The sequence below is a fragment of the Crinia signifera genome, chromosome 6 (genome assembly GCF_055691185.1).
Source record: "Crinia signifera chromosome 6, ASM5569118v1, whole genome shotgun sequence".
Taxonomy (NCBI): Eukaryota; Metazoa; Chordata; class Amphibia; order Anura; family Myobatrachidae; genus Crinia; species Crinia signifera.
In genome coordinates this window covers 207469311-207541399 of record NC_139222.1, presented here as the reverse complement: position 1 = coordinate 207541399, position 72089 = coordinate 207469311, and the positions used below count along the sequence as shown (strand labels likewise).

At 45.2% G+C, this 72089-nt stretch overlaps 2 protein-coding genes across 2 annotated transcripts; both read right to left on the bottom strand.

The window, feature by feature from the left end:
* Positions 1-529: 529 nt before the first annotated feature.
* Positions 530-9410, bottom strand: MAFG (MAF bZIP transcription factor G). Its single transcript, XM_083148699.1, has 3 exons — positions 9039-9410; positions 6079-6142; positions 530-4905 (listed from the first exon to the last, which is right to left on the bottom strand). The coding sequence occupies exons 1-3, from the start codon at positions 9080-9082 to the stop codon at positions 4453-4455; spliced, it is 561 nt and encodes a 186-aa protein (XP_083004825.1). The 5' UTR covers positions 9083-9410; the 3' UTR covers positions 530-4452.
* Positions 9411-15483: 6073 nt separating this feature from the next.
* PYCR1 (pyrroline-5-carboxylate reductase 1) lies at positions 15484-48724 on the bottom strand. The gene is made up of 8 exons (XM_083148698.1): positions 48569-48724; positions 35888-35998; positions 34902-34972; positions 30144-30323; positions 28740-28961; positions 23869-23961; positions 23627-23790; positions 15484-16612 (listed from the first exon to the last, which is right to left on the bottom strand). Exons 2-8 carry the CDS (start codon positions 35952-35954, stop codon positions 16447-16449), a joined length of 963 nt encoding a protein of 320 aa, XP_083004824.1. The 5' UTR covers positions 35955-35998; positions 48569-48724; the 3' UTR covers positions 15484-16446.
* Positions 48725-72089: the final 23365 nt, after the last annotated feature.

Here is a 72089-nt window from a genome sequence, read left to right as displayed (position 1 = left end):
AGAAAACACCAAGCTTTGCGCAACAGGGATGGGGCAGAAATGATGCGGATAGGGGGTGTGGCACGTCTCAATTTCAGGGAGTGTGGCACTTGAAATTGCATCATAGTGACGACACACCTGCTGCACAATGCCAATATTACAGGCATTGTACAGTGGGGGCAGGACAGTAGAGGCGAAGACGGGATTCAGCATGAATCATGTGATCTGGTCCCTGCAGACTGCCAACTTGTATTCTTGTATCTCCTGACCAGGGGGCCAGGAGAGGCACACGATTTTCCAGTATACAAGTATGTATAAGTGGTACATTAAAATCCACCATCCCGCTCAGTGTGTGCTCTTGCACCAGTTTAGGTACCTGTCAGATCCATTGCGCTGGTGCTTGGACCTAGCTGGCTGTCTCCTCTCCGGACTTGAGGGTAGTGGCATCCCCCTCCTAACAGTAAGTAGGAGCCGCTGCTAGTCTTATTCTCTTATATCAACATGGAAAATTACCGGCATACCATTGTCCATACACATTATACACAATAACAACTTTTTAGAAGAGGTTTATTGGCAATATAGAATATAAAATAGACCTTATATCAAACATAACATAATAAACATAATATACATGTGGGTAAACCCCAATTTCTCATTCCGGTAGAGCGATCTCGCACTCCAGGCAGGTACCACAATGTAAGATACTGCTATTGTAACCTGGGCTGAAGAAAAATGGAAAGGGGCATCCCAAATAAACTGGAATAAATTAACATTGTATACACATCTTATGTTATCTACAAATGCTACAATAATTTAGCAATAAATATAAGTATATGTTAAGTGTCGTTTGAGGTAATAATAAAAGTTAAATGATGGAATGAAGACAGTAGCTGTAACGTGACCTTTGAAGCCCCTAATACCATGAAGAAGCTGCATTCTGTGTGATGAAAATATGGGACCCCAAAGTGTATGCACTGACAACCAAAATGACAACAAACAATGCATTATGGGGCTAACACATGTTTGATTGGGCACTTGCTTTTCGTGAGTGTTTATAACTCAGACTGCGGCTGCCCTTATATTCTGGAAGAACGGACCCTGTAAACGCATATTTACCTATGGAAATGGGCTCAGCTAGCTCATTGTATATGCCTGTTAGTAACAACTTAAGTAGGGGTGCTGTGGCAACAATAGCTGTTTAATCATGCTACATGGAGGAGCATGTTCATAAATGTATTGCAGTAGGTAGTGCGGCCTTAAAACTAGGGCACTCACATACCGTATTTATGTGCATTATAAATGAGAAAATGGATAAAATGATCATCTTTGCCTGAATGCATCATACATGAAAAAGCAAGATTTAACCCTATGCAAACACCTTTCCAGAAATAGGCTTTTTAGACAGCTCACACGCTGAAAGTGTAATTATGGATGGCTTCGCAAGACACATTGCATAATGAGCTTTAACATTAAAGGTAAAATTTGGCACTGGGGATTGACCTTTATATTGTACTCCCACTTCTAATACAACCCCCCCCCCCCCCCCCTTCAGATTAATTGTATTTATTTTTCTCCCGCTAGCAATCTTCCTGCCCACTCCTCTTTGTTCAGTATGCCTCCACTTCAATGAACACTAGATAAGCAGGCACAATTAATGCAAGGGGCCATATATTTATGGCTATTGCATATGCTGTTTCCACAAGCTTTATGTTATACAGAATAAAAAAAAATAGTTTGCTAATCAAGTATTTTGGGATATAAAGGCGATAATTTGTCAAATACTGAGCACTGCACATTATCATACACTGACAAAAAAGCCACAAAAATAAATCCTAATTATATACAACTGGTAACAGCAAGTAGAAAGGAATATTCAGTAGCTCACTACCCATAGAACATGTGCTCCATCCAGTGGCAAACAGTCAGACATAGCGGCAGATGCACTAAGCTTCAAAAGTGATAAAATGGAGAGTGATAAACAACCAACCAATCAGCTCCTGCCTGACACAGTCTATGACCTGGCAGGTAGTAACTGATTGGCTGACTGTTTATTACTCTCCATTTTATCACTTTTGAAGCTTAGTGCATCTGGCCCAGAAGCTTTTATTCATCTGGATTTACATTATTGCTAGTGTTGACACAATGTTCTGCAGTGTAGGTCCAGTACCGTTAGGAAAATTGGGCATACGAGGCAAACAATGTAAATACAGACATGGAGACAGGGTACAAGGGCCCTGCTTATTTGCACATAAAAAATAATCACATTGGTTGCATCACATTTGGGGTATTTGAACTGTGTTGTGAAGGAAGCCAACATTTTGGGTGAAATTATATAGGATGAGAGATTCAGAAAGTGAGAGATTTGGTTAGAAATCTCAATTTTTTTTTATTTCTTTTTAAGCGGCAATCATTTACACGGCAAAATTAAACTGATTCTCTTTCTGAATCTCTCATCCTATTAAATTTCACCCATAGACTTCTATATATGAAAAAGTGCCCAACACAAAAACCGAGCCACAAATAATGTGCTGCTTTCTCTTTTCTTAAAGCTGAAGGAATAAACCAATGACTACTACTATACTGTAAAATAATGTGTTGCTGCCACCTACTGTCTGCACAGTTGGTAAGCTAATAATCTTTAGAACGCATCAATGAGCCACTCTGTGCCTTATGCCTCAATGGTATCACTAGTTGCAAAGGTTTTGTTTTTAGTATTGATTCAGACCATAGCATGGCTATTCCACTGTGTGTAACGGGTGTGGTATATGGTCCCGACAGTCGGATCCCGACAGTCATTAGCCCGACGTCGGGATCCCGACTGGCCGGACTCAGACAGCGGGGCAAGCGCAACAAAGCCCCGTGCAGGCTCGCTGTGCTCGCCAAGCTGCAGGCACGGTGGCTCACTAAGCTCGCCAACTATTCTATTCTCCCTCTATAGAGGTCGTGGAACCCCACGAGGGAGAATAGCCGGTGGCCATCGGGACCCCGAGTGTCGGGATTTTGACTGTCAGGATCCCGACGTCGGGGTAATGACTGTCGAAATCCCGACTGTTGGGAAACTGTCTGGCACCCGTGTGTAACTAACTGTCAATCTTACTTCGAAGTGATTCGTTTTCAACACTTTGGATTAACATAGTAGATGTCTCTGCTCAAACAAGTGTAGAACATAATGTTGCCTATTTTTCAACAAATACAGTAGCTACTTTTTGACTGGTTAGCCAAGCAACAAGACGAATGATAGGCTTTATTGTTCTGTCCAATCAAATTATGATCAGATAAAAATAACTATTATAGGAGCAGATTTATTATGTTTTATCATCACTGCTAATCACATTGTATTTAAAACCCTAGGAAATGCTCCAGGACACACCCAATGCCTTCCCTAAACAATAATTTTTTCCTTAGGTTATGACATCACTGCACTTATGCTGTGTATACACTGAAGCGACGGGCATTCCTTCTAACATATTTATTCACATTCAGTAACACTAATAATACTGTAATGGGTCACTGAGCAATAATAAGTTATACCGCTTTCAATATGGATTAGGTACCAAAGCCAACTGAAGAGGAGTCACTGCACTCAAGGGGAACTACCTGCGAGGATTCATGCATTAGATTTGTGAGACAGAAAACCAAATAAATGACTAACTGGAGTGAATATATCCTTTGAGATTAGATTATTATCTCTAATAATGCACTTTAAAAGTCTTACAGGATGAACACAGTTGACTATCTAATGCTTGGCACAGAAACACCACCAAGTTCAAAGGATCCATAACAGTCTTTGTCAAAACTGAGCACAATAGCTCACACACAATGACATTACAGAATAACAGCGTCTCAGAAAATGCACAACCTCACACCATAAAATAACACAAATGAAAAACAGCAGCATGGTCCAAAACGACAAACAGCTGACAAAGAATAAACCTGCACACAAATACTCTAGAAGACATCAGTCACAATTCCACAAATCAGTAACACTACCAGACGTCACACTATACAGACAGACCCACAACACTGCATACTTCAAGTTTCAACTGCACATACCAAACAGTGACATATCGCACAACCTTACTTCACGCTATACATAAATGAGGATGAACAGCTCGATGGTAAAGGAGACACTAGACACCAATAAAAAGTATGGAAACTAAAGCTGATGTTTACAAATGTGTAGACATTGGTGGCTTTGCAGCCCCTGTTCTCACCTTCCTGGTGGTCCATAGCTTGACTAAGTGCTGTATGGTGTAAGACCACTCACCATCCGTAATTTCCCCTTACTGAAAAGATATATATGGTGTCATAACATGTACCCTTCCACAGCACCCAAACTTCTTCTATAGATTATACGCCTTTACCCCCCATGCTGGAAGTCAGAAATCCTGTTTATAGTCAAGGAAATATTTGGGTACTTGTGCTTTGGGAAAGTTTGGGAAGGTGAGCAGTGCAATTAAGATTGTCACAGCCCTAAGACCGCGTTTCTGTTTTCGTTTTGACAATGGTAATGACACTAGTAGCAGCGACTTTTCCAGGGATGAGGGGCCTTATACCTGTTGAAAATGGTCCTCTTGGAGGATTCATGGAGCTCCGCGCTACAGTCCTAGCAAAGTTCTGCAGAGCTTCATACTTTGACCTTAGAGAGTCCAGTTCCACACGTATGCTGGCATTCTCAGAAGCAAGTTTCTCCACTTCATGCTGCAGTTCTGTCTTCTGCTTCTCCAGTTCCTCCTTTTGAGTTACGCGTTTCACTCGACAACTTGCTGCATAGCCACGGTTTTTAAGTGTGCGTCGGCGCTGCTTCAGCTGTATAATTTCTTCTTTAGACAAACCCCGAAGGTGTTGATTTAATTCCCGTACAGACATAGTGACAAGTTCTTCATCCGTAAGACTTGTGCCATTCTCTCCTGGCTCCCGCTTCACCTATAAACAAACAAACACAGGTGGAGTAACTAAGGGGCTGATTTATCAACAATTTATTAATGGTGCTCAAGCCAATCAGATCCTGTCATGTGTTTAAAAAAATTACAGTTGGGAGCTGATTGCCTTAAGCCAATGGTTCCCAAACTTTTTGAATCACGGCACCCTAATTTATCATAATATTTTTCAAGGCACCCCTAGGCCAAAAGTTTGTTACTGAGAGTTTCAGAAAAAAATATTACATTAAATAAGTTGTGATTAAATTGTATCCTTAGGTCCAGTTATATGGTGAGGAACATGATTCATTTCTGTTTACCCACATATTTTATAATTGGAAGCCATGAGCACTGATTTTGCCTATTTCATTGGCCATAAATAATTTTAATAGGTTCTGGACCACCAACCCGAAGGCACCCCTGCAAGTGCTCCGAGGCACCCCAGGGAGCCTAGGCGCACAGTTTGGGAACCACTGCCTTAAGCACTGTTTTTCAGGCTTAATTCAGCATGGATTGCTAATTAGAGAAAACGCACCATAAGAATTCATATTAAGGGGCACATTTAACAATAAAGCTGTCACTCAGACAGAAACAAAAACCACCTTCTGCAAAACTGCAAATAGCGATGTATTCACAAATTTATTCGCAAAATATTTCCATCTGCACCAGTCTAGGGCTTCCACTAATCTGCTCAGGAATCAGAGTGTAAGTGGTCATTGTTAATGTCAGCGACCCACCAGAAAATTGCCTGGAACACCTGCATTTTCACAAACACACCCAGAAAACCCCATGTTTCTGCCCCTAAATGCCAGTTTCCTGTCAATGAAAGTGCGGCTACTTCTATGTGTACGGATATTTTTTGATAATTCACCCCGCACATTTGCAGATTCTCTGATTAGTGATCCATGTCGATTTAGGCCATCATACTAAACACGTTTTAAAACTTGACACCATAAGAATTCATACAAAGGGTCAGATTTCACAATAAGTGATATTCTTCTTAATCACTAGTTACGTATCTGAAATGGTGCGTCAGCCAATAAGTTCATACCTTGTATTGACAGGATTCGATTGGTTGGAGAACCTTTTAACATGTATCGAGTGATAAGAATATCACTTATTGTTAAATCTGCCCCTAAGACAACTGGGTGAATAAAAAAATGATGTTCAGGATTCTTACTTTCAGAGCTTTGCTGTTTCCCTTGCTGAGAGTCGTCATGCCCTGGGAACTGTGTGTCAGCAAACTACAGAGAGAAAGAGTAATTACTTACAAAACCAGAAAAAAAGACATTCTCTATTGCCAAAGTATCCTGTATTGCTCCGTCACCTATTGCTATCCATATATTCAGAGGCGGTGACTGCTACCTCACTCTTAAATAACAAGATTACCCTTTGAGAGGAGGCAAACCAATAACAATTGATAGGGAACCTAACTTTAAAAATAAGCTGGGAGGGGAAGAGCAGAGCAGACAAGTCATGCTGAGTCAGCACAGTGTGTATCAGACAGCAGCACACAGCATCCTGTGCGAGCTTATATTTATACATACAGTATATATATATATATATATATGCTGCAGAACTCCCACTACCTGTGGATCCCCTCTGTGTGGATTAATGACAGCTGTCTCCAGCAATGAAAGCTACAATAGGCAGGTGTACCTTAAAGAGTAACGGTAGGTAGTGGGTTTATAGGAATAAATGGTACTTATGTAATATCTGGGCTCCCGTTTTTCTTATGAGACCCCGTCCCCTCGCGGGGCTCGCTGCGCTCGCCATGCTTCGGGCACGGTGGCTCGCTGCGCTCGCCACACTATATAAAATCAACTCCATGCAAAGTTGGATAGTAGGGGTATGAAAAAAATGGGGTGCATTTAACATGGGAGCCCAGATAATACATAAGTACCGAATAAATAATTTGTAGGTACTTGTGTAGTTTGACGGCGCCAGCTCGCCATGCTATCTAAAATCAACTCCATGCCAACATGGATAGTGGGGGTATGAACTATCCATGTTGGCATGGAGTTGTTAGTTTATTTTAGATAGTTTGTGGCGAGCGTAGAACCCGGAAGTAGCACGGCGCCATGCTGTATTTAAGCCCTCAGTTAAACTGGGTGCACACTAAGCAATTATTCAGATGATATATCTGCCGCAGATTGAAACAATATATCAGGGTTGCCTACCCTCCCGGAATGGCCGGGAGGGTCCCGGATATCGGGTCCCCCTTCCCGGCCCACCGGAAAGAAGGGCAACCCTCGTGCAAAGCCGCCCGGCTACCGCAACCCCCCCTCGGCAGGGGGGTCTTCGGGTCAAATGACACGAATCGCTCCGTTTTAGCCCCGCCCACCGTCATGCAATGCCTTTAAAATGGCATTGCAGGGCGGTGGGCGTGGCTAAAATGTCACGACCGCTCTGGCCATGCCCACAAACAAGTAGCCACACGTGTGGCTCCGCCCCGTCCCACCCCTTTTCACTCTCCACAGCCCTGCCTTCCCTGAGCTGGCTGCCCTCTCCCGGAAAGGGCAGCCAGAAAATAGGTAAGTATGCAATATATCATACATATCGCTTAGTGTGTACATGCGGTTGCAGGCTCCTGGGGGTTATTCTCTTGGTCGCCCTGTTGGACATGCTGCAATGCTGCCCAATGGGACGACCCAGGGAACGGCAGCACACATTTTAAAAGCAACAGGCAAAGATAAATTGTGCTAGATGCACTAAGCTTCAAAAGTGATAAAATGGAGAGTGATAAACAACCAACCAATCAGCTCCTGCCTGACATTTTTCAAACACAGTTTGTGACATGGCAGGTAGGAGCTGATTGGATGGTTGTTTCTTACTCTCCATTTTATCACTTTTGAAGCTTAATGCATCTGGCCCATTATGCCATAGTCCACTGCATTGGGCAGTCTATGGACAGCGCAATTGATCATGCTGTTGCTGGGTACACAAATCACTTAGCATGTAACCTTATAATAACTCATAGGTGACCATGCACAGTGCCATGTATGGTAAATCACATCGCACAGAACATAAAGTAGGTGTTGCCCATGCTTTGTGAACTAGATTGTATCACATCTAGTTCAAAATGCACAGGGAATATTTACTAAGATGTGTATTCTACTTCACATGTGATGTTGCTATGGGCAACCAATCAGAATCTACTATTTATTTAGCACCCTCTATAAAATAGTAGAAAGGATCTGATTGGTTGCCCATAGCAACATCACATGTGAAGTAGAATACACATCTTAGTAAATTTCCCCCATCACATGCGTTTAGAACTAGATGCGATGCAATCTAGTTTAAAATACGCGGTGTGCATTGCACCGTGTATGGCCACCAATAGCTTCTATATGTTCTCATTACCACTGGAGAAATACTTTGACATTACTTTTTCTTGATTCACAAATGTAAACAATCCATCAGAAATGAAAGTGACATAGGTGCTGTTCTATGTTATTTGTACCCTACACGTGCATAGCAGCTACTGTACTGTACGTCTCTGATCCTGTCTGCTCCATTCAGTCAGGAGGTCTGGGTCAGGAAATAACAGTATTATTAGCTAACTAATAGTAACACTAGAACCCATTGCTTACAGCAGGGCTCAGTACTGCATTAGATGGAGCAAGATACATTTGAAATCATTTTTATATAGTATCTCCTAAGATTACACAAATTGCCAAAGAGTGCCTACCCATTCACCCCCACCCCCAAACAGCTGTGCCAACTCACCCCCTTCTCCACCTCAATGCCCCCCCCACCCCATCATCCTATTGTCATACTCCCCCATCAACATGTCCTCGTTATCAAATCTTCTACCTCACATCATTAAACTGCCCCATCCCTTCTTATCCTAATTAGTCCCCCCAAACTCAGTTATCACTAACCCTTTCATCTTGCATCATTGCTAACACATTTCCTCTATCATTAGCACTGCATCAATCATGATTAAACCTTCCACTCTGCATGAGCATTAACCTCTCAGTTCTACCTCATTAACCTCTCCATTCAGCATCATTTGTTGTCATTTCATCCTACATTTTTATTAAACCCTCAGACCTGCTTTGTTATTATCCTCTTCTTTCAGCATCTTTATTAGCCATCTTCAGCAAACTGACAAGCTTCCATTAACCCCTCACTCACCGCTGTGCTGCTCCTCTGCATTTACTCAGAGGGGAACTGACCATTCCTCAGTTCCCCCCCAAGTATCTCCATGCCACCAACAATCCTGGGCACACCTGATCAGTTCCCCTCTCGCTTCAAAGCTTGCTGTGGCTGTATACACCCAGCCATCTTCCCTGAGTGCAGCATGACACAGCAGACATCAATGGTCCTCTGAACACTTCCATCCCACCGCCAAGCTCAAGCCACTGGGTTAGTTCCCCATCTGAGAAAGTTTAAATTTGGAGCTCCAGAATGCCAGGCTGCACACACAGCATTCTGTAGGTTCAATTAGGGTAGTGGCTAGATCCCCTTCCCTGTAAGGACCATCCCAGTCATTATGACTTCACCAGGTCATGTGACTGATGCAGTTCAGAGTGGTGGGGGGGATGCTTTTCCTCTTCATCATCTAAGAGCAGACTGGTGATAAGAGGTGTGTATTATTTGGGGAATATGAGTATGATGAGCAGAGCAGTGTGCACATAGCAGTGTTTCCACTTACAGGATTGTTTCCCGTCTACAGGGAAATTTGATTCTTGAAATGTCTTCAAATTTGAAAAGGAATTTAAAGGGAAAGTCAGGAAACAAAACAGATAAAGATCAGGCTGTCTGACAGCATACCTCCTATCTGTCCTGTTAACCAGTAGCTCTCACAGCGGGAAATGGTCACTAGGTCTATAAGAATTAGGTCAACAAGCATTAGGCCGGCACCACTAGGTCGACATGCATTAATGTCGACATGACTGAATGTCAACAGTCAAAAGGTCGACATGGGTTTTTGCACTCTCTTTTTTTTTTTTTTTAGTCGACATAGCATGGACACCATACCCTCCAACATTCCCAACTAAAAAAAAGGTACAGGGGTGTGGCCATTGATAGAGGGGCATGGCCATGGGTAAGGGGGCGTGGCCTTCACCATTTTACTTTCAACTACATTGCCAATTTCTTTAAGCGTTCCATTTTAATATAAATATTGTGCTGGCTGTTCCTACCTCATACACTGTGCGGGGTCTGGCCATAAGATCGCCCAATGTCCCCGCTGTCGTGTTCACCATGCTGCGGTACATCCATGCTGCACTGACGTCACGCCGCCCCGGAGGTGGTGGCTTGTGCTGTAGCGGCCGGGACTTGTTGTCTCTGCACAGCCGTGACATCCCCTGTCTCTCCCTGAGCAGAGGGAGCTGAGCCTGACACAGCCCTCCGCCGTGCACCCTGGGAGATGTAGTCCCAGCTGGCTGCTCCTCCATGCTCCCTGGGAAGCAGTTGGCAGTATAATGAACTACATCTCCCAGAGTGCCCCAGTCAGCCAGAGCTGATGATTACAAAAACGGTACATTCGGTACAGTGTATTTTAGCCGGTACAGACCGTTAAAAAAAAACGGTACAGTTGGAGGGTATTATGAGAGCATCCTTAAGGGGTTGACCGATTAAACCCATCTTCGAACCTAGATTGTCCCTTAAGATGATAAGTTAGTGTGCAAAGTTTGAATTACTTAAAGCGTTTAAAAGTTATTGTGGAACATCCACACACACACAAAAACATCATTCAATTATACTTATGTAGACTAGTTATACCCCATTCACACTGGCAAGCCGGGTTGTACCCGGGATATTGTACCCGGATTGCCAGTGCTTTCAGATTAATCACCTGACCTGGCATAAAGGTGACGTAATCGAGAGGTTGGGCCGGCACTGGGAGATGAAAGCTTCTCCCAGTGGTGCCTTTACAGTACAGTGAACGGGACCTGGTTACCCATTCACACTGCCCCTGGACCTACGATGGTCCCAGGTTGATATACCAGGATGCTGGACCGGGGCCATCTTTCAGGACCCTTTCACACTGACCAATTTCCCAGGATGTTGCGCGTTCATGTGCAAAAACTTGGGAAATATGTCAGCGTGAAAGGGGTATTCGCCTGCTCGAAGCAAATGCTTCAAAAGCTAGTAGATGTAGTTTCATTTGCTGCCAACAAATGGCAGTGTTTCGGAGCCACACAGAAACTATATATATATATATATATATATATATATATATATATATATATATATATATATATATGTGATATACAATGGGGCAGGTGGATCTACAGCTTCAGGCTCTCTATTTAATATAGGCCCATAGAATATCTGTGGTTTATACGGGTCAATACACGATAACACAGTACCTACCTGTCTGGTTGCGCAGGTACCTGCTGCTCGATGGACGAATAACACTGTATCCAGTGTGCGTTCACCTCCCACAGTCACCAAGTAGCGCGGCCTGGCAGCTGGCAGGGGAATACAGGCAGCACAGACATCATATAATGCTGTTGCTATCTGGAGAGACTATCAGGGACAGAACCTAAAGCAGTAGAGGAGCACGCGAGAGGAACTAAGCATGTAAAGGTAAGTTCTCTACACGAAGGAGAGGGGTGACAGCATTATACAAAACATAGGGGGAAATAATCTAAAAAGGGGACAATAAACAAAATGGAGTGGGAGAGGACAATACAAAACCTCAGGGGAAGAACAGAACAATACCTAGGGATATGTCAGGGATAGTAGTGGGCAGCAAATGACAGTGCCAATGAGTCAGGGTTTGCGGAGCACACATGATGCAGGATATACAGATAGGAACTGTACACACAATGCAGGGAATACTGATTTGGAGTTGGCAGACAGCACAATGCAGGACTGAGGAAGCCACTGATGGGTTCTACATAGGCGGAGAAACGCGTATTTGAACTGTACCCTGCCCCGACTCCAGTAACTACCGCTGACCATACAAAAGTAAGAGCAGCTTGCTGGACTCTGATCCAACAAACAGCTATCCGGAGAGTCACTCTGGTAAAGGAAGGGGAGCTGCATACCTGGTTATTACCATCATCATCTCAGGAATATAACATTGCCATTAGAGCATCCACTAAGAGCGGGACTGGTAATTATAGGTGTTCTGCCTCACTACTTTGCATACTTATGCCCAAAGACTCAGAGCCATCTCTAGCCTCATAGCCATTTGTGCCAGTGACCTCAGTGTTGTATGTCTGTGTGTTAGTATAAAGTGCACTTTAAATTATGTTTTATGAAGTTTTTTAACAAACTATTACAATGTGTTTATAAACCCCATCTGATTATTTATGTGACCGAGTACAGCTGCGCCTCTGATTAGCAACTGTGAACTTTTGCCACAGAAACTAAAAAATCCCCATACTGATTTGGAGTTGGCAGACAGCACAATGATGGACTTAAGGTGCCCACACAGTGCAATTATCGCAAGTGATTTAACAGTTGGGATCCTGAAAGACAGTACATCACTGTTTAAATGCCTATCAGGCTGTCAAAAGTTTAAATCACACAGTCATTCACCAGCAGAACCTGCAGTTACTGAACGGTCAGTCGGCGGATCGCCAATACACACAGCACGATGCGCCGATATATCTTTAGACCCAGCTGACGCAATATATCTGTGAACGACGCCATTCAGATATGTCGCTGGTACACACTGGCCGATGTTTCATCAATACATCAGGCTTTTTTTAACCGAACACATGATATAGTGTGTATGCTTCTTAAGGCACCCTTGTAAGTGTCACAAGGCGACCCAGGGTGCTGGCACAGTTTTTGAATCACCGTGTTAGGTGGTGAAAGGTCTTATACCAGCTGATTAGGAGGGAACAGTGAGTTACAAGTTGATTAGGGGACATGTGTACCACAAGAGGATTAGGGGAGGGTAGTATCTGATTAGGATTGGTTATGCGACATACAAATTGTATAGAAGGGGACATGTGGGGAACTTGCTGACCATATGGGACTAGTGTGTGAATAAAATTAGGACAAGGCGGCCATATAGGGTACAAATTAAGGGATATAAGATACTATGTGGTTTACAACTGATTAGAAAGCATTTTGGAGTACAAGCTGACAGAGTGAGAACGTGAGGTGCAGTCTGGTTTAGGAGATTTCCTGGCTTTTCATACTGTATTCTGTCCATGATTCTGCACTCTGGGTGATTCTGGTTCCTACCTGCTCTTTGTCAATTTACCCACCGATCCTATGGCAGACTCTCTTCATATAGTTTCCATTAATGTCAGGGGTTAAATGCTCCCTGAGAAGACAGTTCGGTACTTATGTATTATCTGGGCTCCCATGTTAAATGCACCCCATTTTTTCATACCCCTACTATCCAACTACGCATGGAGTTGATTTTATATAGTGTGGCGAGCCATCGTGCCCGAAGCGTGGCGAGCCCCGCGAGGGGACGCGGTCTCATAAGAAAAACGGGAGCCCAGATATTACATAAGTACCGACAGTTCTCTACATGTTGCGTCAATTGACATTATCCCAGCCCAGGAGTGTAATGGGTACCAAAGGGCAGGTTTTTAGAAGTGGAGATGTTACTCACAGCAATTGAACAGATTATACTGTACAAGGTGCTAGATAATACCCCTTTACACCAAAACGCCAGGTTGCACCCGGATTTTTGAACCCAACTTCAACACTGGTGCAAGTGCAACCCTGCGTTTAGTCCCACTTACACCGGCGGCTGTCCCTCCTGTACGCGCATCATCTCCCAGTGACGGGACGGCCGACCGCTGCTCCAGCTTACATCTGCCCCACCCGCAGTGCACTTGGTTTTGTCCAGTTGAGGGAAAAAATAAAATAAAAAGCAGCTTTGCAATAAGGTGTGAATAACATCCTTAACTCAAACCAACAGACCTCAGGTGCTGGAAAGTTTTGTGTACGATTCATACTATAAAACCCAACTGGGTACAACTATAGGTGATTATTAAATACACAATAATCCTACTTCTGAGACCTTCAAATTCTCCATCTGGGAGGCACATACATGTGTTATGAAGGGACGGTACATCTAGCTTTAACTTAAGTTATATACCTGTAAATTGTCTTTGCTATGTGAGGAGTTACAACACACTAATGCTATCTGAAGCAAAGTCTATCTAAAGCAAATTTACCAGCTTAAAAAGTGCTAAAAAGTCGTATATATAAATCTATCATTGAAAATGGGCAATCATTGAAATACTTTCCATGTGTGAGCATGATCACAATACATTGCGCGCACCACCAGTCGTTTATCTAGCTCGCTGATCTCTTCAGCAGGCAGAAAGATGAACGAGCAGGAAGCACTGCTGCAACACTTACATAGGATCATGACTGATTCATTTCTCAGGCCAGTAAACTCCTACTGTGACCACCCTGCTTTCTACCTCGCGGCCACAGGACGTGTCTTGGTCTCACTAGTGGGAAGCGCCCAGAGACCAGCCGCTAGCTTTGTGCTGTGAACAGCTGTTCAACTTTCATTTATCACGGCTCATAGCCAGCTATAGATCATCATCCTTTGCCTCCAAACATCGGCAAGTATTGGCACAAGTCGACCTCCTATAAATTTGTATAAAGGCGGCGAGACCTGTACAGAGGTTACATATATATTGCAGCACTTTCATGGAGTTGCTCTATCAAGTTTATTATATTAAGGAACCATATTGTGGCTACTTTAAATTGTTGTGTTTACTTTAATTCATTTATTGGAGTGTGTAATATATATACGTATATTGAATAATATATATTTATATTATCTTTTGTAAAGCACTTTCTTAAAATAGTTTTAATTGCTTTAAATGGTTTCCAGTTAGCTATTTGGAAGCGGCTGCACTTATAATTTATGTAAAATAGAATAGTAGTCACGGTTTTAAAGAAAAAACTAAAGTAATAGTTTAATAGAGTGAACACAATTCTAATGAAGCAATACATTTTCTTTTAAAGAACCTTTTGCGCCTGATTATCTGTAAGGGAAAGATGAACAACCCATCGTACACGATGTGGCACACATTGTTCCGTGTGTAGGCATAATGAACGATGTGGCAATTATGTGGTATATAATTGGCAGTCATTAAACAGCCTATCTACCCCTCCGATCATTTACTCAAATCATACTGTAGGTGTGCATAATATTGTTTGGCCAGGAGTGTTCTGGATTTCAAGGGCAATTGTATAATTGTACCTTTATTGTAACATATTCTAATTTCATACAGTAACAGGCATTATTCTGGGCATTAGCTGACTAGTCTATTTGCAGGGGGGGGGGGGGGGGGGGAATGGTCTGTCCATTCCATGTTCTTTTCAGCTGTATATAAGTGAAAACAGGATGCGGTCATTTTGTCAACAGCATGAAGTCGACAGTCATTAGGTCAACATGGGAAAAGAGCGACAGGTTGTTAGTTCGAGAGTGTCTAGGTCGACAGTCAAAAGGTTGACATGGGGTTTTTCACATTTAGGTAAAAAAAATCATGTTGACCTTTTGACTGTCGACATAGTCAAACTAATCACCTGTAGAACTAACGACCTATAGCCATGTCAACCATCATGCTGTAGACCAAAATGATCCCAACCAGTGAAAACAGTCTATAGACACCTTAACCTGAGTCCGAGCTTGGCTTAATAAAAAGGCCAGTCACTAAATTTATTAACGGACATTTGTTTCTGTTATAATAATGATGACAAAAAAAAACTGAATAATGAATAAAAAGAAATTATACACTTTTAAGTAAAACCCAACATATTTAAGTTTACCACAAAATTAACAAAGCTATACTGTACATATAAGTTTCTCTTTTTTTTTGTGTGTCGAGCTCAAAAAATAATAATGATAATTGCAGGCACCTGGGGATACACGTAGATACATTTACTAAATATCAATTTTCATATTAGATGTAAATTGATCTAAAAAAATTAAATGAAAATCAACCTTTAGTAAATATACCCCAAAGTCTACAAAAAAAAAAAAAGAGGGGAGGAGATGTTGCCTATAGCAACCAATCAGATCATCCCTTTGAGTGCCAAGGGAATTTGCCAAAATAGTTGTGGAAATTGCCAAGCAGACACTTTTATTAACCCTTTAAGTGCCAACGTTGGTGTGTGATGCTCAAAATATCTGTTAGAAATGCTAGTGTTATTTTAGTATAAATAAATAAATGAATGAATGCAAATACAGCCAAGTCAATTAACTGAAGTTAAGTTAAATTACTTCCCAAAAAAAAAAGGCGCTGGAATTTTTGACAAATTCCCTTGGCACTCAAAGGGATGATCCGATTGGTTGCTATAGGCCACATCATCTATTTTCATTTTTAGAGGCTTTAGTAAAATGTACCCCTTAGTATTTCAGGATGTGGATAAACTGGCAAGATAAAAAAAGAAACCGGTTAGTCATATCTGGGTTACATTTTTTTTTTTTTTTGGATGTAATTAAAATAGTAAAAAATAATGGATACGACAGTAAGAACCAAAGAAGCGCACACTCATACTCTCAGATGCTCTAGTGCCATGATCACACACACATCACCCCCCTTTCCACAGCTTGTTGGTGGTTATGGCTTGTCCGGATCACTGGAGGACCTTAGAATTTCTTTAATCCCATTGTGGACTTGTTGTTGAAGAGACTGACTTTGGCTCCTTGGGCTGCAGTTGAAATCAGTGGGGATTCTTGCTGCACTTTGCTTAGGGTTGTCTTTTTGATGGCGGCCGCTGGGATTTTCTCCTGGTCGGCATAATACTGTAGCTCCCTGTGTGGTAAATAGGACAGGTAACTTAGCAGAGGCAGGATAATAACCAGCTAAGGGAGTTTATGATGGTAGCAAGGAGTTAGTGATTAGTTACAATATCATACAATGTTTTGCATTATGCCTACAGGGTTTTATTCCGCTAGTGATAAGAAGCATGTTTTCCTCATAGTACATCTGTCCCCTGCCTTACACAAAAACTACTGTGTAAAACATTCCATTATCTCAGACTCTGAGGTCTGTAACTAAAGACTCATTTTCAAAACTACATTGCTCTCCCTGCATATACAATACATGCCAACATATGGTCTTTAGCTTGCAGTCCTATCTCACATACAATCATAGCATGTAGCAGAAGAGAGATGTATCTATGTCTTCTGGTCTATCACAGAACAGATTGGCTCTACTCCAACCAGTTATATATTCTGTGACCCGTACACCCTTTTTTCTGCTCACTAAGTATGGTTCTTACACCTCGGCCAGTCTACTAATCCATATCACACCCTCCTTGGTCTATATCACACCCTCCTTGGTCTATATCACACCCTCCTTAGTCTATCCCCAAACAGATCCTCCACCCTGCACACCCCTTTCTCCTTACCAATTCTCTGGCATTACCTTCCTCAGAGTCCCTAAGCTTTGAATAAAACTGGGCTCCATAAGAAGTCACTTTCCACATCTGCTACAGTCACACAGTAACAGGATTTACATTGCCGACTGACATGTTTCCTTACCTTTGGTTAAATTCCTGTGCGAGGACATCTAGGGTAATTTTCTCGGAAATATTACCAGTGCCACGCGCTAGCTCAGGGAGGCAGAGGGAGATCAGGGAGGTAAATGTGTGGCTTAAGGATTGGTGTAGGAAAGAGGGATTCGTGTTCATTGAACACTGGGCGGACTTCTCGGTCAGGCGCCATCTTTTTTGCCGTGATGGATTGCACCTGAACGAGGAGGGGGCTGCGGTGCTGGGGGGGAAGGATGGTTAGAGGGTTGGAGGAGATTTTAAACTAGGCGACGGGGGGGTGGGGGCAGCAAGACATTATGGGACCATCAGGGAGAGAAGCCGGACTGGGATCAGGAATCATATGGGGGAAGGAGATGGGGGGGGGGGGACGGAGACATAGACAAAGTCCTGGGACATAACAAGGGTATAATCGGGGGTAACTCTCAGGGTGCATCAGGAATGTCATGTAATAAAATGTTATGTTGTAACAGTCACGTTACCCCATTACAGTTCTTAGGTACAGATGATCTTAGTATACGGGAAGGAGGGAATGACAGAGGAAGAATTCCCGGAACTATGGAGAGGGCAGGCAGTGTGCATGGTGGGGAGGCCTGTAGAGAGTCTATTGAAGGGGAGAGGGGAAAGAGGAAGCTAGTAAAGAATTCAAATGGGTCCTGGGGTGAAACTAATCACAATATTAGAGCCATATCTAAAAACAAACATAAATTAAAATGCTTACTGGCTAATGCAAGAAGCTTAGTGAGTAAAATCGGGGAGCTAGAAACGGTGATCAGTAGGGACGATTACGACATCATTGGTATTACAGAAACATGGTGTAATGAGTCGCATGACTGGGCATTAAACATGGAGGGATATACACTCTACAGGAAAGACAGGGAAAATAGAAGGGGCGGGGGTGTGTGCCTATATGTAAATAATAACTTAACATCACGTGAGAAAAATATGAGCACAGACCTGGAAGACGACAACTCGGAGACAGTGTGGGCAGAGATAACCGACAATAATAAGAAACCAAAAAACAAATTTATAATAGGGGTAATGCTATAGACTAAATATAAATAAAAAGGAAGAGTCTCTTCTTTTAAACGAAATCAAACAAGCATCAAATCAGGGTCAGGTATTAATTATGGGGGATTTTAATTTACCCGACATTGATTGGGAAAACGAAACAGGTAAATCAGCAAGAAGCAATGGGTTCTTAAGCTTACTTAAAGACCAGTTTATTACACAAACGGTAGAAACTCCAACTCGTGATGAGGCGCTCTTGGACTTAGTATTAACAAATAACACAGACTTAGTTTCAAACACAAAAGTAATTGAACAATTAGGGAACAGTGATCACAATATGGTTTCACTGGAAATCAACTTCAGTAAATTACATCAAAAAGGATCTGCAAAAATACTAAACTTCAGAAAAGCGAACTTTGAATTATTCAGGGAAGCCCTAACAGGAATTGGGTGGGAAACGGTTATGGAGGGAAAAAATGCAGAGGAAATGTGGGATACTCTAAAAAAGGTGCTTGATTCACTAACTATTGAATACATTCCTAAAGTAACTAAAGGTAAATTCAACAAAAAAAAGCCACCATGGTTGGACAAAGAAGTAAGGTCAGCTATCAACAATAAAACCAGAGCCTTTAAATTCTATAAAAATAACTTGAATGAGGAGGCGTTCGCAAAATACAAAGAATCAAACAAAACTTGTAAAGGGGTAATCAAAGCAGCTAAAATATTATATGAAGAGTGCATAGCCACTGAAAGCAAAACCAACCCAAAGAAGTTTATTAAATACATAAATAGTAAACGTTTAATTAAGGAAAACATAGGCCCACTAACTGATACTAGTGGAAAAAGTGTTACGGAGGACAAGGGAAAAGCAAAACTGTTAAATGAGTTCTTCTCATCAGTATTTACTAAGGGAGAGCAGACTGTGGAACAAACATTTACCACAAACGGGAAAAATAAGCCAGATCTCATTGTGGATTTCACGCCGAAAGAAATAATACTGAGGCTAAGCAAACTCAAAACAAATAAGTCACCAGGGCCAGATGGGATTCATCCGAGGATATTAATGGAATTAAGGGATGAACTAGCTACCCCCCTACATTATATCTTTAGCAAGTCACTATCGTCAGGTATAGTACCAAAAGATTGGAGAATAGCAGAGGTAGTGCCAATATTCAAAAAAGGAAAAAAGGAAGATCCACTTAATTACAGACCCGTTAGTTTATCAATTGTGGGTAAACTATTTGAAGGATTTTTAAGGGATGGTATCCAGGAATATTTAGATCATCACCGTCTACTCAGTACTAACCAACATGGGTTCGTGAAAAATCGTTCATGCCAAACTAATCTACTAGGGTTCTATGAAGAGGTTAGCAAAAACCTCGATAATGGAAATGCTGTAGATGTGATTTACCTAGATTTCGCTAAAGCATTTGATACTGTCCCACACAAGAGATTGATTAATAAAATGGAGAACCTAGGATTGGGTGAAAATATCTGCAGATGGGTAGGGAATTGGCTATGTAATAGAGAACAAAGAGTGGTTGTGAATGGTGCCGTATCAGATATGATACCGGTACTAAGTGGAGTGCCCCAGGGTTCGGTTTTGGGGCCCATTTTGTTTAACATTTTTATTAACGATATTGGGATAGGGTTACTCAGCAATGTATCCATCTTTGCGGACGATACAAAACTTAGCAAAGTCATCAAATCACCAGAAGATGTCACCATGCTTCAAAATGATCTTGCAATTCTAGATGAGTGGGCAAAAAAATGGAAGATGAGGTTCAATGTAGATAAATGTAAGGTTATGCACCTTGGGAGACACAACCAGTGTGCAAGTTACAACCTTAGCGGAGAGGAACTGGGTAATTCCATACTTGAAAAGGATCTAGGAGTCCAAATAGACAGCAATCTAGGATGTAGTGCCCATTGTAATGTAGCTACAAAAAAGGCCAACAAAATTCTGGCATGTATTAAGAGGGGAATGGAAACTAGGGACTCAAGGGTAATTATGCCACTATATAAAGCATTGGTGAGACCTCACCTAGAGTACGGAGTACAGTTCTGGGCCCCACACTATAAAAAGGACATCATAAAATTAGAAAAAGTCCAAAGGCGAGCAACAAAGCTTATTAGGGGAATGGAGAATTTAAGCTACGGGGAGAGATTAAGCAATTTGGGACTATTTAAATTAGAAAAGAAACGTTTAAGGGGGGACATGCTCAACATGTACAAGTATATCAAGGGCCAATATAAGGAACTGTCACACACCCTATTTTCTACTAGAAAGGAATCTAGGACGCGAGGGCATGAGTATAGATTAGAAGAAAAAAGATTTCATTCAGCTAGTAGAAAGAATTTCTTTACGGTCAGAACAGTCAAACTCTGGAACTCTCTTCCCAGAGAGGTGGTAACGGCTGGCTCATTAAATGCGTTCAAGGCAAAGTTGGACAAACATTTACTGGAGAAAAACATCCATGGGTACAAATAAGAAATATAATTTGTCTGTAAAATACCAGAACCTACCAAATCAGCAATGGATATCTATACCAGGTTGAACTAGATGGACGCAAGTCTTTTTTCAGCCTTACCTACTATGTAACTATGTAACATACCAATGTCCTGTATTTTCTACTTCCTTACTACAGTGCTTTAGAGATTAGCACTTCCGAAATATTACTTTATTATATAAAATCGATGATGGTATATTATCTGCTGTTTACCTTATACAAGGAATAGGTGAGACTGGTAATACATCCTTGCTGAAAGCTGTATCATACCCTCCAACTGTACCGATTTTGCCGGTACAGTACCGTTTTTTTATCAGTCTGTACCGGCAAAATCATTTTGTACCGAATGTACTGTTTTTTTTTCAAGTGTCCTCTGCTTTGTGCGGTGCCCGGCTCTCCCCTCCCATTCCCAAGTGTTCTGTGCGTTTTTTTCAAGTGTCTTCTGCTCTTTGCGGTGCCCGGCTCTCCCCTCCTGTTCCCAAGTGTCCCTTGCGGCGCCGGCCGGCATTGCATGACGTCACTGCTGCACCCGCGCCGTACAGTCTGTGCGCTCAGGGGACGGAGAGACAACTGTACTTCCCTGCCTCACTGTCGGCGCGAAAGATCATGTGAGGCAGACTGGCAGGTGCGCGGCGGCCGCCAGCCGGGGCACACATGAGGGGGGGGGGGGGGATCTGAGGAGTCTGACCCTGGTGACCCGGAGCTCAGCCCAGCTGCCTAACAGGTTCAAGCTGCAGTGCACCAACGCCTCCTGAGAGAGATCATCCTCTCTGAGTCACTGTTACAAAATCTCATTCCAGTGAGCGTGGTGGGGGTATAGCCTGGACATTGTGACTGTCTGACTAATGGATTAGTTTTATAAGTGGGCTGCTGGCATATTAAATCAGTATATTTAATATATTATTTAAAAAATAAGTATATTAAATATATTGATTTAATATGCCAGCAGCACATCAGCTTCATCAGGTGCTCAGCCAGGGGGCAGGGTCACTGCTATATGCCCCCCAGGGCCACTATGTTATTTCACACTGTCTCGGGCCACAAGAATAATGTGGGGAAAAAACTGCCCATGACACATTCGGAAAGGGGGCGTGACCACGCCCACTTTGCCCGTGACCACGCCCCCTTCCTAAGTGTGTACCGATTTCTACCCCTCAAATGTTGGAGGGTATGCTGTATGTTTTTCACTAGATGCACTGCAGATTTTGTCTAAGCGATTTTGTCTAACTAATCATAGTCTGATCTAGTCAAAATTGCCTTGCCTGCACAGTCTATCTATGCTAGGAGATACTGACTTAGCGGCTGCACATTGGCATATTGAGCAGCGGAAACACTCAGATTTTGGCTAACCTAGGTAATTTTGACTATCATCTGTCTAAATCCTCAAGGTTTGGTACTTGTGAGTTATCCGGGCTGCCGATTTTGTCCTTAAGTTTAGTTAACTTAAGGACACCCGACCGACGCGATGCCTGCGATTTAGCCCCAAATCGGGGGCATCGCGTCGGTCGTGGCCGTTATAAGGGACCGCGACGCGATGCCCGCGATTTCCCATAGACAGTAATGTTAAAAGACGCGATGGACCCGATTTCCCATAGACAGCAATGTTAAAATAAAATAAAGTGTGGCGAGCGCAGCGGACCACCGAGCCCGAAGCGTGGCGAGCGCAGCGAGCCCCGCGAGGGGACGCGGATACCTTCACAGGTATCCGCGTGCCCTTGCGGGCTTCACAGGTGTCCGCGTCTCCTCGCGGGGCTCGCCACGCTTCGGGCTCGGTGCGCTCGCCACACTATTCTATTCTCACTCCACGCCCTAGTGGATAGTAGTGGTATGAAAAGGTCGGAGGACGCATACCGCCGCCGCTCGCCACGCTTCGGGTTGGCGTCAATAGCGGGGTGGCGTTAACGGTGGTGGGGGGCCATGAAACATTTTTTTTTTTTAAACATATCCAATGTGAAATGGCCATATTGGCCAATTTCACATTGTCATTTTATTTTAACATTGTTGTCTATGGGAAATCGGGTCCATTGCGTCTTTTAACATTACTGTCTATGGGAAATCGGGTCGGAAATCGGGTCCATCGTGTCTTTTAACATTACTGTCTATGGGAAATCGCGTCGCGGCTCCTTATAACGGCCACGACCGACGCCCACGATTTCGGGCGCGATGAAAAAATCGGCAGCCCGGATAACTCACAAGTACCCAAGGTTTCTATACACTCTCCCAAAAGAGAATAGTGGGTTACTTGCCATCTGTGTGTATGTAGATCTGTCACTGTGAAATATTAAAAATTCCAGTTGGGAAAAGACATGTGCAAAAATATATTGCGTCTGTATATAGTTTAGTATGCATCTGCAGAAAATGTAACCTATAGCAACCAGATGACTTGCATTAACCTGATCAAACCCATATCTGGTTGCTATAGTAACACCACAGCTGTCCTTGTTCATCTATTAAATAAGATCTCATACTTTAATGTATTGTTCGGCCACATGGTGGCACTATTACACAGTTCCGTATGGATATTATAGCAGTCGGTTATAAAAATAAATGGGAGAGGAAAATACTAAAATTCAGATCCAGGGAATTTTTATTAAAAATAAAAATGCCAAGAAGTTGTGACTGACAAACTGCTCAGAAAACACAGATTATATTAATAATAATAATAATATAATAATACAGATTCTGGTAAGAATACAATCTAAAGGGACTAGCATGGACCACCCCCTTATTTTATGACACTGGCTGAATGCTTACCTGGTCCTGATGCAGGATGCCTCCACAGCATTGATGAGTAGGGATCTGAACCCGCCGCTCTCCAGGAAGTGCAGAGCATGAATGGTCGCGCCTCCTGGGGAGCACACATTATCCTTCAGCTGCCCAGGGTGCTGCTCAGATTCCAGCAGCATTTTTGCTGCCCCCTGTAATAGATTAAAGCAGTGACATCCTTCCTTTCTTTAGGAAAATAGGAACAGTTATAAAAGAAGCCCAATACTGACCAGCATGGCCTGAGCACCAAGGCGAAGTGCAAGCCGCCTGGGAAGACCCATCTTCACTCCTCCATCTGCAAGTGCATCCAAGGCTGTGAATGCCTGAGTAAAGCCAACAAAGACATGAAGGGCATTATATGTATTAGCCTCAAGCTCCCACTTCTGCAATTACAGCATATATAGGCGACAACATTCCCAAGGGTAAAATCAAGACATTATAAATACCACATAATACTTCCTGGACCTGAAACATCCATACACCCCCAAATGGACTATTTACACATCTGACCTGTTCAGAGGAACCAAAATTGGACACATTTGGGAGGGGGAAATACAAATATATACACTCCCGGCGAAACACCAGGGAGTACAATCTCCTGGTTTAATGTTTAGGTAGAAATTTAGGCACTGTTCTAAGCACAGAGAGCTTCCCACGGTAGGGGTGTTGAAAGAAATTTCTTTGGGGGGAGACCCCCTGAGAAATTATGGAGAGAACCCAAGGGTCAGTGGTGGAGGCGACCCCCCACTCTGAGTATAAAAGTCTTCTGCATGACGGGGCGGAGACTCCCCGTTCTCGTTTCACTCTGGGATGGGTGTTTCTTAGTAAAGGCTGCAATACGGGATCTGGATGCCCTCCCCTTACTGGCTGGAAACTTTCCTCTTCCCGTCTGTCATCTATTTGACGCACCCCCCCCGAAAGGAGGAACGAAAGGACAGCCTAAAAGCCCCAAACTTGGAAACTGAGTGCTTAATTGTAGTGGGCAGGAAAGTGCTCTATCCCCCCTTGGCTTGTTTTATAATGGAATCAAGTTCTGCCCCAAACAGAAATTCACCCTTGAAAGCCAAAGCCTCTAGAGCAGGGCTGGGCAACACCGGCCCTCCAGATGTTAATGAACTACACATCCCAGGATGCTTTGCATTAGTTTTGCTATGTGGCCATGCTGAAACTGATGCAAGGCATGCTGGGATGTGTAGTTCATCAACATCTGGAGGGCCGGTGTTGCCCAGCCCTGCTCTAGAGACTTCTTAGATTCACTGTCTGCTTCCCAAGCTTTAAGCCAGAGAGCTCTCCTCGCTGTTGCGGCAGACACTTCTTGGCGCCCTCTTCCCCAGCCTCACAAACATACTCTGCAGCACACTTAAGCTTTTCAGCCAAGGCAAAAGCTTCAGTCATAGAAACATAGAATTTGACGGCAGATAAGAACCACTTGGCCCATCTAGTCTGCCCCTTTTTTTAAACATGTTACCTCAAACCATATTTGATCCTTATTTTTTTGTAAGGATATCAATATGACTATCCCAGGTATGTTTAAATTGTACTACTGTATTTGCGTCTACCACCTCTGTTGGGAGGCTATTCCACTTATCTACTACTCTTTCCGTGAAAAAATTCTTCCTCACATTTCCCCTGAATCTTCCTCCCTCTAGTTTCAGTGCATGTCCTCGTGTTCTGTTGCTCCTCTTCCTGTGAAGAATGTCTCCCACCTGTACCTTGTTAAAACCCTTGATATATTTGAAAGTTTCTATCAACTTTCAAGTTTCAACTCCAGTCAGGCTGGAGTTGACTACATAAGGCTTCAGCCCATTTCATCATAGCCTTGGATACCCATGCACAGGCAATAATAGGGCGTAAAGTAAAGCCCACCCCTTCAAACACAGCTTTGAAGGCATCCCTTGACTTTCTTGTCCACAGGGACTTTAAACGCAGCACCCCTTTGAACTGGTAAGGCCGTGGATTTAGACAACAGGCAAATCCACTAAAGGAGTCTTTTCCCATAATTTTACATGCTCCTCTGGCATTGGGTACATGTTAGCAAATCGTTTAGGCATGAGAAGCCTGTTATCAGGAGTTTTCCATGCTTCTCCCAGTAAAGCGATCATGCCTTCATCTGAGTCACTGAATCTCTGCGTATCTTCTTGAAAACACAATGAGCAGGTACTTTATCCTCCTCTGAAATATTTAAAGTCTGCATAACTGCAAGGATCAAATCCTCAATGCCAGGGACAGAAGATTCAACTTCTTCCCTCTGATCCCACAAAGACATCCTCAGCGCATACACCTTCCTCACAAGAATCTAAATTCAACAGGGGAGGTTTAGATAAGGGGTGTCCGGGAGAAGGGACCTCAGGGGTTTTGGCAAACTGTTCCATAAACGCATTCATTTTATGAACACTCTGTGCAGTGTCCTGCATAACCTGCAGTAAAGCAGGGTCCCCCTGGGATGGGGTAATAGAGCCCACAGACGGTTGAGAGGGGAAAAGGGGATCAAGAGATTTCACCAGGTCATCTCTGCCCATTTAAAGCCTGTACCAAAGCATTCATAGACCTCCCCAAAGCAGCCACCCACGCAGGTTCAGACCTCTGGGCTTGAGGCCCACTGGGCACAGACTCACATGAGGGGTACAAATCCCCCTGATCCATCTGTTCAATGGTTCATTTAACACCACAAAATCTGCAGTTAATTAACATGGCAGTTGCTCCCTCCTCAAGAGCAGAAGCACTACACCTTTCTGTCATAATTACACACAGTGCACAATGTGAGGCGATAGCACAGAATAATGTAACCCAGTACATAGTGGTCTGCGCTGCTGCAGTGGATCCACAGCGATCACCAGGGAAGGCACTGCACAGGAGAAACTTCCACTCTGAACTGCAGTGTAAATCCCCCTTCAGCTCCGCAGTGTGGAGAGAAAGGGCGCCAGAACAGAGAGCAGGAAGAGACCAAGTCTCTGCTTCAGCAGGGAAGGAAGCATATTGGCACCTTTTCCCACTTTAGCCGCTCATACCAAGTGTTTTTCCTCACCTCCGGTGTCTCCCCTCCTGGGACCACTTGGAAGCATCCAGCTACGCTGGACTCCTGTAATAGGCTTCAACTACATCTCTGGATTTCAGCCTATAAACCCCTGAAAGTGGGACGGACCCCATAGCAGGGGGTCCGTCCCACAAGATCCCCCCCTAAGCAGGGAGCCGGTTCAGGACACACCCTGGGGCCCAGGAAACCTCTCTACAAGGAGGTTGAAGCACTGTGCAGAAGACACAGCAGCGTCCCTCTGCACACAGAGAGCTGACAGGACGCACTTCTGTCAGTCTCTGCTGCGCTCTCAGTGTGCATAACTTCCTGTGGAAGTAACACACTGTGCCAGCACTAACTAGCGAAATTAATAAAAATTCTAACACAAAATGGCTGCAGCACGCAGCCAGTCAGCACAGCACCCACTCCGGTGGGCACCTAAAAGGAACTGAGGAATTATGAGATGCAGAAGGGAGGAGCTGCCTCTCAAAGAAGTCAGCATAGGTGGCTTGCTCCTGCGGACCCTCCTACATCCCATGGTTGAGCTGTGTCACCAGGATGGACGAAAGAGAAGTTTCAAGTAATAATTCTGTTCTTGAAACTTTGCTTTCGTCAAATGCCCCTTTTGCGGCACTTACAGCATTGCAGCTCTTTGGCATTCTAGCTGTTAATTTGTTAAGGTAATCTGAAGAAATTCCACCCCACACTTCCTAAAACACCTCCGACAAGTTGGATTGGCTTGATGGGTACTTCTTGCATACCATTCGGTCAAACTGCTCCCACAACAGCTTAACAGGGTTGAGATCTGGTGACTGCGCTGGCCACTCCATTACAGACAGAATACCAGCTGCCTGCTTCTTCCCTAAATAGTTCTTGCATAATTTGGAGGTGTGCTTTGTACTGTTGGAGGAGGACATTGGCTCCAATCAAGTGCTGGCTACAGGTTATAGCATGGCATTGCAAAATGGAGCGATAGCCTTCCTTATTCAAAATCCCTTTTACCTTGTACAAATCTCCCACTTTACCAGAACCAAAAGCAGTCCCAGATTACCTCCACCATGCTTGTCAGATGGCATCAGGCACTCTTCCAGCATCTTTTCACTTGTTCTGCTGTGTGATCCAAACACCACGAACACAGATTCGTCTGTCCATAATACTTTTTTCCAATCTTCCTATGTCTGTCTTTTTTTGCCCATATAAATCTTTTCATTTTTTTGGCCAGTCTCAGTTCTGGCTTTTCTTTGCCACTCTGCCTAGAAGCCAGCATCCCGAAATCACCTCTTCAATGTAAACATTGACACTGGCGTTTTGAGAGTACCTTTTAATGAAGCTGCCAGTTGACCTGTGAGGCATCATATTCTCAAACTAGAGACTGTAATGTACGTGTCTTCTTGTTCAGTTGTGCACAGTGACTACCCACTTCTCTTTCTTCTCTGGTTAGAGCCTATCTGTTCTCTGAAGGGAGTTGTACACACCGTTGTAGGAAATGGTCAGTTACTTGGCAATTTCTCACATGAAATTCATTTCGAAGTACAAGAATAGAATTTCGCATGCAAGTTCTCTTTTTCTGGCCATTTTGAGAGTATAATCAAACCCACAAACATGATGCTCCAGAAACTCAACTAGCGCAAAGGAAGGCCAGTATTATAGCATTTCTCTAACGAGCAAACCCATTTTCAGCCATGCTAACATAATTGCACAAGGGTTTTCAAAGGTTTTCTAATCATCCATTAGACTAATACGATTAGCAAACGCAATGTACTATTAGAACACTGGAATGATGGTTGCTGGAAATGGGCCTCTATACATATGTGTAGATATTCCATTAAAACCAGAGGTTTGCACCTAGTAAAGTCATTTACCACATTAACAATGTATAGAGTGTATTTCTGATTAATTTAAGTTATCTTCATAGGGAAAACAGTGCTTTTCTTATTAAAAAAAAAAAAAAAAAAAAAAGGAAAATGTCTAAGTGATCTCAAACTTTTTAGCGGTAGTGTATTGCTACAAGATAAAAACAAGGTCCCCCCTCCTCCCAAAATGCGTACTGAACGCTTCATCCCATTCTTGTTTCCTGTACAAACTCACATAAGCAGGTCCACTTCCACTCAGTCCTGTCACTGCATCAATGAGGTCCTCCTCCACCTCTGTACAGAAGCCCACGCTCTGCATCAGTTGTTCCAGAAGTTTTCCATCCTCTACATCTGCATGGGTCCCTGTGGCATAGACTGTTGCCCCTTCTCGAACAATCACAGGAGTATTAGTCATGCAGCGGATTACTTTGGGGGTTGGGTTAAATGTACTCAGTTTCTGTGAAAGTGTGGAAAACATTACATTGTGAGGGAGGAGAGCGAAAGCAGGGCAAGACAGTTTCCTGCCATGGGATAATATACAGTAGGCCTGTTAGAGAGTTCAGGCAGAAAATCACCTGCTAGATTTTTTTTTTTTTTTTTTAATTGCTACACAAATGCAGAGAATGATTTAATTGCTACACAAATGCAGAGAATGATTTGGATTCATGTTTTGAGTCAGTCCTGGAGTAGTTAATGTGTCTAACTCGCACTTGCGCCAATTAGGAAATTGGAATCTAATTACTTGTGGAGGATACCCCCAAAGGGGGTTGGGTACTTATATGTTAGTTGGGTGCCCACTATAGTTCGTAAGCTCATACCCCCACTATCCATGTCGGCATGGAGTCGATTGTATATAGTGTGGCGAGCACAGCGAGCCACCGAGCCCGAAGCGTGGCGAGCCCCGCGAGGGGACACGGAAAACTAACCAAATAGCCCAACTAACATAAGTACCGGGGGTTGTTGGCAATGACTCAAACACAGGCATGTAGGAAGCAATTTTGGAGCACGTTTTGCAAATAAAATACTTTACGCCGTAAAAATGTCCTGGGCATCTTACTGCCGACGGTCGTATTTCTCCATATTTCTGAGACCATGGGGTTATTCGGAATGCAGATTATAAAAACCAATGTGCATCTGATGGTTGTGTTTTAGGCCCTTATTCAGATCTGATCGCAGTACAGATTTGTTCTCAAAATGGGCAAAACCATGTGCACTGCAGGTGGAGCAGATGTAACATGCAGAGAGAGTTACAATTTGTGTGGGGTGTGTTGAAACTGAAATCTAAATTGCAGTGTAAAAATAATGCAGCCAGTATTTACCCAGCACAGAAACAAAATAGCTCACACAAAGCCAACTCTCTCTTTTGCCTATTTTGAGATCTGAATAAGACACATCAACTGGTTTTGATTTGATTAAGCCTTTCACACCCAAATTATTCTGGTCTAGGTAACCTTGGGTGACTTACAATGACACTACACTTCATAAAGTAATACTAGTAGTAAGCTGACTAACTGCCCCTTGGTTTGGAAAGGGCAAAAACAGTGAGGCAGTGTCCCGATTAGGAGGCTTTTCCTTGGTTCTTTGCAACTAGCCTTCTGTTGTTGGAAACGGACCACCACGATGCAGGAACTACCATTACCTTCTCAATAGAGCTGATAGTGACACCGGCAGCACATGACACGATCACATGACGGTCCTCAATGTCAGAGGCAATCTCATCCAGAACAAAGGGAATGATTAAAGGTTTCACAGCCAAGAAAAGCACATCACTGTTCTTCACGGTCTCCTTATTACTTGTGGTGTAATTTATTCCAAGTTTCTGAAAATACAACATTTTAGAATTAAAAAACTGCCTTTATAATAAATGATCATATCACACTGCACCAAAATGTCTGCCTTACACACCTGATCATTACCCATTATTTCCCTGGGACATGCTACATTGGGCAAATAATGGATATCCAGGTCCCCATATGGCCTCTCAAGTACGTACACCAGTGGTGCTGTCCCTCCAGCTGTTGTAGAACTATGCATCCCAGCATGCCCGGTCACAGTTTAGCAAGCCATTATATAAAATCTGTGGCAGGACATGCCGGGATGTGTAGTTCCACACAGAGGCATAGGGAGGGCGGAGCACGAGATCTGGGCGCCGAGACAAAGATTCCCGCTCCCTGCTTTGCCCGGCTGACCTCAACTGCTGCCCTGTCCGCCGCTATTAAGTCTCCCACTGGACAACTAGCCAATAGGCGCTTGCGGTCCAGCAGCTAATCAGAAGGAGCATTGATGGCTGCTGGACCGCAAGCACCTATTGGCTAGTGGTCCAGCGGGAGACTTAATTGAAAAATAGCTGCAGACAGGGGCAACTCAGCCGGGTAGAGCAGGGAGCAGGTCCCCCTTGGCAACGAGCAATTTCAGCCCCCCCTGGCAGCCACCATGAAGCCCCTTGGCATCCAGCATGAAGATCCTAGCAATGAGCATGTAGGTAAGTGGCACTTATGTGTGTCAGATGTGTAATGCATTACGGTTTGTTATATAGTATGTAAATGGACATCATGTGTGACCTTATGTCTAATTGTCATTACGGCATGTGGCTTTATGGGTAATGGGTATTACAAAGTTTGCTAAAATGGGCAATACGGTGTGGTATAATGTTAGGTCACGCCCCCTTTTGTTGCGCAAGAGCCCCGCCTACCACAAATCGGGGGGGGGGGGGGGTACGCTCCATGCCCTTGCTGCGGGCACCTAGCTACACCACTGGTTCCACAACAGCTGTTGGCCTGTGAGTTTAACACCACGGATGTACACTTTTAGCCTGTTCCAGCAAATTGTCAGCACGCGCTTACTAAGACTAGACTAACCACAACTCACTCAGCCAGCCTCAATTCCGTATCAAGTCCTCTCCTCAGGGATAGCATTTTTCTGCATCTCATCTAGTGAGCCCCCACTACCAAATTGAGCGAGTCTCTCTGTCCTCGCATCTGTCAACACTGTGGCAGACTATCCTTTTATTTTCATTCAAATTAAAGTTAACACAACCATAATACTAATGGATTAAAAAAAAAAAAAAAAAAAAAAGGAAAGAAAGTGTGTATTTTATTTTCCAGATCTTCATTTTCCAGATCTTTTGCCCAATTAGCATGCGCATTGGAAAGAAGTGTTCAAATCTTACAGCATTCTTGCATTTACTGTGCAGGGTTATATCAGTATACTGTGCAGTCAGTATGGCATCTGGCCTGGAGCTGGCTTCTGCAATCTATTCTGTACCAATAAAATGCTTTCACCTAGAAATAACCCTGGCATTTAGTCAGCTCGGTGTGAAAGGCTTGTTTAATTCGGTAGAAACATAGGTCAACATGTTTTATACACCCAATTCTGTTACCCATTAGGTTGTTTTCAGCACAACTGACTGCCAAATATCAGATGCAGTTCAGGAGTGGCAGAATATTTTCTGGAATGGAGATCTGACTTAAGCAAGCACACCTTTGCGATTACTCAGCTGATCTGGTAAATATTCCAGACCAGCCCAGTGCTGTGTCCCTTTCATGACCCACTGTGAGCCCCATACACACTGTGCTAGAAATAGCTCAGCGCGCACATGCTTCTATGGGATTGGGAGGATGGCCCAACAAATATTAAACAGCATATAAGATGCAAGCTGCCGATCCAGAGTGTTGCCGGAGCTCCAAAAAGTGATCGGATAACTTACTTGCATACACATCTATACAATAAGCATGTTCACCCGATATCGAATATAGAGGTGTACCCAGCATAAGTGTATACATCATCCAAGTGCATTAATGGTGTTCCACGTGTGGTCAAATTGGACACTGGGCTATCCAGCAGGCATTTGGGTGGAAAGGATATGCAAGTGTACTGGTAGAATACAATGCCAACTGCAGCTGTGGAAATCAATAGCAGCAGGTGTCTGAATGATCAGTGCTACTAACCGTTCATACATTGCCCCTGCATATCAGGTTGATATCATGTAGATCAGGGGTGGGGAACCTTTTTTGTGCCAAGGGCCATTTGTATGGGGAAAAAAAGCCTTCGGGGGCCATATGTAAAAATTTCTCTTACAAATTGGAGTTCTCATGAGATTCCTCTTAATCAAACAGCAGCCGGAGACAGTCAGTCCTATTCAGCGGCAGCCACCGGAGCGTGGGACAGCTGCAGCAGGACAATTTGTAAGAGAAATTTCCCTGTACTTGTCTCCCAGCAAAGCCGCTGGGCGGGTGGGAGGGCCAATCAGACCGGCTATGAGGGCTGCATCTGGCCCCCGGGCCTGAGGTTCCCCACCCCTGACGTAGATCAAAGCCACACTTCTCCTTCACATATGGGGGAGAAGCAGTATCAGTACAGTACACGTAACTCCCCCAAAACCACCCTTCATACATCTACTACCTGCTACTCAAACACTTTATCCCATCATGCATTCTGCAAACTAAGGGAAAAGGCATCTCTAATTGATCAAGTACTAGTGTAATTACTAAATATCCCTCAGGGCAGGTTCAAAATCAGAGTCCCCACCCTCCACCTCTACATATGGAAGCACCAAGGTTGCCTGTTTGTAAGGTACTTTGAGAACTTCTAGATTTGCATTTTGGCAGGAGAGCTGCAATTGATGTTACCATACACTTCTCTGGGTTCAGAGAGCTTTTTATCTGCCGAGGTTCTCATTTAGGAGGTCATAAAGAGAGGGGAAGACCAAACTGATGAAGAACAAGCATAGGGTAAGCTAATCACTGAGGGGTAGATGTATGAAGCAGTGAGAAGGGAGGAGAAGTGGAGGGGGATTAAAAAAAAAAAAAAACAAAAAAAAAAAAAACACACCCTTTCTATTCAGTTGCAGATGGTTTTTTAGTCATGTTCACTGATGCATTTTCACTTTTCCTTTAAATGTCAAAACATGGACAAAAGCACGTGGATTGGCAAGTAATTCAACGATCCACGTGTTTGACAGTCCAAAAAAATAGTCACTTTAACTAGGTCAAATGTAAATTTGGTCTAAAAACAGAAGTGCGTGAAGTTTGACTGTTGAAAAATCCAGGAATTGAATACTCCAAATAGCCTGTTACCAGATATCGGATTTGTGACTTAACCCCTTCCCGACGGGGCGTTTTTTCTTAACTTTTTTTTTTTTTCTCGCGTTCAAATAAGCGCAACTTTTTTAATTTTCCGGCTATATAGACACATGAGGGCTTTTTTTTTGCGGGACAAGTTGTACTTTTTAATGGTACCATTTACTATACCGTATAATATTCTGGGGAATCAGGAAATAATTCAATGTGGGGTAAAAAGGAAAAAAAACGCAAAAAAAAAAAAATAGAAAATTTTACGGTTTTTCTAATTTGCGTCGCCATGTTCTGCGGCTTATAACTTTTTTATTTTTCCACCTACGGACCTGGGTGAGGGCTCATTTTTTGCGGGCTGAAGTGTACTTTTTAATTAATACCATTATGGGATATGTGCGACTTTCTGATCTCTTTTATTTAAATTTTTTTGGGTAGGCGATGCGACCAAAAAACGTAGTTTTGGCGTTGGGAATTTTTTCCCCGTTTACGCCTTTAACCGTGCGGGATAACTAATGTTATATTTTAATAGATCGGACTTTTAGGAACGCGGCGATACCAAATATGTTTATTCTTTTTATTTTTTATTTATTTTTATTTGTGAAATGGGGAAAGGGGGGTGATTTGAACTTGTAATATTTTTTTTTTATTTTTTTCTTTTACTACAAGGCCCCCTAGTGTACTTGACCACTAGGGGGCGCGATCGCCTGTACTAGGTTCAGCCATAGAGCTCTATGGCTGAACATAGTGATTTTCAGCACTTCCTATTACATCCTGCCTCAGGCAGGATGTAATAGGAATGCTGACATGGCCAGCACAGGGGTCTACATTAGACCCCTGGCTGCCATGGCAACCGATCGGCACCCTCCGATCTCGCCGCGGGGGGCCCCGATTGGCGCCGGAGGGGGGCGCCCCCCCTCCGATCAGCTATTAAAGCAGTGCGGGCGCTTTGCCCGTGGTGCTTAAAGGGTTAAACGGCCACGATCGGCGAACTCGCCGCTCGTGGCCGTGAGAGCAGGTACCTGGCTGTAATATACAGCCATTACCTGCTCTCTTTCAAGCCAGCTCACTTCGTGAGCTGGCTTGATTCCCCCGCAACCGTCATATGACGTACATTTACGTCATATGTCGGGAAGGGGTTAATATCAATAATAGGTTACAGCAGGCTGGGCATTTGCCATTACAATGCAGGTTTCCTTTATAGACAATAGGTGAGGATATCAGAGCTCAAGGTTTATAAAAGATATTTACAGGAGTCTGTATGTATTAAAACGTTATGTATCATAGCAGTCACAACTCTGTTGAGCATTTTAAGAATTGCATCTTACCCTTAGTCCAGCCACAGTGGGTAGATCCATTTCAGGGGAGCTCGCAGTGATCTTGTGTACCGCCAATATTCCTGCAAAATGGAGGTCACTTATATTGGGTCCTTACACGTCTTTGAATTAGTGCAATATGTTTGCTGCCCGGATGTCTACAGTTAAAAGGTTATGCAATAACCAAGTCTCGGAGTATTCTAGTTTACTTCAATCTGTCCTAAAAACATTAATTAACCCTAAAGCAGTGGTCGGGGAACATATGAAAAGACTGAATAGGAATACATATGCATGCCCAGCTGTGTCTCTGCAGTGCGACCATCCATTACCCCCAGGAAGTTCCCATCTCCGGCATGCACAGCGCCGCCGGGACTCAGCCGTGCCCGCATAAGCAGTGACCTGGCACATGCACAGTCGCGCTAGGAGATGCTGGCAGCAGAGCCTTTGGCGCAATTTCATAATCAGTGGCAGTGCATATTCGGCTGCACCAGCAAACCAGAGCTATATTAAATGTATGTACAATAAAATGTATGTATGTATGTATGTATGTATGTATGTATGTATGTATACACATACAAAAAAAAAAAAAAAAAAAAAAATGTATGTATGTTCACACTAGGCTGTTTTAGCGAGGCACTGCGCCCTGCCTGATTTTTAATAGGCAAAATGCACCCTGCCCCTCTAGCAGCGCTCTGCTAGAACAGCCTGCTGCCTGTCCCTGCCGGTGTGCATGAGGAAGCCCAGCACCGCCCTGCCCAGTTCCTAGACGGAATACAAACACAAACAATTTATTTTGCGGTGAGAAGAATTAATGAAATAATAATATAGGCTTTCCTTCCTTTCAAATCAAGGGGGTAACGTTGGTGTATCTAAATATATTTTAGCGTATAATGTAAACGTTCCCTGACCCTTGCCCTAAAGTGTTACAGTGAAATCTAATTTATTGTAACACGCTTTGAAATGTGAAAGCACTATACAAATAAAGGTTTAGAAAATACCTGCTGCAGTAAAGCCCCTCACAAGAGCATAAGTCAGCTGTCCGGCACCTATGAATCCCACACTCATGATGCTTCTTGGTCCGATCTGGGCAGGGTCTACAAAGCCAATACCTATAAATCAAAACAGATGATCAAATCAGCAAGTAACCACCACATGCAAACAGCTGTGCATACACAAACACTGACATGTCCACTTAAAGAAACAGTCATGTGTGCAGTGTCTGAATACACATACAACTAGGGTTTCATCACAATAAACATCTGCTGTACGTAAGATCACCCATATCAGACATTTTTTCTTATGTGCTCCTTGTACATCTGGATGTTAACTATTAATGATTGATTAGGCAGACACACTTACACTAACATTTATCTTACTGATAACCTGCTCACACGGGCCAGTCAGCACTGCAAACCTCATTCATGTCTGCAGCATGACGTGTGCATGCACACACAGCAAATACTGGGAAAGTGCATATACAGCACATTCAAGGCAAGTGCAATTGAGGACAATGACCAAAACAAATGGTAAGCGACATCATTTGCTAAGAGGGGACAGTTGCCTGGTGTGTCACTTTCTACCTCGTCACTGGGAACGCACTACATGTACCTAGAGTGACTGGCACCTCACGTACAATAAGCTATGTTGGAGGTAGACCATACATTAGGTATCATGTACACATTTGTTTCTTTCCCATAATTCATTGTTACGCTTTCTGCAACTAAATCAGTAAAATATATGTTTCTATGTAATCTGGTTCATACCTGCATCTAGTAATTTGAAGTAGATTATCTGCCTTATTGGAATGAAAAGCTGATAATGAATGAGAGCAAATGACAATCTCCCCTTTGATCCCAAACAATGGGAAACAGATCAAAACGGTTGTTCATACAAATTGGTAAAATCCCAGATTTATCCTATTTCTCTGAACAGATTTGGACAATTTCCCTGCATTTGGGAGCAAAAGGTCAATTGTCATTTGCTCTCATACATTACCATTTTATCATTCCAAACAGCCAGATCTCGCAGATCGTCTGCCAGATAGCAAATGGGTAAAATAGGTCTGTTATTGAAATAAAGGGGTTTATTCTAGTTCATTCTTTCTGACAAAATCCTTCTTAGATGGACAAAACCATGTGCACTGCAGGGGGGCAGATGTAACATGTGCAGATAGAATTAGATTTGGGTGAGTTATTTTGTTTCTGTGCAGGGAAAATACTGACTGCTTTATTTTACACTGCAATATAGATCTTACTTTGAAGAAAAACCCCACCCAAATCTAATTCTCTCTGCACAAGTTACATCTGCCCCACCCGCAGTGCACATGGTTTTGTCCATCTTATGGTGCCCACACACGCACCGATTTCAGTGCTATGCGTTTTTGGCTGTACAATGGTTCTTTACAATTTTTCTGCCAGAATTAAGCATGAGCCGATGTGATGGTTATTTTGCTGTCTGCGATGCGATGCTGTGCGATTTTAGCACATTTTTTCACTGGCTTTTTCTGACCTTTACTTTGTTCGAGTTCACATGTTTTAAACCTGCAATAAAGTTGTTGATAACAATTTGTATGTAATTATTTCCCAAAAAAAAAAAAACCGTCGTATAGCATCGGCTCGTATGCCTGTATAATGCTGAGCCCGATGCTATGCGATAATGTCCAAAAAAGTACCTGCTGCACATACTTTTTTGGACATCTAAAATCGGCCCCCGGGAACGCGCATAGCACAGCATCGCGTCGCACACGCCGCACGAATACACCCCGATAATTGTACGCACGATGCGTTTTGTACTTTAAAAGTACAAAACGCATTCTAAAATCGATGCGTGTGTGGGCTGCATAAGAAGGATTTTGTCAGAAAGAATGAACTAGAATAACCCCCAAAGTGACAGGGCTTCTTGGGTATATGTAGTTTGCGCGCAAAAATAAAAAAGATAGAGATAAACAGGGGTGTTGTTCGGCATGCTCATCGATAAGGTAAACGCCGGGGTGCCTTTCCTCTGTGATAAATATAAAACAGAAGCTTTGGGAAACCCAGGCTCCAGGAACATTCTGTTTATATAGGTTTTTTTTTTTTTGTTTGCTTATGCTCACGGAATGTAAAGCTGTTAAATTAATATGTGCATCAAGGTATAAGTGTAGAGGTTTTTTTGTTCAATTAAAAGTCAAAGAAAGATTCAGAACCGAAAGAATATTTATTTATATAGCGCACAGCGCTTTACAGAGAATATGTGAACACTCACATCAGTCCCTGCCCCAGTGGAGCTTACAGTCTATATTCCCTACCATATGTGTGTGTATAATTATATATATATATATATATATATATATATATATATATATATATATATATATACACACATATACATACACACACAGATTACTTAACAGAAAATGCAATGACATGTACATACAATGTTAAGAAATAAAGCAAATAACTGCCACAACATTATTATTATTTACACAAGACTCTTCCCCTGCTTATAGCCTCTGGATACACCACTCCGTTGCCTTCCTCTTGTCCGCACGCTCCTCTAGGGTTGTATGCTGCTGTGGGTGTAACACTTTGGCTTGTTCAAACAAAACTAGGGGGTTACTCTGGTTCACTCGCAAAGGCAAATTCCTTCTCAAATGGACAAAACCATGTGCACTACAGGTGGGGCAGATGTAACTTGTGCAGAGAGAATTAGATTTGGGCGGGATTTTACTTAAAAAGTCAGTATTTTTCCTGCACAGAAACAAAAAAAAAAGATTTTGTTTATCTAGAAGAAAACATTACTTTACAGTCAGAACAGTTAAACTTTGGAACTCTCTTCCTGAAAAAGTGGTGTCGGCAAACACTATAAATAAGTTTAAAATAAGGTTGGATAAACATTTATTGGTTAAAAACATCCACGAGTACGAATAAGTAACATAATCTGTCTTTAAAATATCGGAACATACTATGCAACAAGGGATTAACTATTATAAACACAAGTTAAACTAGATGGACGCAAGTCTTTATTCAGCCTCACCTACTATGTAACTCCCAAATCTAAATCTCTCTGCACATGTTACATCTGCCCCTGCAGTGCACATGGTTTTGTACATTTGAGAAGGAATTTGCCTTTGCGAGTGAACCAGAATAAGGGCTCTAGTCCTTATGCCAGGTAACCTTTGCAATAGAGCATTCTATAGCTCAGTAGTTCTCTCGACCCCAAACAGTTCATGTTTTCAGAGTCACTTGTGGATTTTTAAGATATGAGCATTGGTAACACACCTGTACACCTGCTAGGTGACTTAGGACCCCAAACAGTTCATGATTTCTAAGAACTGGTGATGACAACCACTGGTAGCAGATTATAACCTTGGTCAACTTCAGCAGTTTGAAGCCTAGTCTACAATGCACTTCAACGTGCTGTACACTGCCGATACGGAGCTAATGCATGAATTCATATGGCACTGCCATACATAGTGGCCATGTTTGCATTTTGTGGCGGTTGTTCATCTTGTAATAAGTAGTGCGGTTTCTTCTGGAATGATTGGGAGGAAGAGAAGCTCTTCCTCCTGTTGCAGGTGGCTGATTCACATGATGGCTCTGTACATAGGAACATGTGGAAATATCACATTGGGCCGGATGCACTAAGCTTCAAAAGTGATAAAATGGAGAGTGATAAACAACCATCCAATCAGCTCCTGCCTGACATGTCACAGACTGTTTGAAAAAGGTCAGACAGGAGCCAATTGGTTGGTTTTTTATCACTCTCCATTTTATCACTTTTGAAGATTAGCGCATCTGGCCCATTATTACAATTTTTTAATCGTTTTTATCCCAAATACATTGCTAAAATGACATTACCTACAACAAACATACATGTCGGAAAAACAAATATAAAGAAAAAAAAAAAAAAGATTATTCTATTAATGATATCTCACACAAGCAAGTCCTTAGTCAGTGTTGGCACATGGCAAATGACAAACGAGCTAAACAAAGAGAGTGACCGGCCCCATTACATAAGAAGTCTATTGTAATCCATAAATAACATTGTAAATATAATCCCTAAATCTTGTGCGGTTTTGCCTTTCTGCTCACATTTTTTTTTCTGTGCTGGGCATCTACATTTCTGGAGCAAGAGAGGGTAGGAGACCCGCACCATAAATTTGATATAGATTCTAGAATTGTGGATGGATAAATAGCAGCCAGAAGGGAATCTTATACATATATCCTTCCCTACTGGCTTAGGGTGCTTGCTACTGATTTGAAATATGTGGTAGACATAAAAAGAAAAGAAAATCAGTTTTACTGGGACGCACTCCTCACCCACACAGTCTCATATGACTTTATACACCTATTTATAGGTATGACACTTTGTTTTTATTTTATTAGTGTATATTGAACTTAATAACTAGCAGGCCATCACTTAATGTTCATAGTTAGTAATTTTATTAATTGTTTGTGACCTGGTAATACATTTCCCTGTAACAGGGATTAAAGTAGCGAAAACATTTACATTCCTGTCTTACTCGCTTCACCCTGCTGAAGAGAGCGTAATATTGGCACAGGGAATCAAGATGTAGGAATTGTGGTAGCCATCTGAAGGGGCTTCATAAGACACTATAAGACCACTATGCTTTGAAGAGGTGTGTTGAACAGTGAAGTTATCACTGTAGGGAGCACAGGGACTTGGACGGAGCAGTGCGGCTTAGAGCAAACAGTACGGAGCACAGTAGCCAGGCAGGAGGTAGAAGGTAATAAGAGACTGAAGTGTGTCTCACCAGGTAACGAGATAGACTCCTGCAAGCTGCTTATTCACAAGCTGGTTACCTGCATTGGTTGCCTTACAGTGCTCATACTAGTGGTAGCTTACGGCATAATGTTAGCGTCTAAGCAATTTAAATATTCCCATTTCTAGACTTGGTGAAACTCACTGGCTAGTCCTCATCCTCCTCACAAGGTTGTGGGCTTCTAGTGTATGCTGTGTTTGTGATGAAGAATAAAATTTACTTGATTTTATGGAACTGTGCTGTTCAATATTAATATCAAGATGAGAGAAAAAGTATGTACAGTAGTAACCTGTATGTTTGGTATGCAACAGCTAGACCAGGGATGGGGAACCTTCGGCCCTCCACCTGTCGTGGAACTATGCCAGCATGCTCTGCTACAGTTTTGCTATGTAGCCATGCTACAACTGTTGCAGGGCATGCTGGGATGTGTAGTTCCACAACAGCTGGCGTGCCGAAGGTTCCCCATCCCTGAGCTAGACCATAACATGCCTATAATTTATTTGGCTGAATAATGCCCAATTTTAGTTACTTTATTCTCTCAATTATGGTCAGTTCTATGAATGCATATTAATTATAAAGAAATATTATTGAAAAGCATATGAAGTAATGTGTATACTCACCATCCTCACATGATGCCAGGGTCTGTTATACTGAACACCTGCTGTAACTCCTCCTAATAGGAAGAGAATTCTATACTGACAGCTGGGCCAACTCCTGTCCTTGCATCAGCTCTTCTTGGTAGTTCTGCAATTGACTCTTGCACAGCAATCACCCGATCGCAGAAATCTTGCCATAGCTGGGGGTTTTTCTGCTCAGTCAGGGAGCCCAAGATCAGGGCATACACAGGGGTTATGGCTGACACCAGGATAGGAGTCTCCACATAATGAAACTGCTGCCCCTTTTGTTGCTGCTCATCTCCATGCCCCTGCACTAGCTGGAACCCAAATCTAGGGTCTAGAACAGTGGTTCCCAACCTGGGGTACTAGTACCCCTGGGGGTACTCTGCAGACCAGTTGGGGGTACTTGAAAATAATATTGGTAATGGCGGAAGATGAAAAAAAGTATTTTGATGGCAGAAGAACCATGCTATAGAGAAGAACCATGTTGTGTCACTTATGGTTCTGTTTTCAGCGTCTCATTGTGCTTTTAGCCTGACCAGCAATTCACTGGGAGCTACCCATGCTGCCCTCAGACATCAGCGATCACCTGCCCTGCACTGACACGGGTGGAAGAAGCAGCGGCATTAATCCTACAGGTGTAAATGGGAACCCTGGAGACAATACACAACCAGCGGGCAGACATGGAAGGGCACGATTCCTGTCCGCTACCCCTTAATATAAGGACATGCATAAGGATACACATATCACTCACTTCCACTCCACTCATAAGTACTGTCTATATTTTAAATTGAGAGGAGGGGGTACTCATCAATGAGAAGCCTAATCAAGGGGTACGGGAGAGAAAAAAGGTTGGGAACCTCTGGTCTAGAACCTCCCATTTATTCTCACTCTCATTCACATAAACACGCGGAGCAGACAAACACAGTAAACAAAACAAAAAATGAAACAATATAAAAAAAACACACCAGGTACACAAATATACAACAGACAATATATAACAATAAGGACAGACAAAATATTAAAAACAGTAAGACAAGCCTAAAGACACTGACACAGCTAGTATAAGCTATACACTTACCAATCAAACAATTCACAACTAAAAAATTACCCCCGATACCTAGATTGCTCTTCTACTGATCCAGAAGTTCTAAACTGTGGGCCCTGACCCCAAAGTGGGTTGCAGACATCTCTGCATGGGGTCACAACTCCATGTTGCAGACTGTCAGGCTGATGACTTTTCTCATCTCTCAGTCAGTGGTCCATGGAATTGTACGTTTCTCCAGGCTCTTCACATTACCCTCTGAAAAATCTGAGGAAGCTCTGCCTGCACCCCAGTGCTCTGCCTCACCTCCCCCACCAAGCAGCCTCAGCCAAGAACAGGCTGCACTCATGGCCCCCTCGTCTACAGTACATCCATAAGGGCAAAGCGAGCCATACATCAGGTGGTATGCAGGTCATGGAGCAGTCGAAAGAGCAATCGTATGTGATTAAAAGCACATACAATTGCTTGTTCGACCGCAATGAGAGCAGGCGGATGAGGCTTGCAGCATGTCTATCTGGGGGCAGACCTCACGACCCACGCATCTTGCGATCGAGTCCAGAGAGTGACAGGATACCAGATATTGAACTTTCGGAATTCACTCGCAGATTTGCACAGGGCAGGTTTCCTTTCTGTCTGGGCAGCTGCTTACTATCATAGTCATCTACAACTTTTCAAATGAGCGATCAGGTGTGAATTAAGCACTTTACAATGCAAGCTCTCACGAGCAGGGCCCTCTTCCTTCTTACTTAAAGCATTTGTGATGGCAGCAAACCCTGCAGTTTTCTGCCACCCTGATACTTATTCCAGTGCCCTCTGCTGATGCAGCTATGGTTATGTACCCTGTACTTGTCCTCTATTGTAATCAATGGTAAGTCACTGTTTTGCTGGTCCCAGCAAAATAGTTTGAGAGCCACTGTATTAACCCTTTCTAATAGAAGCACAAGCCCCTGCATACATAGGGGTAGTGAAGTAAAATCACAGCTTCTCATTTTGGAAGAATAACATACAAGGCGTCATGGTTTCAAAGAAGGGGGAATTCAACTGTTTATTTGCACATGTTATGGACAAAACCATGTGAACTGCAGGTGGAGCTGATGAAATATGTGCAAAGAGAGTTAGATTTAGGAGTTATTTTGTTTCTGTGCAGGGAAAATACTGGCTGCTTTATTCCTACAATGCAATTTGGATTTCCGTTTGAACACACCAACACCAAATGTAACTCTCTCTCTGCACATGTTACATCTGCCCCACCTGCAGTGCACATGGTTTTGCCATTTTGAGAACAAATTTGTACTGCGATCAGATCTGAATAAGGGCCGATGTGTGGCCACAACATACAAATCGGCAGGATGCATGACACATTAAATGCAATACATCCTGTCACTATTTGCAATGATAACAGTGTTTAGTAATGCCGTATGCTTGAAATAGAGATCACAAAAGGACAGTTCCCCCAGTAACCGCTGTCATTTGCGATAGAATGACTGCTGGGATTAAGACTAAGGGTGCGTACACAAGGGGCGATATATCGCTCAATGCCCCCTTTTCATCGGCGACCAGAGATGGTCGCTGATGAAAAGAAACCGGTGGCGCCGCAGAGGTAATCAGCTGGTCGCAGGAGCTTGCGATTAGAACAGGGCTGAAAACGGGAGCGCGCACCTGGTGATTTATCGCTGGGGCACACTCCCATCACTGGCAATATGGTCGCCAGCGACCATATTCCCAGCAATATCAGCCCCTATCGCTGCCGTGTGTACACGGCTCAAGAAGACCTTTCATGCATGTGTCAAGTGACATGTGGGCTGGTTCAAGGAGAGATCTGATTGTATCACAGAAAGAAGAATGTTCTATAGCAGTGGTCAGAGAACTCGGTCCTCATTACCCCACCCAGTGCATGTTTTGCAGGTAACCCAGCAGGTGCACAGGTGTACTAATTACTCACAGACACATTTTATAAGGTCCGCAGGTGGAGTTAATTATTTCACTTGTGATTCTGTGAGGAGACCTGCAAAACATGCACTGCGTGGGGTAATGAGGACCAAGTTCCCTGACCACTGCTCTATAGGGCAATACCCTATAAATGTATTGCATACTGGGGTTTGGGGAATATATAGAAGGCAGTGATTGCCAAATGTCAGTTGCTCCCATACCTTACCAGATTTTCATTATAACCAGAAAAATTGAACAGAATTTTACAGGGGCCCACTTATCATTCAATATTTGTGGCTAATTCCCAAGACACACCTGTTTACGGGGGTTAGCTGCAAATATTAAGTAGCTCCCAAATGTATGTAAAAGGGTAAATATCTTGTACCAAGTGGAGGAACCCAGACAATGGCAACCAATCAGATCCCGTCTACTATCTCAGAAGGTGCTAAATAAAAGTAGATTCTGATTGGTTGCCCATAGCAACATCACATATGAAGTAGAATACACATCTTAGTAATTTTCCCTCATTGTGTGGCCATACCGATATCTGCTGCAATCCCCCCCCCCCCCCCCCATTGCCGCCCGCAGCTGCATCCCCATAGGATTCTATGGGGGATGCGATGCTGCACGATGTACCAATATACGGAATGCTGGGCGGAGTGGCTGCTCTGTGGTACAGTCAGCCGGGGTCAGGGGCGGGCTGGGCCGGGGGGCAGAGTGCCATATGCCCCCCGGGCCGCTTACCCACCCACTGGCTGCGGGCCGCGCTGGATCAGCTCCTCCAGCCCTCCTGCGCTGGCCGCGGCTTCCAGAACACGGCCGCGGCTACAGGAAAACGGACGTCCTCAGTGCAGGAGGCCGGCGGCCGTTTTCCTGTAGCCGCGGCCGTGTTCTGGAAGCCGCGGCCAGCGCAGGAGGGCTGGAGGAGCTGATCCAGCGCGGCCCGCAGCCAGTGGGTGGGTAAGCGCTCCCCCCCCCCCCCCCCCTATTTCTGGCACTCTGTGGCGGCATATGTGCCTCTGGCACTCTGTGGCGGCATATGTGCCTCTGGCACTCTGTGGCGGCATATGTGCCTCTGGCACTCTGTGGCGGCATATGTGCCTCTGGCACTGTGGACATCATGGTATGGGGCGTAATGGGCATTACGGTGTGGAGAGCATTGGGTAATTGGCATCACAGTATGGGGTGTAATGGGCATCAAGGTGTGTGGCATAATGTGTAATTAGCATCACAGTGTGCGGTGTATTGAGTAATTAGCATCGCAGTTTTGGGCATAATGTGTAACTGGCATCATGGTGTTCAGGATAATGTGTAATTGGCATTACGGCATGTGGCTTTCATGTGTAATGGGTATTACAAGGTTCGCTAAAATGTGCAATCTGCAGGTAGACAATACAATCATGGTACTGGCCACGTCCCCTTATGATAGGCCACGCCCCGGGGTAAGCACTGACACCACCACACCACACCCCCCCCCCCCCAGCACCCACCAGAGTAGATTGCATGGTTGGACTCCATTCGGAGCTCCTGTCCCAATGCCTGCCAAGTGATGCATCTCAGTTAGGAATTGCATATTGCAATTCAATCCTGGACAGTAAGATCCAGCCCAGATCGCATTTAATATGTGATCCTTATTAAAAATGAGCCCTACAATATGTATCCAGCATAACAGTACAGGTTTTAGTGGTATCCATGCTTAAGCATGGGTGACATGAGTAGTGTCCTTCCTGGGTTAAGCCCTGTCTGGTACCTGGAAAGGATTCCCAGACAACCTGCCTGAGGTGGACCCTTTACCACTGACCCAAATACCTGGGATGTTCGGGTCAGTGGAAAAGGGGTATTACTGTGCCTTGAGGTCAGAGGTTGGGATTGCCTATGTCAGAAGAATTTGTGCCTGGGAAAACCTAATTCAGTGCAATATACCACCACAATGGCCAGTAAGGAAAAAGGTAGCAATCACAGTAACTGTACTAAAAACTTGTTAAATCATTGGTTTATAGGCTAATATTTCTTGAAACTTGAAATTGTCTAACATACTGACCATCAATCCAGCTATTTATACAGAGCAAAGCATGTCAGAAGAGACGTAGGAGGTCATTCTGATTGACTCGCAAAGCTGCAGAAGTCAATTAAATGCCGCCCGCACTAACTGCCGCAGATTTCATTCACACCCATGCGAATGGATATTTTGCATAAACATGTATTTGCAGCTTGCATGCAGGGACAAAAGGCCGACCATTGAATGATTTCTAAGGGTATGGGTGAAAACCGGACCAGGACAAAACCCCCGGACCGCCGGACCAGACATCAAACTCTGAATTTTGGAGCTTGTAGCCTCCGGTCCGGGGGGTGTCCTGTTCGGGGGTGTCCTGTCCGGGGGCTGCCTGTGACACCTGTCACCAAGTAGAGGAGGAGGGGGTAGAATAAAGCCTCCCTGTATGGTCCGGGCATGTAGCAAAAACCGGACGGTCCGGACCACACGGGGAGGCTGTAATCTCCCCTTCACCATGTCCCTGGTGATAGCTATAACAGGGACCCACAGGACAAGGGACCCCCCTGGACAAGACACCCCCCGGACCGGACCCTACAAGCTCCGGACTGCAGATTTTGATGTCCTGTCTGGCGGTCCGGAGTTTAGTCCGGGTCCGGTTTTTACATAGTCCCGATTTCTAAGGCATTCGCAAATCTAAATCACTCTCTGGAGCCTAAAATATGCGGTGCCTTGGTAGGGAAAGAGGGCAGGCAACTGACATCCAGCGAAATCAGCTGCCCACCCCAGCACCCTCATCACAGGCTAATTACCATGGGAACATCCAGCGTTTTCATGGAGACACCCATGAAACGCTGGGTGTTCCCATATGCATAACTGGTCTGCGGCCCCACTCCCCCGCCTGCACTGCTCCGTGTGAACGGCCTGGCAACGGGTCAGTTCGCACATATAGGCCCTTATTCTAAATCGGACGGTACGGCCCGCGTGCGGCCGTACCGCCGATGTTTTTAGTCTGCACATGCGCAGAGGTCAATCTGCGCATGTGCAGCCCCATTCGCCGCAGACGTATTTCGTCCGCCGCAAAGGGGGCGTATAGGGGCGTGAGGGGCTTCATACCCTCATTTCCCTATGTATACGCCCCGCGTTTCATGGGCGTTCCCATGCAAACGCGGGGCGTATGCATGCTAATCAGGGCATGACGCCACTGATGGGGGCGGAAAGCTGACGTCGCCGGATGTCAGCTCTCAGCCCCCATACAAGCTATCACACGGACGATTGTCCGTGTGGTCTCAGCTTGCGGGAGCTGCTGTGGCGTGCGGCCCTGCCTTCGATGGTCGACGACCATCGAATGCAGGGGGCAGCTCCCACCATGGTGGAGGCGTACGCCCCACCATTTTTATGCGGATCGCCAGCCGTCCGTGTACGGACGGCCGTGGCGATCCGTCTCGTGGGCGGGGATTGGTTTGTGCGGCCGGAGCACCGTGTGCGGCTCCGGCCGCACCAACCAGAATAAGGGCCATAGCCTGCACATGCGAATAAGCGTATATGCGCAGCCCATCAACATCACTCACCGTTACGCATTCACAACGGTGAGAACAGAGCAGAATTACCTCTGTGAGGTGCTTATTTTTACTCTAGAAATCTAAGTTATTCTATTACAGTAGTATTAAGAAATGAAGACGTTTTCAGAGCTGTAATTATTGGGACTAAGTAAAAACCGGACCCGGATAAGACACCGGAACGCCGGACCAGACATCAAACTCTGCATTCCGGAGCTTATAGTGTCTGGTCCGAGGGGTGTCCCATGCGGGGGGTGTCTTGTCCGGGGGGATGCCTGTGATTGCTCACACCAGGGACATGGGGAAGGGGAGATTACAGCCTCCCCGTGTGGTCTGGACCGTTCCAGTTTTTATTACACCCCCGGACCATGCGGTGAGGCTGTATTCTCCCCCCTCTCCTCTCCCAGGTGACAGGTGCGAGAGCAGCCTCATCAGATGGAGCACCCCCGGACAGGACACCCCCGAACCGGATACTACATGCTCCGGAAAGCAGAGTTTGATGTCCAGTCCGGCATTCCGGTGTCTTATCCGATTCCGGATTTTACCCATACCCGTAATTATTACAGGAACCTCACTTTCCTGTAATGGGACACGACACTGCAAGGTATAGTGTGTCACCAGCCAGCTGTGGCCTTTATTTGGGTGATATATCCTTAGATTATAAATATGATGTTATGCGAAGACACCATGCTTCAGGGTGACGACATAATATCACTGCCCACTGTCTGATGCAACTCTGTGACACGTGTATCCTCCTCCCATCAGCCCCTATTACCTTCTTGCTGTTTCCACACGTCCTCCTCCGCCTAGGGTACGTTACAGGTGTACTCGTGCTCGGACGTGGCCCCTTAGTCAATGGAATACCGGCACCGAATTTTTACCGGGTGCTGGCAGTAACCACGCCCACACATGCTATTGGACAGCCCTTCCATAGGAGGAAATCCCACACAAATCCCGCCCTCCCAGCGCTCTCAACAACGTCCCCGCCACGTGTGTGCCCGCCCAATAACCTATTATGCGCCTATGGGCGGTGTTAATGCTGGACGCGTGGCTTGCTTTACCGTATTCTCCCGGACAGGCCAGTGTAGACAAAGCTAGGAGCTGTCACAACTAGTACCGTATTTTTCTTCAGATGCGCACATGTGAGCGACCTGCGTGACAGGTGGGCCGGTCCTGAACCTATATTCACCAATTTCATAGGAGAGTACTGTAGCTGCAATATGCATTACTACAGTATGTAACAACCTCCAGACAGACCTCCCTGCTGTGTGCAAAACGTGTTACTGTGACATTCTATGTACTACAATCTCCATCCTGACACTAGTGAGAGAGCAGTAACTATAATCCTTAAAAAGAAAAATAACCTTTTTTTTTTTTTTAAAGATTATAGTTACTGCTCGCCCACTAGTTTCAGGATGGAAGAAAAAAAAAAACGACATAGCAATATAACTTGCAAGCCTAGTCTGTTTTGTATCCAATTGTAAAGCCTGCCAGAAAACAATTACCAGTTATTTATATACAGTAACACACATATATTCCATAGCGCTTTACTAAGCATATTTGACTGTACACATCAGTCCCTGCCCCAGTGGAACTTAAAATCAGGGTTGTCGACCCTCCCGGAATTCCCGGGAGTCTCCCGAAAATCGGGTCCCCCTCCCGGTCCCCCGGAAGGGTGGGCAACCCTCCCGGAATCTGGGGGACCCCCCGAATCGCAGCATGTAAATGCCGCAATCCGCGGGTCTCAGAGGAGGGGGCGGAGCTAAAATGGCACAATCGCGTCATTTTAGCCCCGCCCCCTCCATGGATATCAGTCATTTCTACTATTTCCCGTAGTGGGGGCGGGGCTTAATGACATCACCGTCAAGCCCCCGCCCCTCGATCGGGTAAGGAAAGTCTCCTCTCCGGGCTTCTCCCGGAGAGGAGCATTAAAAAGTCGGCAACCCTGCTTAAAATCTATAAATATTCCCTACCACATGTACATGCGCACACACAGACATTCTAGGGTTAACTTTGTTGGGAGTCAATTAACCTACCAGTATATGTTTGGATTGTGGGAGGAAGCTGGAGTACCCAGAGAAAACCCACAATAGTTTGGGGAGAATATACAAAGAGTTATGCTGGCCACACATCAGACCAACTTTCCTCCAACCATCCAACTAGTTGGTTGGATGGAAAAAAAACCTGGTAATGGATAGGAGCAAATGTAATTTGTAATAAAGTTATTTGTTTCCCATTTTGAAAATGGACAACAACTGTCACTCAGGCAATGTACTGTAGTTGGTTCGATTTGATTTAAACAATTTCACTGAATGTTTTTGTCAATTCTCCTGGGTTTGTGAGCAAATTGCTCATTGGCATTTGCCCCCATTCAGTACCAGATTTTCAGACCAACCAAGCAACCAACTAGTTAGATGGTTGGAGGAAAGTTGGTCTGATGTGTGGCCAGCATTAGGGCCATGGTGGGAATCGAGCCCAACCTTACTAGGGATGGCAATTGACAATCGATGATTCATAATCTAGATGAGTGTGCTAAAAAGGGGAAGATGAGGTTCAATGTGGATAAATGCAAGGTTATGCACCTCGGGAGGCATAACCAGTGTGCTAGTTCTAACCTAAGCGGGGAGGCATTGGGTATTTCAGTACTTTAAAAGGATCTAGGAGCCCAAATAGATAACAAGCTGGGGTGTAGTACTCAATGTCACATTGCAACAAAAAAGGCCAACAGAATTCTAGCATGTATTAAAAGGGGCATGGAAACTAGGAACTCAAAAGTAATTATGCCACTATACAAGGCATTGGTTAGACCTCACCTAGAATATGGAGTACACTTCTGGGCCCCACACTATACAAAGGACATAATTGAATTAGAAAAAAAAACAAAGAAGAGCAACTAAAGGCCCCCATACACTAGGGCGACTTGTCCTTAGGACAAGTCGCCCCCGACTTCCCCCTAAACTTCCCCGGCTGCTCCCCGGGGGAGCTTGATTAGATTGGCACTTGATGTGCCATTTTTTACATGTGATAAATCGTCTCGATTTATCACATGTAAAAAACCCGGGGAGCGGGGGGGGAGGGGCTACAGAGCAGGGCTGCTGGTAGGAGCAGGGGGGGCTGGGGACGCTGCGGGGGACACAGGCGGCATAGAGCCAGGCAGAGGGAGCCGGGAGCTGTCAGTGCTAGAAAAAAAAGCCTATACAATGAATGGGCAGCCTGTGATTGGCTGAGCGCTCTCTCAGCCAATTGCTGACTGGCTGAGAGAGCGCTCAGCCAATCACAGGCCGCCCATTCATTGTATGGGCTTTTTTTTTTTATTCAGTACTGACAGCTCCCGGCTCCCCCTGCCCGGCTCTATGCCGCCTGTGTCCCCCGCAGCGTCCCCAGCTCCCCCTGCTCCCTCCACCGCCGCGCCGCCCCACTAGGTCGCAAGTCGGGTGGTCGGATGTGCAGCAGGTACGACCACCCGACGCAGATCCGATGCGCACTGGACCGCGCATCGGATCTAAGGGGACATCAAAACTAGCCGATTTTGGTCCGATTTCGGCCAGATCCGACTGATCTGGCCGAAATCTGACCAAAATCGGCTAGTGTATGGGGGCCTTAAGATAATCAGGGGAATGGAGAATTTAAGCTACGAGGAGAGACTGAGCACTTTGGGATTATTTACACTAGAGAAGAGACGTTTAAGGGGGGACATGCTCAACATGTACAAATATATCAGGGGCCAATATAAGGAACTCTCAAGCACCCTTTTTACTGCAAGAAAGGAATATCGAACACGAGGGCATGAGTTTAGATTAGAAGAAAGAAAAAAAATCTTTATGGTCAGAGCAGTCAAACTGTGGAACTCTCTTCCTGGAATGGTGGTGTCGGTGGACACAATAGGTACGTTTAAGGTAAGGTTGGACAAACATTTATTGGATAAAAACATCCGAGGGTACTAATAAGAATCATATTCTGAATTTGTAATTAATCATATTCTGTCTTTTACAAGGGATAAACTACTAAAACCTAGGTTGAACTCGATGGACGCAAGTCTTTATTCAGCCTTATCTACTATGTAACTATGGACCTTATTCTAGTTCACTCTTTCTGACAAAATCCTTCTTAGATGGACAAAACCATGTGGACTGCAGGTGGGGCAGATGTTACTTGTGCAGAGAGAATTAGAATTGGGTTGGGTTTTACTTCAAAGTGAGATCTATATTGCAGTGTAAAAATAAAGCAGCCAGTATTTACCCTGCACAGAAACAAAATAACTCACCCAAATCTAATTCTCTCTGCACATGTTACATCTGCCCCTCTGCAGTGCACATGGTTTTGTCCATCTAAGAAGGATTTTGTCAGAAAGAGTGAACTAGAATAAGGCCCTATGTAACTATGTAACTATGAGCCTTATTCTGGTCTGTGCGGCCAGAGCCGAATATGCGGCCAGGACCGTGCGTCCTAAACCCCGCCTTCCGTACGGATCGCTCACTCCGTCCGAATGCGGTAAGCCGCTGACCGCACGGAGCATGAGTGGATTTCTCATGTATATACCTCCTCCATCTCTGGGAACCTCCCCCATCATTCGATGGTTGCAGACCATCGAATGCAGGACCGAGTGGTCAGGCAGCTCTCGCGAGCTCAGACCACTCGGGCATTTCTCCGTGCAAAAGCAGGGATCTGGGCGGGCAGCTGACATCCGGCAATGTCATATGTCCGCCCCTACACGTGCGTCACGGCCGCATTACCATACGTACGCCCAGCGTTTTAATGGGAACGCCCATGAAACGCGGGGCGTATGCATATGTTAATGAGGCCAAACAGCCCTTCACGCCCCTCTCCTTCCCCTGTTCGTAGTGTAAACAATTCATGCGGAATTTGGGCGTATGTCCCTTTCGCACATGCGCAGATATGCCTCTGCACATGCGCAAACACAAAACATCGGCGGAATGAACGCACACGGACATATCCGCACCAACCAGAATAAGGGCCTATATATTTATGGATTGTTTCTAGCCGATGTAGAATAGTTTTGCCATCAATGGGGGAAAAACCAGATGGTTTCTCTCCATCAATGACACTACAGCATAACTGAATAGTTGTTTTGTATTTTCCTGAAGGTGGGGGGGGTACAGGATATTTCCACCCCTGACAGTCATGAAGCCCTACTCCCAGGTTCTGATTGGCACACAGCCTGTTCAGTGAAAGAAATTGGTTGACCATCGATAGCTAAAACCATCAATGGTCATCCAGTACATATTATGCTGCCATCGATGGCTCTTTGTACTATCACAATCGATGGCAACCATTGATGGTTATCTAAACGATGACCATTGCTAATCTATACCTGACAACAATTTTTCTCTTTCATTCATCCTGGTGACACAGCTCAACCATGGGATGTAGGAGGGTCAGAAGGAGCCAGGCACCTATGCTAAAGTTTTGAGAGGCAGGCTCCTCCCTTCTGCATACCAGCATTCCCCAGCTCGTTTTAGGTGCCTACCGGAGTGGGTGCTATGCTGAAGGGCTGCTACCGCAGCAGCCATTGGATAGAGTAGCTAGGGTGTTTGTTTTTTTGGTACTTATGTAATATCTGGGCTCCCGTTTTTCTTATGAGACCGTGTCCGCTCGCCACGCTTCGGGCACGGTGGCTCGCTGCGCTCGCCACACTATATAAAATCAACTCCATGCATAGTTGGATAGTAGGGGTATGAAAAAATGGGGTGCATTTAACATGGGAGCCCAGATAATACATAAGTACCGTTTTTTTTATTAATATGACATCTTAGTTAGTGCAGGCACAGTGGGCCTTATTCTAGATCACTCTTTCTGACAAAATCCTTCTTAAGCCTCGTACAAACGGGGGAGATATATTGCTCAGTTTCAACTTTTCATCAGTGACCAGAGATGGCGGTGCCGCAGAGGTAATCAGCTGGTCACAGGAGCGATTAGAATGCACCTGCGACCATATTTCCAGCGATTTCAGCCCCTATCGCCCCGTGTGTACACAGCTTTAGATGGACAAAACCATGTGTACTCTAGGGGGAAAGATGTAACTTGTGCAGAGAGAATTAGATTTGGGTGGAGTTTTACTTCAAAGTGAGATCTATATTGCAGTGTAAAAATAAAGCAGCCTGTATTTACCCTGCACAGAAACAAAATAACTCACCCAAATCTAATTCTCTCTGCACATGTTACATCTGCCCCCCTGCAGTGCACATGGTTTTGTCCATCTAAGAAGGATTTTGTCAGAAAGAGTGAACTAGAATAAGGCCCTGTGTACACTTCTTGTGTACTAATTCTTTAGATTGTGTCTATGTCCTAACATTTGGCTTCCTGTGCTTTGGACTCCTAGATTTATAACTCGACTATGCTTTGCCTAATCTCTGTCATGGTTTGCAAAGCTGTGTACTGGTCATAGACGATGTAACCACAATGTAAGCAGGACTCTCCTGTTACTGTGTTATTGTGGAAGCTCACCTCTTTCTACCATATCTATCCCCCCCCCCCCCCCCCCAGTCTCCTGTCAAGCAGGGCTGGCTCTACCATTAGGCTCTGCCTAGAGCGCTGGGATCTGGGGGGCATCATTAAGTCTGCAGTCGTCTATGAGGATCCTCCAGTTAAAGTAGGGGGCTTACCCACCTCCCAGGGGGGAGGGAGGACCTCACAATTTTTAGCCTCCCAGCCATTCCGGAATGTTAGGCAGGTATGCCTTAAGGCAGTGCCAGATTAAGGTCTAAATGGGCCTGGAGCTGAAAATTATCAAGGGCCTTTTATGGGCAATAATAGGGGTTGTGGCCAGCACCTAATAATGTGGGGGTGTGACCAGTGTTCTGTTTGGGTGTTCTGCTCATGGGTGTGTCTCTATTTCTGTAAATACTTTCAACTAATTATACATCACAAGATGTAGGGAGATATATTGCCGAGAGCCCTCCAAAGGTGCACCCGCAGGACGCCAATGTCCTAAAATACTTACGGGGTGAGGCGGCATTCCATTCTAAAAAAAAAACTAAAAGCCAAAACTTGGTAGGCAACATTTCATCACCTTTTATGTGGTCAGCTAAGTTTACCACACCATATACCTCTTATACAAATCAGGCAACACAATAGTAACCCCTTATACTGTACTTGCCTCTTACACATTATGCCACATGGAATGAGCCAAAATTCACACTGAGTCAAAATTCATGTTATGCCACACAGATTAAGGCAGAATTTTGCCACATTGATTGAGCCAAAATACACACTATATCAAACGGATTGAACCAAAATTCACAATATGCTTCTCAAACAGAGACATTGCCCGCCAAAGGCACACATTAAACATTTACACCATAATGCCCATTACATGTTAAACCACACACCCTAATTTCCAATATGTATTATGCCAAACACCATAATGCCAATTAAAAATTATGCACATAAGTTCTGCTTACCTACATGCTCATTGCCAAGGGTTCCATGCTCATTGCCAGGGGTTCCATGCTCGTTGCCATGTGGGTTTACATGCTCATTGCCAAGGGGGAACACATTCACGTGGTAACTGGGGGACAGCTGCCTCCAGGCAGAAGTGACAGCTGGGCAAAGAGCGGGGGGGGGGCTGCGCGGCTGTATTCAGAGCACTGCAGTTCCCAGCTATTTGAAATAATACCCCTTCCACACCAGAAAATGCAGGGATTTACCTGGGAATATGGTCCCAGGATCATGCAGGGACTGGCCCCTTTTACACCAGCCTAGTCCCTGCATTTTCTGGTGTGAAGTGGAGAGAAAACCACCCCCCTCCCCCTTTAACCGGCTATATTGTTTCACCAGCTATATCTTCGGAACCAACTGACCCATTTACGTGAGACCAGTATCATATTGAAGAAATTTTAAGTGAGCTTCAAATGTTTTGGTCCCATGAAACTGGGCCATTTAGTTCCAGGGAAATCTGCTTTCAAAGATCATGAACAGCCATGAAATTACATTTCAGTAATAAAAAAAATGTGTTTACCCGCAATATTTCTGGAACCAATTAACCCATACTGTATAACTAGTATCAGATTGAAGGCCCAGCAATTTGGGTTCGAAAGTGATCAACCTCAAGCTTTTTTTTATGCCAGGGGGATGGGGGGACTGGCAGTTGTCGGAACTGGGTGGGGGTCCGGAATTAGCGGGTCCCTTGTTATCCTATGGGGAAAACGTTCCAGCTACCGGCAGTATCTCAGGTTCCCGGGGGGCTAGCGACACGGGGCTAGGCTCGTTGGAAAGCCCCAGTCCTTATCTACAAAATGGGCCTATTTGGACAGTGGGCCTGGAGCTGTAGCTCCATCAGGCCCATTGTTAATCCGGCCCTGCCTTAAGGGGTTGGAAAGTAGGTATTAGTGGCAGTATGGGGGGGGGGGACAGTTGGTTGAAGTTTTGCCTAGGGTGCCGAGAAGCCTTACACCGGCCCTGCTGCCAAGTAAACCTAGACAGTAATAAACTAAGCTATCCAGATTGTACTGGGTCAGCTTCCAGTGATGCTTACGTTTTGCAACTCCCAATTGCATTTGACCTAGTTGACTTGTGCTTCAGGGCTGTCTGCTGACCAGCACTTGCTCAAGGCACGCCCCCACAGTGATGCAGACAGCTGCTTCTCCTTGTTCCTTTTTTTTGGCATATATTTTGTCCATAGCACAGCACCACGCTGTATGCCATTAGAGTTGATGGCAAGTGCAAAATATTTCTCAAATGGGCAAAACTATGTGCACTGCAGGTGGGGAAAATGTAATGTACAGAGAGTTATGGGGCCTACACATGGGGAGATTTGCTGAGCCCTCTGAGCGATGCTAAATCACTGGATATTAATAGCTGTGCATCACTATCGCTATGGCCCCTACACACGGAGTGATATAGGGGCATTTTATAAGCAATCTGGTGAGAATGCTTAGAAAATGCCCTGAAATCACCCCATGTGTAGGCCCCATTACATTGGGGTGAGTCATTTTGTTTCTGTGTAGGGTAAATACTGGCTGCTTTATTTGTACACTGCAATTTAGATTTCAGTTTGAACCAAGGCTGTCTTAACAGCAGTGTGGGCCTCTGGGCAAAGCAATGCACTAGGGCCCTTACCCATTCTCCCCTCCCAGGGGTGTGGGGGGGGGGGGGGGGGGTGCTATCAGCAGCAGCTTTGATGTCCCACGGGTGGCAGGGGGTGCTCTATCTTCCATTCAGCATGTAGGACCTGGAGCAGTAACTTCTGCTAATTACTCCTTTACTGCACATGTGGTGGGATTGAGAACACTAACATGTGGAAGGGGGCACTGAGCTGAATTAAGGGTCCCTTGTAAATGACTTCCAGGGAGGTAGGGGTTGTTTTATACGCAGGGGAGGGTTGGATGATGGAGTGGGCTTAATATTCGACATTTTCCGGTGGAAGTGCAGCTTGTTTGATATCACCATTATCTGGAAATAGATTTCTTAGCCTTCAATAGTATAAAAACCTAGAGTCCAACCTTTCATCAGGGTCCCAGCTTTTGGAATTTATTCTCAGAAAAACTCTAATACCCCTTTCAGACCGCACTAAAAAAACGGTATTTTGCCGATTTTTAACCGTTTTGAAACGGTAATCTGTGCGGTCAGAAAGGTGCAAAGTGATTTTACCGTTTCCAAAAAAAACGGTTTTTGGAAACGGTAAAAAAGCAGGGTCCTACCCATTTCAGACCCGTTTTTTTTTGGTGTAAAAACGGATCTGAAACGGGATTCCTACCCCCCCTCCCCCCTGGGCAGCGCAGGGAGGGGAATAATCACGCTGGGGGCAGGGGGTCCCTACAGTGTATGTTCCCAAACACTGCAGGGACCCTGCCACTGATATAACATACACTGTAGGGACCCCCTGCGCTGCCCAGGTAGGATCCCTGCTGTGGGGCAGCCTCTCTCCCCCCTCCAACCGGCAGCCTCTCCCCCCCCCCGTCGTGTCCATACCTCCAGCGTCGCCGGACAGAGACGGAGTGCTCCTGTCCTGCGGTGAGTTCTTCGGGGGAGCCCTGCTCCCAGGCTTACATTCAGTCCTGCTCCCACTGTGGCTGGTCCAGGCTCGGGGGGGGGGGGCCTCCCCGCTGCAGGACGTTGCTCAGTACACAGCGCTGCAGGACATTGCTCAGTACACAGCGCTGCAGGACGTTGCTCAGTACACAGCGCTGCAGGACGTTGCTCAGTACACAGCGCTGCAGGACGTTGCTCAGTACACAGCGCTGCAGGACGTTGCTCAGTACACAGCGCTGCAGGACGTTGCTGAGCTTAGTAAGTGCTAGGAGAGTTGCGTTACTTGTGTGAGCTGGCCATTCCGTGTACGGTGGCTGCGGCATTAGGCTCTGTGTATCCTGCGTGTTCCCCTTGTGACTGTCCGGTCCCTGCAAACTCTCCGAGGCTGGCGTGGGTGCATTGTGTACGGGGATCTGTGCTAGTCATTACACTTGTGTACAACCTGGCTACCTTTTCTGCACATCTCTTATCAAAATTCAGTGTATACTGCTGCACATGTGTATAATACTGGCAGGTGCCCTATGGCAAATATATTGTGTGCATATCTTGCTCTGGTACTTGCCAGGGACTCTTGAGCCATTTAGCTCACCGCACATCCCTGCTGACCCCCGCCTGCTGTCCTGGGTGTGTGCACCCGGCGAACAGTCTGTTCGCTGTGGGTGCATGCACACTGCATATGCACATGTGCAGAAATGTGCATGCACAGTAAAACAACAGCAGTCCCCGTGCGAACGCAGCCCTGCTGCGAACAGACCTGAATAAGGTCTTATGCCTGATGGGAACATTGTAATCACAAAATTTGATTAAGGATTTAACACCAAACTATTCAGTTTTCTTGTGAAAAATAATGTTGATCAGTATCCTGCTGCCACCTTGTGGTCTTTTGAATTGCAACAGCGTATTAATCTTTTACAGGGTAATACAGTATAATTGCAGCTTTTTTTTTAGAAAGGAAATTTAGATCTATTTGTCCTTGCCCAAACATTCTCCATAGCTTGACAAAAGCAGGCATGACATAAACTCTATTAAAATGGGGCCCAGTAGTCACCCTGAATCGTATTAATGTTAAAGTTTATATCCTGGCTCACAGGGGGTTATTTACAAAGATGGGAGTTCTATTAAATATGGGATACCTCCCAACTTTTGCAGATGCCGGGGAGGGACAGGGTGCCGCATCAGCAGTTTGGTCACCCTAAAAGGGCCGGTTGTATCTGTAGGACTATGTGTCCACTCTTTATTATCATAAATTATTGTCACTGCATTCAATTATTGTATACTCAGCAGTAGCATTTCCCTCCTGCTATTGCTGTGAACTGCAGTGCATTAGGGCACACGCTGCCTGCACAGGGGGGCAGCACTCAGTCTTAGGGCATATGTCCTGCTTATTATCATGGGACACAGCAATTAATGATGGGCTGCAATGTGCCAGTGCACACACACACACATAGGCAGAGAGTTTGACACTTACCCGCTCTAATGCGTCCACTCCAGTCTGAGCGGCTCCACCACCAAGGACACAGCTGCGCTCTCACACAGGCGCATTTCCCCCTCCCTCCTGTAAGTAGCGCTCCTCACACTATCTATCCAGGAGTGGGGGGCAGCGTGCTCCCGGTCACTGTGCAGTGCACACTTAGCAGTAAGTGACCTGGAGCACACAGCAGCAGCAGCACCATTCACCACGACGGACCTGCTCTTTCCTCTCTCTGGCTCCTATACAGCAGGTGGGAGCGGAGGAGGGGTTGACGACCGGCGGCACTGCGCTAGAGGGCAGACGTTCTCTAGCTTGTAGGCTGCCGTGCATGCGTTGAAGAGGCGGCTTTCTTGTTTAAAAAAACAATCGAGAATTAAAAGGTGAAGGCTGGCGGCGGCTGCGTGGGCCACATGAAGAGGTCTGGCGGGCCGGATTTGGCCCGCGGGCCTTGTGTTTGACACCCCTGGTCTAGAAGATCTTACCGCTGAAGCTTGAAGGAAGAAGCCAGAGGTGTAGGTAAGCTTAGGGACAGATAGTAAGCGTACCTCCCTCATTACAGTGCCAAAACCAAGCATCACTGACCTGCAACTCCGGCCACCTCCCACATGCTCCAGAGAGAGCTGTAAACATAACCGTTTTCTGAGCTTATTTTTTTGCACAGGAATTGTTAATACTGTTATTATTATTTTAATGCACAAAGCATTTTAAAAGGCATGCACATACACAGGGATGCAGTTTAAATCCCGGCCGTCGGGATCCCGGCGTTCAGAATCCCGACGCTGGAATCCCGACCGCCGAAATCCCAACACTTTCTCCCTCCGTGGGTGTCCACGACACCCCTGGAGGGAGAATAAATTAGCGTGCCGAGCGTAGCGAGGCACCGGTCCCGCTGTGCGGTGAACGCAGCGAGCCCGCAAGGGGGGGCGATCCACGTCCCCCCCTTGTCGGGATTTCGGCGGTCGGGATTCCAGCGTCGGGATTTTAAACGCCGGGATCCCGACCGCCGGGATTTCATACTGAATCCCATACACATACACATACATTTTTACATAGCATATTCTAACAAGTGCTTTTCCATAAAATCAAAATTTCCCCTTGTGTCTCTCAACTTCCAAGGCGCGGCTGTTAAAATGACCCTTGCTGGGCGCCAGTGCTGCCAGGTCACAAATGACGTCAGGGGATGTTCCAGCAAGAAAGACTGCAGTGGAGGCAGTACTTTCTCCACCACAGAGGAGCAGCACTGTCAGCACATGTTGATTTTGCAAGGGAGGAGTGGGACTGGAGGGGGCACTGGCAGTATTGTGAAGTAAGTAGTGGGTGTTTCTACAAGTATTAAAATAAATAGATTATTTCTCCTAAATTGTTCCATACATGTGTGTATTGACGGCTCTGCCTGGTGTAACATGTATAACGGGGGTTCTGCCTGGTGTAACGTGTATAGCGGGGGCTTTGCCTGGCGTAACCCGTGTATATTGGGGCTCTGCTTGGTGTAACTCATGTATAATGGGGTTCTGCCTGGCGAAATGCTTGTATAATGGATCTCTGCCTGGTATAACGTTTATAATAGAGCTCTGCCTTGTGTAACGTGTATAATGGGGCTCTACCTGGCGTAAAGTGTATAATGGGTCTCTGTCTGACATAACGGTATATATTTAGGCTCTGCCTGGCGTAATGCATGTATATTGGGGCTCTGCCTAGCGTAACGCATATGATATAATGCATGTATAATGGGTCTCTGCCTGGCGTAACATTTATAATAGAGCTCTGAGTGGTGTAACACATGTATATTGAGGCTCTGCCTGGCGTAACATGTATAATGGGCCTCTGCCTGGTGTAACATGTGTATAATGGGGCTTGGCCTGGCATAACATGTATAATGGGTCTCGGCCTGGCGGAAAGTGTATAATGGGTCTCTGCCTCGGGTAACATGTGTATAATGGGGCTTGGCCTGGCATAACATGTATAATGGGTCACCGTCTCGGCCTGGCGGAAAGTGTATAATGGGTCTCGGCCTGGCGGAAAGTGTATATAGGGTCTCTGCCTGGGGTATCATGTATAATGGGGCTTGGCCTGGCATAACATGTATAATGAGGTTTGGCCTGGATTGAGGGGCCCCAAGAGATACAGGGCCTCAAAATTTCTGTTGCCGGCCCTGACTATGGAGGTTATTCTGGTTCGGGCGGCTGGGCCTTAAGCGTACGTTCCTGGTTTTTTTTTATCTGTGCATGCGTACCTTCCTCAATGCGCAGGCGCGACGACTCCACAACGCTCACGGACGGGTTTTTCCGTGCGAAAAAACCTGTCCGCAAGAGTACGGTCACTGTGGGCGGCATAGGGGCGTGTTGAGGGGAGCGGCCAAAATAATGAGGGAAACTGGGCGTAAACATGGGCGTACACGGGGGTGTGCACAAAAAATTTACGCTGCTACTACCGCTCGATCGGAGAAAGCACCGCTCATTTCGGACACAAAACAGGCGGCCGCCTACCGCCACCTCAGACCACCCCTACAGATACCGCATGAGAGCGGACGCCTGTGTCTGCTAATTAACGCTGATTACTACTCAAACACATACACCTGAATGTAATAAGCAATGCTGCAGTCTATTAAGTCCAAACCATTATTTCACTACCTGCAAGCCACACACAGCCCTCAAACACATTGGAAGCATATCTTTCTACACTTCTCTACATGTAAAGGTTGGTTTCATTGTAGGTAAGATTCATTCTAAGACCTGCTTATATATGTCAAGGTAGTTATTTTATAACCATATACACCCATTCAGTAAGTGTTTTTGTATACTTAAACAAGCAGGACACTCAATTCACAGAAGTCGACATGTGTCAACTTTTTCACTGTAACACCAACATAACTTTATTTAAAAGTAAAACCAATGTGGGACACCTAGATAGTGTTAAAAATGCAACATTAGAACATAAAATCTTTACATGTAAGGGGGTTAAAATGTATTATTTTTAGCCTGTTCATTAAGGTAGACAATTGAGGTAATAGAAAACAATAATTGATTAACAAATAGAATAATTCTTTTAATTGTCTTAATCATAGTTGAAAGGGTAGATTATGAGGGCCATATATGTGAAGGGTATGCCAGCGTGCACTGACGTACGCTCACTACGCTGAGTTTTCCATTGAAAACAATAGAGACCCATCCGTGCACGGTGGTGTACGCTCAGATAGCCGCAAGAAGTCGGTGGGAAGATGGACGAGAGACGTCCGTAAACGGTGGCGTACGCTCTGTTGTACGCCAGTTGTCGGAGTCTAAGGGGTGATCCGTCCGTGTACGTTGGCGTACGCTCAATTGTACGCCACTCCCCTTTGTCGGTGTTTGTGCCCGTACGTATGCGGCTGTTTTGTGGGTGGACTTTCGCTCAACGGCCGCGTACGGCAAACGTACGCTGATACGGAACGTACGTACGCACGGCCGCCTTAACCAGAATAGGGTCCTATGTTACAAAAAATATGCAGTCTACTTCAAAATAATTATTTTACAATGGTGCAAATATTGTTACAAAAAGTAACCCTTTTCATGTAATAACGGGGCATAGATATTGTAATAAAATAATGAGGCACTAATATCATGTTATATTAGTAAGTGTACACATAGGGCCTGATTAGCTTTGAAAGCAAAAAAAGCAAAACGATGTTGGACTGCAGGTGGGGTCGACCAATATTAGGTCGACATGCATTGGGTCGACCTGGCTTAGGTTGACACAAACATTTGGTCGACAATGTGAAGCTACATGTCAAGGTCGACAGGGTCAAAAGGTTGAAAATGTCAACATGGTAAAAAGGTTGACATGAAAAAGGTCAACATGAAAAAGGTCGACATTAATTTATTTAAAAAAAAATTGAACCGACATGTGCAGTCAGGCGGTATTTCATACCCTACACCCACTATGACGTGGAGGGAGAACATAATAGTGTGCTGAGCACAGCGAGTGTAATGAGCCATGCAATAAATTGTATGTGATTTATTGCATGTAAAGCACTCCAAGGGAGCTGGCAGGGGGCAGAATCGGGTTCCTGGCATCGGTGGGGTTCGATCGGCGAAAGGGCAGGGGTCAGCGGGGTCAGTGCGGAGGCAAGCAGCTAGTATTTTGTCGGGGGGTGGGAAGCAGCTGGTGAATTTGAAAAACTATTTTGAAGAGAATACTCTCAGCCAATCAGTGTCCGCCCAGTCTTTTTAAAATAGTTTTTTTTCAAATTCAACAGCCACTTGCCACTTTGCTGCACGGCAAATGCCGCTACTATCTCCTAGGTTCCACTTCGACCCTGCTGCCCGCCGCACAGAGGGCGGGATGTATTAAAATACATCGCCCCCCTTCGCGCCCCCCCCGCCGCGATGCCGCCGCATATGTACTAACATATGCGGCTGGCATCGCGATGCGGTGACGGAGGCCCCCCGCGATACCTGTACTGTGGTCTGCGGGGGGTCTCCGTCACCTCCCAGCCGGCTTCTGCAGCTTTCACGCCGGGGACAGCTAAGCAAGCTGTCCCCGGCGCTTCCTCCTCCCCCTGCAGCCGGAAGGACGTCCGGCTGCGTTGCTAGGGGGAGGAAGGGCTTACCTTCCGGGGTCCAGGAGGACCTGCAAGAAGGTAAGCCCAAGGGAGGGGGGAAAGGGGGGGTCGGCGAGGCGGCGGGTTGCGGCGGGCGGCGAAAAGAAGCCCATAGGCTTCTATAGGGTATCGCCACCCAAAGGTGGCGATACCCTGCCCTGCGAAACCGCTGCGAACGGGTTTTAGTACATAGGAAAATGCGGTAAAACGGGGGTTTTACCGCATTTTCCCTTTAGTACATCTCGCCCAGACCCCGCTGCCCGCCCCACGGACCCTGCCACTGCATAGAGGTGCTTCACCGCTAACACACACTTAGGATCAGACCCAACACAATGTGTCCAGCAGGGGAGCCGCACGAGGTGGAGCCGCACGCAGGGGAGCTGACAGGGGGAGCCACAAGCGGGGGAGCTGGCAGGGAGAGCAGCACATGGGGGAGCTGGCAGGGATAGCCGCAGACGGGAGAACAGGCAGGGGGAGCTGCTAACAGTGGGAGCTACATGTAGGGGAGCTGGGCTGGCAGGGGCCATTAAGAAATCACTGACACCATCTGAAATATGGCACTGGCCACTAGCCAATTGGAGCTTGCGGCAAGGCACCTGCAATGACCGATTGGTTGTCGTTTTGTGCACCACATTTAAATGCCGTCAGCACAGTTCTGCTTTCCACTATTATCTGTAAATAAAATATTATTTTTATAGTGAACACAATGTGACACTATTGCTGTGTACACACGGGTCTATATGATTGCTGGGGATATATTGCTAGCAATATATCCCCAGCAATCATATTGCTAGTGTCTCCTTTTCATCAGCGATGAAAAGGAGACACTGCTACGGGGCGGAGGCGGAGCGCAGCAGCAGGTGACGGGAGAAGGGAGGGAGCAGCGTCGCAGGGCATGGGAGAACAGCGCTGATTTCTCCGGCGCTGACCTCCTGCCCGGCGATCGCTGGGGGAAGCCGCTGGTCGCAGGAGCATGCTCCTGCGACCAGCGACCATGAAGGGCTGGCCGCGGGAGCGCGCTCCCAGCCATCTATCGCCGGCTGCACATGAAATCACTGGCAATATGGTCGCTGAGCGACCATTTTGCCAGCGATTTCATACATAATTGCACCCGTGTGTACGCACCTTATGGTAGATTCCTGACCAACAGCAAGTCAGGAGCTGGGGCTTGCGTTCTGGCAGCCTATTAGGAGCGAGTGCCACATTTGTAATGCCGGTGGCGCTGTCTGCATCTTGAGGCTCCCTGGGCGAGCTGGCTGCACAAAGTCAAAGAGGCTGCCATTGGGAGGCGAGCTGCTGATCGCCATCGATGAGCTCAAGCGGGCGGACTAGTCATCCAAAACTGCCCACCGCCAGGTCCACTAATGCAGTTTTGTCCATGCCTCTATCTCTGAAACTTTGCAGCTGCTGTTGCTGACATCGGCATCCAGCTAATGATGTCAGATAAGCATAATTGACTTTTTTCATTTTTTTTTTAAATACAACTTTTTACTTTTTATTTGAATTAAGAACGTGTTTACATTGGGCATCAGGCTACATCTCTGCAAACACTGGGTCGGGCCTGTTTTGTTGGTATTGGACCCCACAAATTCTGTCATCCTCTATGTCCTGTCTCCCAATATTCCGCCTCTCTCACCTATCCCCCCTTATTTTTCCTATCTTCCATCTCACCATAATCATCCTCTCTCTCTAATTTTGAAGTATTTCACCTCTCGCTCCTCCTTTCTGTCTGCTGCCTATTTCTTCTGTTTATCTCCTACCATTGCCATCTATTCTTTCTCTTTCTTCTCTTACTTCCTTCTATGGGAAACACAATAGGGGGGTCCTACCTATTGTGTCAGTCCCGGGCCCCACTATTTCTGGCGGCATCCCTGCAGATGCCCATGGGACCGCGCATCGGGTTGGAGGAGATGTCAAACAAATCCTATTTGGGCCAATTTCCACCCTGATCCGTCAGAATCGGGTGAAAATGGCCCAAGTCGGATAAGCGTATGGGCACCTTTACAGTAGTCCTACTGTACATTACAGTGCTGAAGGAAACTCAGATTGTCTTTGATGTTTGCTCATAGAACAACCCATTTACACCAAACATCTTCGTGTATGGTCTTCTATAAGACCCATGTAAGTTGGTCAACTGGTAAAATTGAGAGGAAAAAGGCTCTTTGATGATCTTAAAAATTTAACTCAATTCTTGGATCAGGAATTCACTATCTATGGAGAAAACTGTATCCATTTATATCCCTATGTTTCTCTGAGGCTGTTCCTGGACATCCAGGTGCTGATACGGGAGACGGGGAGAGTACTATTTATAAAAGGGGCACACTCATGTATGCATGTTCATTTACTGCTTCGTAATAAGACCAGCATTTCTGTTCATATAGATGTCCGTTAAGTTACTATAGGACAGGAGCAGCTACACACAATGTTTAGTCATATACAGGGCTATTTTTCAGCAGGCTCCAGCAGGAACTGAGGCCCTTATTCTAGTTCACTCTTTCTGACAAAATATTTCTTAGATGGACAAACCCATGTCCACTGCAGGTGAGGCAGGTGTAAAACCCCACCCAAATCTAATTATCTCTGCACAAGTAACACCTGCCTCACCTGCAGTGCACATGGTTTTGTCCATCTAAGAAATATTTTGTCAGAAAGAGTGAACTAGAATAAGGGCCTCAGTTCCTGCTGGAGCCTGCTGAAAAATAGCCCTAGTCATATATCAGTATCAATGTCAATGTATTTGTGACTATTGACATAAATATCAAATCCCTGGAAATAGTATGATTAATTCTTTATTCCCTATTTTATGCAATATGCTGCTCTCCAGCTGGTGTTGATTTTGATCCTACACATATAGAAGTAAAGAAACAAAGCGTCCTTCTATATTATGTGGTGTGGGTGAAGTATGTGGTGTCCTCAGTTATGTTTGTTTTTTTGTCATTGTCCTCAAATACAACAGATTTGCTGTAATTCAGCTCAGATCTACATTTATCCCGTCATATTTATTGGCTTACATAACCCACTGTTAAGGTGCCCATACACTACTGCGATGTATCGCAGCAGTATATGGGCCACCCGATCCCCTGAGCTGCATGATAACATGCGATACATCGCATTAGGTCCTTTTGCATGCGATGTACTACATGCGACCATGCTCCCTGTCACCAGGAGGAAGGTGAGTTGGAGGTTGGATGGGCAGCTTCCTGGTCCGTTACGAAGGTGCAGCGCTGATGTTCTGATGGCAGATGGGATTCCCAGCAGCCAGCATCCAAACCACCAGAATTACACTAGTGACATCAGACACTGGAAAGTTTAAAGGAAGTACAGATTATTATTATTGGAGTAGTAGACACTGTCTGTAATATTTGGCAATCATTTTACGCACTACTGTGTGTCATATTATGAACTCAGCGTGGAGTCTTAAAGGCAGGGGGCCAGAAGCATATTTTTGCACCTACAGTATGCCAACTACTCACAAGTTCTGTCAGTGCCACTGAGGGGGTCCCCGGTCTTATACAGTCCCCCTCTGCCATACCGACGGTATCCGGACAATGGGTAGATACCAAAAAGATTGACAACCATTAGGTCGACATACAAAAAGGTTGACATGCAAGAAGGTTGACATTCAAAAAGGTCAACACTTTTGTTTGGAGCCGACATGTGCCAACGGCGGTATTTCATGCCCTACCATCCACTAGGGTGTGGTGGGTGAATAAGTGTGCCCGAAGCATGGCGAGCATAGCGAGACATGCGAGGGGACGCGGTGCTATGTTTTAGTGTCCATGTTGACTGTGTTGACATTTTGAACATTTTTTTTTAAACCCATGTCGACCTTTTGACTGTCAACCTTTTTTCATGTCGACCTTTTTGCAAGTCAACCTTTTTCATGTCGACCTTCTTGTTTGGTTGTCAACCTTTTTGGTGCTGACCCGTTGTCCCACACCCCATACCTACACATGTCCTGAATAGACACTGTGGCACAGTCTTCTGTGCAAAGGCATTTCTCACAGTGAACTTTGCAGTGTCAGCAGAAAAGCAAGTATAGTCTGTGGGTGCATCCATTAATGATTCCCCTTATGTTTCTTCTCTTACACTCAGACAATTCCTGTTTCATTGCTGGTTGAATTGAAATAAAGGGATGGTCATCAAGAGCTTGAAAAATAGTGAGCTCCATCTCCCCATAAACAGCTGATTATCAGTTGCTCTCATGCACTATAAGTTATGTCTTAAAGAACAGGGGCCAGATACACTAAGGGGTCAATCATATTAACCCCGAAGGGTGCAAATGATTCCCCGAGTGCGAATCATCACAACACCCGGCACACTTTACAGCGGCCCGAATTCGCTGAAAAGTGCTCGCACCTCCATAGGGGTGCGAGCAAGTTTCAGGGAATTCTGCCCTGTGAAGCATGCCATTTTCAGTGTGAAAACGGCACCTGAACAGCAACTCGCACCCTTCGGGGTTAATAGGATCCCTATGCTTCAAAAGTGTTAAAATGGAGAGTGATGAACAGCCAGCCAATCAGCTCCTACCTGGCATGTCACAGACTGTGGGCTAGATTCTCTAAGATTCAAAAGTGATAAAATGGAGAGTGATAAACAGCCAGCCAATCAGATCCTACCTGCCATGTCACAGACTGTGTTTGAAAAATGTCAGGCAGGAGCTGATTGGCTGGCTGTTTATCACTCTCAATTTTATCACTTTTGAAGCTTAGAGAATCTGGCCCAGTGTTTGAAAAATGTCAGGCAGGATCTGATTGGCTGGTTGTTTAGTACTCTCCATTTTATCACTTTTGAAGCTGAAGGTGCCCATACACGTTACAATTATTGTATACACATTTGCATATACCGCATCTCATCACATCTCGGTTTTGCAATGAGATGAGATCTAGTACAAAAAGTATGTTTTGCACATACTTTTGTACGAAATCTCATCTCATCGCAAAACCGAGATGCGATGAGATGCGATATTGTATACAATATTGTATACAATAATTGTAACGTGTGCATCTGGCCCTAAACCTGATAATTAACAAATAGGCCTCTAAGTTCTGTAGCAAATAACTGATCTAGCTCCGTATTACCTTCTATCCATCCCAGCCTTATCTATAAATACACAAATAAACATGAAGAATTACGGCTGCAGCTGACCTTTATTATTGTGTATATTATTTGTTTCTACGGTACTTGTTTCCTAGCACGGCCACAATCGCGGCGTGTCATTTTTAGTGGTCTGCGACGCGACCGACGCGATGCCCCCGATTTTCCCATTGAAATGCATTGAAAAAAGTCAATATCGCGTCGTATGCGGCTAAAAAAGGCTTAAATGGTCCAGACGCGATGCCCCCGATTTCCCCATAGGGAACAATGTTAAATGCCTCAATTTACCCGCGATGCCCCCGATTTCCCATAGGAATCAATGTTAAATGGCTCAATTTACCGCAATCATCATAGGGAACAATGGTAAATGGGCCAGAAAACCCAAAAAACACCCCTGAACAGTGAAATGTCCCCACAAAAGTAGTTGACGCCACCCCACGATCAACGCGAACCCGAAGCGTGGCGAGCGCAGCGGTATGCGTCCTCCGACCTTTTCATACCCCCACTATCCACGTCGCCGTGGAGTTGAGAATAGAATAGTGTGGCGAGCGCAGCGAGCCACCGAGCCCGAAGCGTGGCGAGTGCAGCAAGCCCCGCGCGGGGACGCGGATACCTTCACAGGTAAACGCGTCCCTTCGCGGGCTTCATAGGTATCCTCGCGGGGCTCGCTGCGCTCGCCACGCTTTGGGCTCGGTGGCTCGCTGCGCTCGCCACACTATTCTATTCTCAACTCCACGGCGACGTGGATAGTGGGGGTATGAAAATCTCTCCACGCTTCGGGTTCGCGTTGATCGTGGGGTGGCGTAAACTACTTTTGGGGGGACATTTCACTATTCAGCTGTTTTTTTGGGGTTTTCTGGCCTATTTACCATTGTTCCCTATGATGATTTGGGTAAATTGAGCCATTTAACATTGATTCCTATGGGAAATCGGGGGCATCGCGGGTAAATTGAGGCATTTAACATTGTTCCCTAAGGGGAAATCGCTGGCATCGCGTCGGTACCATAGCACCCGATTTTTTAGTGCATGCGATGGCCGCGATGCCCCCGATTTTTCCTCACGATGCCCACGATCATGATCGTTGTGGCCGTGCTAGGAAACAAGTACCGTTTCTACATTTAAAAAATAAGAAATTCCTTAATATGCTGCTTGTCCATTCCAGCCATTCCTCACATTGTCAGAGTCAGCTGGTGACTGGTGTGACAGGTGCCATTTCCAATATGTCTGTGTGACCAGATCTCCAGCCTAGAGGGAGCCAGGCAAAACATTACATACCAATGTTTTGGACTGCAGACACATGTAGGGCTGTCCTCGGGTACCAGAATGTCTCATTTTAGCAGCATACCACTCCACATTTCAGGGATTGATGGAATATCTCCCTTTTTAGACCAGTCAAGTTAGTATTTAGCAAATAGTTCACAAACGAGGCAGATGCCCACAGCTGCAGTGCTACAGGTCAAATGTAAAAATGACACAGCATGAAAGGGGAAGAGTAGAACGCTCAGTACTTGTGTACTATCACAGCGCCCATCGCATCGCAGACCATAAGGCATGCGATGGTATGCGATGCGACGCGATTGGCACTTGATGGTATACAATTTAAAATTGTATACCATTGTATATGGCATACAATGCCATACAATGCGATGCGATGTTAAATTGTATAAGCACCCTAATGGGGGCTTACAATGTTAAATGCACCCCCACTATGAACGTGAACCCGAAGCGTGGCGAGCGTAGCGAGCCCGCGAGGGGCTTCGGTACTCGTCTTCCGACCTTTTCATACCCCCACTATCCACGACGGCGTGTAGCTGAATTTACATAGTGTGGCGAGCGCAGCGAGCCACCGAGCCCGAAGCGTGGCGAGCGGACGCGCATTACTTCACAGGTATTATGAGTCCCCTTGCGGGGCTCGCTGTGCTCGCCACGCTTCGGGTTCACGTTCATAGTGGGGGTGCATTTAACATTGTGAACCCCCATTAGGGTGATTATACAATTTAACATCGTATAGGGGGCTTATACAATTTTAAATTGCATCGCAGTGCATCCGGTGTATGCCATGCGATGCGATTAAAAGTTGTGCGACCAAATATCATGGGCGCTGTGCTAGTACACAAGTACCGAATGCTCTATGTTATTTTTGTTCTATTATTTTGAAATAGTATTTGGGGGGGGGCACATTTATTCTTGTGAATGTCTTCCTTATATACTGTAGATCAGTGTTTTTCAACCACCGTGCCGTGGCACACTAGTGTGCCTTGAGCTGTTCTCAAGTGTGCCTCCAGATTTAGAGATGCCCAAACCAGTTTACAGCCACCACCAGTTCAACTGTCATTTACTGGTCTCTTCTTTTCGTGTAAAGGGCCAATGTATTGTATTTTGTTACCAGTGTGTTTGTTTTTTATATGGGGGCCAATAGGTTTGTTTTTTTCCTGTGGGGGCCAATGCGTTTTGCCCTGTGGGGATCTCATGGTGTGCCTTGGCAATTTTAAAATCATATTTAGTGTGCCACAAGGTAAAAAGGTTGAAAATCACTGCTGTAGATGTTGCAGCATAAATGTTCTGCATGAGGAAGTCAGTGACATGAAAACTGCCTTAAGGAGAAAGAAACTTTTAACCTTAACAACCAGTTATTTGCAGTTATTATTTGTAACTGCATTAGAACATAATAGTAAAAAGTTGGATCTGGATGATAGGTCGACAATGTCTAGGTTAGGTTGACACAAGCCAAAGGTCAACACATGAAAAGATCGACATGAGTTTTTCCCATTTTTTTTTTACCTTTACATACTTTACTATCGCATACCTGGCCCATAACATATCTGATAGTGTCAACTCTTTATTGCTATTACATCAATGTAAATGGGTAAGGGAACGGCAACTTTTTAATCAGATGACCTCATCCCCATTAGAATTGACACCTTAGGTGGAGTCATTTTTGCTCTACAGCATTTTTTCCCCAATGCCTGATATATCTATTTGCACATACTGGCCATGATGCGGTGTAGAAATTATGGACCTGAGACTCAGAAGTGGATGGGACTGTGCTGCTGCTTCTGTTGGTGGTGACACATCTGTGACTTTATCAGTGGATAAGACATCATTGTCTACCCTCCCAGAAATTGGGTCCTCCTCCCGGCCCCCTGGAAAGGTAGACAAGCC

What these genes read in the sequence shown, in the direction of transcription:
- MAFG (XM_083148699.1), bottom strand. Translation starts at nt 9,082, where the DNA reads ATGGTCAGTTCCCCTCTGAGTAAATGCAGAGGAGCAGCACAGCG. An exon ending in TGCAGAGGAGCAGCACAGCG is followed by an intron (nt 6,143 to 9,038) that starts GTGAGTGAGGGG and finishes TTCTCTCTGTAG; the next exon opens with TTTGCTGACACACAGTTCCC. An exon ending in GAAACAGCAAAGCTCTGAAA is followed by an intron (nt 4,906 to 6,078) that starts GTAAGAATCCTG and finishes GTTTGTTTATAG; the next exon opens with GTGAAGCGGGAGCCAGGAGA.
- PYCR1 (XM_083148698.1), bottom strand. Translation starts at nt 35,954, where the DNA reads ATGAGTGTGGGATTCATAGGTGCCGGACAGCTGACTTATGCTCTTGTG. An exon ending in CCACTGTGGCTGGACTAAGG is followed by an intron (nt 30,324 to 34,901) that starts GTAAGATGCAAT and finishes TTGTATTTTCAG; the next exon opens with AAACTTGGAATAAATTACAC. An exon ending in GCATCCTGCATCAGGACCAG is followed by an intron (nt 16,613 to 23,626) that starts GTAAGCATTCAG and finishes TTTACCACACAG; the next exon opens with GGAGCTACAGTATTATGCCG.